We start from the raw sequence: 58472 nt of genomic DNA on the forward strand, positions 1-58472 counted from the left end.
CCCGATCTGGTGGCTCGGGTTCCGGCGGGTTGAATCGGAATGTTTCGCGGGGAAGGTGGGATGAGATCCGACCGGTGCGGTGCATTTCTGGATCATGCCGCGGTAGATCCGACGGTTGGGGACTGGGACACTGGCCCAGCGGTGAGTCGTGTGCACAGAGGAACAGAGGGGATTGGATCGGATCAAACCAGATGATGCGTCCATTTGAAATGCGCCGCGCGACTTGTCATGATGTAGGCTTCGCTGGCGTATCTGTAGTTCACTGCAGCTGCGTGCCATATCCCTGATACGCGAGTACAAATTAGTGTATGTGTGGCTGCTGTGTTGACCATATCCTGATTATCCTTTGTGTTGTCCGTGCCGCGTTTGAGCTGAATCGCATCGCAATTGGCTATGCTCTGGGCAGCGCTATGCGCTACTTGCTAACCGAGCCTGAGCCGTCATCCCATTATCCCCTCATTCTACTAGCATTGTGAGTTTGCACTACTATTACTGCATGCACCCTGAACCGGTTTCCATTTCCAGAATAATTAACTATAGTGTGGGCAACCCCTGCACCTTATACAGGTACTAAAAGTTATACGAGTTATTAGAGGCAGGTTGTGTAAGTGAAAATTCGGTTCAGTTGATAACGTTTTAGTTAAGTTGGTTGTGGCCATATCTTTTCAGTTTGAGATTACGGTGTCCAATAAAAAAATTCAGTTCACTTCAGTTACATGGTTCTGGCCTTCTGATTAAGGCATTAAGCATCGAGAAAAAGTTAAGTGATGTATACCTGTAAACTCATTGCTCCAATAGTGTTGCTCAATCAGATATTTGCATTATTGAAGTTATAAACTTACTAAATATAAACTGGATACATGGTTTACGAAGTTGATGCGAATTTCCTTTATTACTAGTAGATTGCTTATTTCTCCATTTGTTTGCCCTCCAAAAAAAAACATAGCATTGATAAAGTACAATGGCAGTAAGACCTTACCCCATAATTATTAGCCTTGGTATCTTTTTATCATCAAGGTGCATTGGCAGTTTTTGTTTGGACCATCACAACTATTGGTTCTTCACAATGATCTTGAGCACCAAAGTTATGTGCACTTTATGTTCTCCAATCCCTAAGATACTTTAGAGATTTCTCTCTTTTGGTTGTTACACAATTCTTTTTGTTCTTTTGGCGCACAATTTTTTTATGTTGATGCACTAAGGAATAATTATTTCCCATCTACGTGCAGGTTCATTGAATTTGGAAATGATGGTGGACCAGCGGCAAAGGCCTTGAAGCCAAAATTCAATCTCTTTATCAAGCAAGTGTCCAAGAATACTGGATTGGGGGTGCCGCATGTTGATGTAGGAATGCTGTTTTGATTTATTTCCATTCTAACTTTTTCAGAACCTATTCAATCTAGTTGTATTTACCTTCTTTGTTTGCAGATAAAAACTGTCATTGCTGCTACCATGTTTCTTAAAGGCTTTGGTGGGCTTCTGTTCATCTTCAGCAGCTCATTTGGAGCTTTCCTACTGGTGAGTAACTAAGTATTGTTATTCTGCTGGAACCATGCCAAATGTATCATGATAGAGGGCTTATAGATGTAATCGCAAAAAAAAAGGGGCATACTAATGATGGTACCACCTAAATGTTATAGAGGTATCATTATCATGTAGTTTATGTAATTTTGCGCAAATTTCTCTACATTTGGTGATTCCTAACATCATTTATGCCTAGCATTTAGGTTTGTAGCATTATACGTTAGCTTTTGCAAGATCCTGTTCTTACCAAGGTCTTAGCATCTGGAAATGGAAGGCTCAACAGAATGTTTATGATATACTTCATAGAGTTGATCCACTTGACAGGTCCTTAGGTATATGATGGATTTTTGGAGGGGTGTAACAGCTGATCCACTCTAGTGCAACCTGTATTATATAATTCTTACGTCAATTTAAAACCTTGGATATATCCATTATCAGTCATCAGATTTATGTATGGCGTAGTAACTAGGGTGGAATTGTTTTTATTCTGATGGTAGAATGATTATGTGTGTATTCTTTCACTTGTGTAGTTCTATAGCTGTTTTAGAATTCCTGACTCATTTAGTATGATGCAAAATTTTGATGTTGTTCATCTATGCAGTTTATTTACTTGGCATTTATAACCCCTATTGTGTACGACTTCTACAATTATGAAATGGAGTCAGCACAATTTGTCCAGCTGTTCTTCAAGTTCTCACAGGTTTGTGGCCTGCTACCGTGCTGCTTAACTTACAAAAGAATTAATTTCAAACTATTCCCACAGTAGTTGTTAATTGTAACAAGTTCTGCACTTCATCCCCTGTCAGAACTTGGCATTTATTGGTGCCCTGCTTTTCTTCCTGGGAATGAAGAACTCTATTCCAAGAAGGCGCTCCAAAGGAAGGACAGCAAAAACCAAGACAAATTAAAGTCGGCAATTGTAGGATGGGAGGCTATTAAGCTCCTTATGTTTGCATACTATACAGAAGTAGATGCCCCACTTTTGTTCTTGGTGCGCCAATTGAGTTGTGAATTGGGGGGGACTTACAGAACTTAGCATGTAGGATATTTAAGTTGTCTTGCACAATTCTATTTTGTATGTCGCCATGTGTTTTTTATGTCATGATACATTTTGCTACAAGAACTGCTTTGGCAGTGAAAAATCGAAGTTACATAGTGTCTTTCTGTGTGTGCATGCATGGTGGTGAAACTTTGGAATTGCTCCATCTCGCTCTTATGCATGTACTCGATAAGGGCAATCCGGTGATGTTAGGTTCAATTTGTCTGCACGACATTTATATCCGTGAAACGAAAATGCAGAGTAATTTGAAAGCTTTACCATATTTGTTGTACACAGTTGTGTTCCATACGTGCTTTGTGTTGTGAGTTACTTCGAGAGAGGACTGTGTCTGTGTCTGCTGTCTTCGGGTTTTCTCCGTGAAACGTCGCCGCACATGATTGAAACATGAAAGAACAGACATGGCACTATGGCAGAGAATCACTTCCGAGAATGTCCCTGCAAATTGCTGTTTGGCAAAGCTACCCGTAGATTCACCTCAAGACATCCTCAAGTTGATCGAACAGCTCTCCATTGACACTGAGTTTATCTTATTGGTGCTAACAAAATTAGGGTACATTTACAAAACTTCATTGATCTTTCTAGCCAAGTTTCACGTGACGTCAATTTGATTGTTGATGATCATAGAGAGGAATATTGATAACTATCACATTAAATAAGTAAAACTATGAAAATATATTTTACTTACGACAAACTTTGTAGATATTATGGTTGTTGATGATCTTATAAAAGAGGGATTGTTGATTATTCTATAGAATCTTTTAGGATAGTTTGACTTAGGTAAAATTGTATAACCACCCCTATAAACCACTTCAAGTTTGACATTGCCCCCATAAGCACCCCTATGCACACCTAGTGTGCGCAAAACTTAACCGAATTGACCCGTTTTCAAAAATACCGAGCTGCCAATGTGGTCTTTACCAAATATAGATACTTTTAGGAAAAATCACCCTACTGTTTTGGCATTTTGTAACCATCAAAATGTTCTTTTACTTATTGCCTTTCAAAAAGCCTATGCAATTACATGATGAAGGTTGAAGAATGAAAGATCCAATTAGTTTGCTACCACAACTTGTCGAAAATTTGACGTGTCTAAGGGCTTGTTTGGTAAAGCTCGATCTGATTCTGATTCTTTATGGGAGCTAATTATCTGGGAGAATTGATTCTTGTAGTTGAAAGTGATCCTTTATGATTCTTCAAGATAAACTTTATGAAGAAAATGATTATGTGCAAGAAGTGAATCAAGAGAAGCTAGTTTTTTTAGACTCTCGGTCCCTTAGTTCATCTGAGAGATCACTCCACAGAATCAGCGTAAAATCACTTCTCTCTAAAAAAAACTATTTGGTAGAGCTTCTCCTGGATTTAGCCGAGAAGTTGCTCTAAGAGCTCCGGCAAACATGCCCTAAGATTAGGCAAGTTTGATTAGCTAAGCAACTATTTAGTCATTGTAATAGTTGAAGCAAGAACTCAAAAAAGTATAACAAGATTCTCTTAGAGTGCCAAAAGATTTGAAAAGGTCCAAATTACCACCCTAGGTAAACTATTATTTAGTTTATTTTGCCTCTATACCTGTGTTAATAAATCCAATTTATCCTTTTATAAGAATTTTCTTTTCTTCCTACTCCATGCTATATTTATATTAAATTTTTCTTAGATGGTAGCAACACCATAAAATATATTAAAAAATAAATTAATTAGTTTTCATTATTATTCTAATAGGCTATAACATTATAATAACAAAATAATCAATGAGTACAAATTTGCATGACAAAAAGGATGAAAATTTCAAAAAATATTTTAAAAGATAAGTTATGATGTCCATTGTTACCCTACAAAATTGAAGTTAGAAAACTCTACTTATGTATGAAAAAATGGATTAAGGGATAAATTGGATCAATTGACATAGTTGTGAAATTGACAATGGTAACTTGAGGAGTAATTTGTTTTTTTTTTTGGAAATAAATGTACACGCAAGCTCACCACACCGTCCCGTTTTACAGGAAAAAAGAAAGTCGAACCCGCTCGTAGTGGAAGAGGAACGGAGCCTTCGCCTCCAACCCCGGCGCCCCGCTCCGCCGCGGACGCCGCCGCCGCCGCCGAGATGGTAAGCCCTACCTCCTCCCATCCCTTGCTTATTCTCCTCTTCCACGCCGAATCTGGCTTGTTCCTCCTGCCACGTAAACCCCAGAGAAACCCTAGCCAGTGGCGACTGAAGTTTGATTCTGTGCCGCCCCTTCGCGCAGGACTACCTCAAGACGGTGGTGCCGTCGCAGCTCATGGCCGAGCGCGGCTCCAACCTCGTAGTCATCAACCCAGGTGCGCCCCTGCCCAAACCCTAGTGCTCGCACGTGTTAATTAATTATTATCACTACTTTTCTCGGCCTATTTTTCTTTTTCTTAAACGGTTTGCTTCTTCGTAGTTTTATTTTGATTCACGCCTTCTGGGATCCAATGTGCTCAGAAATTGTGAACCTCAGGTTATTGATAAATGATAATTCAAAATGGGAATTTTGCCATGCCTTCTCCTTTATTTGGTTGAATCGAATGCTGAAGTGCAGCTTTTAAGAGAAGTGCATTACTTGACTTGTAACTTACCCTGATGAGTGCTGACAGTGAGATGCTGCAGTTATTCATGACTGGAAGAAATTTCTAGCAAAACAGTATGTTTTTCCTACATGATGTAATTCATGGTTGCTAGTCATTTAAGCAAGTGCACATCATTTGTAGGATCTGCAAACGTGCGCATGGGGTTTGCTAGTCAGGATGTGCCATTCAATATACCACACTGCATTGCACGACACATCAATCCACAGGAGGGTGAAGAACCAAAGTTCTCTGTGAGGGATCAGGTAATGCAAATAAGAGGGAGGCCATCCTATTGTGTTTTTTGCATGCTTGCAATGTAACTTCAATATATTTTGGGTGAACAAGAGTTATGCTTGTTTGCAGATGCTCAACTGCCGTGCTACATCATCACAGAATGCAGAGCGGGAGAGCGCATATGATATTGTAAAAGAAAAGATTCCAATCATTTTCCTTTTGGACTATGTTTGGCTCTGTAGCTAATGAATTGGTACTCTTACAGATTGCAGCACTGATGAAAATACCATTTTTGGATGAAGAAATGCCTTCACCGAACCAACCCCTTCCTCCAAAGGTACTGTGCATTGTGACCACATGTCTTTACCTCCGAAGCTAAACTTCAGCTTTTTCGTATTATGAAGTGGCACAATGGCATCTGGAGGCAGGGTTTGCTCCTTGAAATTCTTTATTTATGATCACACTTAAGAAATCTGGAGAATGTTGATATTTGTAATCCCCATCCTCTCCCCCCCCCTCCCCACCCACCGAGCACGCACGAATAAAAAAAATTGCCTGTTTATCTTGATTTGTTTCCACCAAAGACTGTAAGGATAAGGAGGAAGAAACATTGGACATTTATCCTGTGTTATAAGGCCTCGTTTATAAATATCATAATCCCCTCCAATCCATACGTATTGAGAGGGATTGGGTTGCTTTGTTGTGCATTTGGGCTTATAAGCTGAACAATAGCTAGATAGGATTCAGGACTTTACAATAAGCTAATTTAGTTATAAAGAGAAACCCTGCATGATCTTCCACTTAATAATTGTTCTATTTATTTTGTGGCATTGTTTTTAGGTTGTGATTCCATGCCATCATTATTGTCGTTTACCATGCCTGTCCTTTGTGGGCCCAAAATGCCATAGGCTCAGAAATTTTCATGTATGGCCCACATACCAAAGCATCAGGCCACCACTTATTTTATGGGAAATTGTGTTATTCAGTGCCATATAATGACCTTCTCGTTTATGAAATATAATGTCTACAAGCAAGCACATAAGTTAACTGAACTTTTTTCATTACTGTCCTTATAGTTATCAATGAAACATACGATAGGCATTGTTAGATGTTGAAAGATGTTCTTAAGATTAAGTGTTGAACAAAGCATTAGAATGCAGTATATTAGCGTCATAGCATGCTTGGACATGAAGGTTCTAAGATGTCCTTGAATGACTCAGCAGAGCACCTCTCCTGAAAGTGTAGAGCTAGTTCTAAATTATATCTAACTGTGGAACTTGCTGTTATTTTCCAATCATGGAATCTGACTTCAGATATTTAAGACTAACTGGTGTTTGCACTGCATATATATTAGACAGTTTGGCATCACAAGATTCAGTTTTGTTTTGTTTTGTTTGTTTAAGAAGTTTTCCAGCATAATCCCTGCATGCTGATGTGGTTATTTTTACCTCTTCAGATGGGACGTGTCGATGGTTTTTCCTCACAGCAAAGCAGAGACGATAGTAAATTCACTTGGACAAATGTGACAGAGAGAAGTATTAAGCCATCCACGTCAATTGGTACTTTCTGATCATTACACTTCATTCATTGAAGTGCTTCCTTTTTTATTTCTGAGTTGCTATTGTTAACAAAAGTTAAACTGCATATTTTGTGTTTAGGGTACTACCCTTATAGATTAGTTTACTTTTTGGAAGTTGTACATCAGTGTCACCTGAAACGGTTTATATTTTTTTTGACATTGTGATCGCCGGTTATGACTTCTGTTTAAACACCTGCCTGGTTAGTGGTGACCTGCCTGACCCATGTGAAACCAGTGGAGTTAATTTCAAAGATAATTTGGTACCTGCTGATTTTTGTCGTAACAGTTGTCCAGCAATGTTCAATTCTACTGTAGTTAAGAGGAAACTCTACATAGCATTTTTTCTTTCTTATAATTGTTTTGCCAAACCCCCCAAAATTGGCCAGATAGATCAGTATACAAGGATGCTGAGGAAGGTACTCTGCCAAGCACATCTGGTGATGATAATGGACATGACGTTGAAGAGAACAAGTATAAGGAAATGATATTTGGAGAAGATGCTTTGAAAATACCTCCTTCTGAGTCGTACTGTTTGAGTCGTCCTATCAGGAGAGGCCATTTCAATGTGTCTCATAATTATTCACTGCATCAGGTAGGAAACCAGATTAATGCATGTTTCTTTTCATAAAGATAGTTCAACTGTAGTATGCTTCTCTCTGTGTGTTCCTGACAACACAGCTCAGATCATAAAGTGTCATTTCAGTTCATTTGCTGAGGTTTCTCTTGTTAGTTCTATAGTGGTTGAGTAGGAGTGCTTTGTTGTTAAAAGTAATTCGTTTTGATACAATGAGTGGAACTCATGGCTGCAAAATAGTGAAAATTTGCATTCTTAAAAGACCTAAGCTTGATGCTAGCAACAGGCACTCAGGCAGTATGTGGCTCCCTAAAGGGTGGGGAACATATAAGCAAAAGATTAGTTCCTTTTGCATGGGTTGTCATACTTATGTGGCTATGTTCTGTCATTCTTGTGTATGTATCATCTCACTGATTTTTCTTTTATATATGTTGCAGGTTTTAGAAGATTTACGCACTATTTGGAACTGGATGTTGACAGAAAAGTTGCATATCAACCCAAGAGACAGAGGTCTATATTCCGCAATTCTTGTTCTTGGGGAGACATTTGACAACCGAGGTATTTCTCCTTTCATACAATAGAATATTAGGAGGTGCAAGTTGAGCCCACCTGTTTATGAATTACATCAGTATGTCTTGGTACACACTTGATATGCCAAATAGAATTTCTTCTCATAATAAATGTTTTTAATTGGGCTGGGTGTGACCTGATATCACTTTCCATGCCATAGAATACTACCTCGTGTGCTACCAGTACTTAGTGAATTATTTTACTTAGACATCTAGATTACATGGTAATTTTAGAGTGTCAACAATAGATGAAGAAAAAAGCAGACACCATTATTGTTGGACACACAGTGATTTTCCAACATCTGATTTGGTCATTTTGTTACATCGGGTGTTCTTTTTGTACTCGATTGTTTTTTAAGCTAAGGTGATACTGATTTTCTTTCATATAACATCCTATAATTTTTTTAGTCGACATGATTAGTCAATTGTTAATTCACAGAATAGTCTTAGCAACACGGTTTGGATAAACACATAGTTCTTTAATAGATTCTTTCCTGCAGCACATGTTCACATACTATGTGGTCCTAGTCTGATTTGTTTAGTTGGGCTTCGTCTCTTTGGACACGATCTTTGTCTGGTGACACATTTCTATTTGTGTCGTGATGGTGTGTCCGATGTTATCCCTTATCCGGTTTTCGAATCTTCATCCTTTGGTTGTTGGCTAGTCATCAGTTCGGCTGATTTCCTTTTTTAATGCTTTAAACTTGTATATATATATATATATATGTTATCCATGCTGTTAAGGAGCCTTAAATTGATAAAATCATGATTAGTATATATTTTTTTGTGTGTGTTTTGAGTAACAGTCAGCTGTTTGCTTTTCTTTTCTGTTTTTTTGGGCACTATCCTATACTGCAATGTATATGTTATGTTTCACAAGGCAGATTCTGTTATGTTTTTTCTGGTGAAGAATGTTAATTTACTCACTGTGCCAGAAATAAAAGAGATGCTGTCTATTGTCCTCCACGATTTGGGGTTTAGCACAGCAGTGGTACATCAGGTTTGTCTTTGTCCCCAGTCTCATAGCATTTTTCACATAAACATAGTCCGTTTTCTTTTCCCTGTGATTGTATTGTATGTAGTTTTACCCCAATGGTGCTATAATAATTTCAGCCTACTCTAATTTGCTTGGGACTGAAAGGCTTTGATGTTGTTTGTTTGTTTTTTGTTTGCTATAATAGTTTCCTCATTTTTGAGATTATTGTTTTCCCGGAACTACTGAAAAATTACATTCACTAATTCACTTAATGGGTTATGTTCTAATTCAGCAGTTCAGCATATTGCTGTCAGTATGTGGTACTTCACTAATATGTTTATGATCCTTCTTTTTGTTATTAGTTATTAAGTAACTATGCTGGAGAGGGTGTGTCGATATTTGTGCTAGAGTAGAAGTTCGCTCCACTGCCAAAATGGTGTAACTTAATCATGGGCTACTGTTGCTGTAGAAGAACAGCTCGACATTTTTTTGCTAGCGCTAGCTGTTCGGATCATGTGATTAAGTCTAGCCACTAGCTCAATGTTTTGTAGCCATAAATCAAATCCTTGTGAAGTCACGAGTCTTGCTAGTGGACATTTAGGCGGAGCAACTTGCACCCAAAGGTTGGGCATTAGCTTTAAGTTAAATGTGGTTCATATGGTGTTGAATCTTCCTGTTTGGGTAAACTACAAATTGATTGCTTAATGCCTTTATTGGGTTCAGAACATATGTGCTGGCAGAATTCGCTAAACTTGGCCAAGCTTTAATATTTGATGATTCACAGAATGGCTTCCAACATATTCTTTGTTTATGTTTTATTAGGAAGCTCTAGCTGCAGCTTTTGGAAATGGTTTGTCTACAGCTTGTGTTGTCAACATTGGCGCTCAAGTTACGCAAGTAGTTTGTGTTGAGGTAAGCCTTGTGTGTTTTTTAATTCTTGCATTAACTGCTAGGAAATGCAGGTCTTATTTTTAGTGCAGGATGGAGTAGCTCTAATTAGATATCAATACATCATCTTCCCCCAATGTGTGCAGGATGGAGTAGCTTTGCCCCACACAGCATTGGCGCTTCCGTATGGTGGAGATGTATGTTCGCCTGCACAACAGATTGCCATTACTCTGGTCATTTTATTCATATGGTGTCATGTTCTAATGTACTGCTGTGCATTCAGTCCTCTTCTACTTTGTTTGTCAGCAAAGGGGATCTTCCTTTTATTTGGTACAATGTGATAGTGTTGATTTATCTTTTAATTTCACCATCCTGTTCATAACATATTACTTAGGAATGTAGCAATTTCTGCCTTGTGGATAACTCCTTCAGCAGAAGTTCTGCTGCTGCAGTTACTCTAGTGCTAAAACTTAAAACTATTATATAAAAGTTAAGAAAAGAGTAGCTGTGGTTCCTTAAAGATGTCCTAAAAAATGAATTACTGTTAATACAAAGTGTAGATTTTTGGTTCTTCAACATATTTTGCAAAGCAGATCAGAGATATGAAAATAGAATTCTATTGCTGACCAAATTTTTGAGGTGCAATTTATTTGATTTGTATCTCCCTTCAGCTTTGTAATGGGGAGGTTGAACTTGCTCAATGTAGCATTAGAACTTGAAAAACAAGTTATATGTACACTTGTTTTAGTTTGATCAATATTTTACTGTATCAGACAAACCCTTAATATTAGCATTTTGAGGTGTGTGAAGAACTTATCTATTCCTCATTTTAGTTTTAAATGACTTGCTGCTAAATGTGTGCCCTTCTGTACTTCTGTGTTATATGTTGTTTGGTTCATGTCCTGTTTATTTAGGTATTTCCCAAGTGCTCTTATACTTTTGTTATTTGATGCTTTCTGTAATGTTCATATTCATTTCAATTAGTGATGAAATTTGTACAAAATATGATAGTATATATAGAGTTACATGAGTTATTAAAAAAGGGTGCACCCACACGAGGTGGGGTCTGGGGAGGTTATAATACTATAACATGCTGTCATAATATGTATTGACTGCTGCTGAAAGCACTATCTCTTTGTGTTGTATATGTATATCATTCTTTCATTATGCACTTCATTTCGCAATAATGTGTCCTTTGTTAACTTCATTGTATTGTAGGACATCTCTAGATGCCTGCTTTGGGTTCAACGTCGCCATCACACATGGCCAAACTTTCAAACTGATCCAGTGAGCAAGCCCATAGATATGCTAATGCTCAACAAAATAAAAGAGTCATATAGCCAAATAAGGGTAAGTGGCTTATTCTAAGCTTGCTAATTCTTAAAAGGGTAATGGCTGAGAAGTTTTTCCTTGTTGGACCACATGCTACAGCTGACTGTTTTGTGTAATTGTGTTCCAGTTATGATAATTTTGTTGTGAGAATAAACATATAAAATCTTCTGAACAGTTTTATTATATTATTATTGCGAACGGGTCTCTAGCTGAATTGGTTCGATGGCCTCAGTAACACTCCTCAGGTCCTGGGTTCGATTCCCTGTGGGAGCGAATTTCAGGCTGGGGTTAAAAAGATCCCCTCATCCATCACCACTGGGGGTAGTTGCAGTGGTCGCCAGCCCAATGGTAGTCTCACAAGGGTTACGGGCCCCTGTGTAAGGGTGGGGCAAAGGTTCGGGGATTTTCTTGGTCTGTGTGAGAAGGTCTTCTCTTAGCCAAAACCCAGGGGCTGTCTTACCCCCCGCAGGTCAAGTTTTTTATTATATTATTATTGAATTGATTGACACACCTGAATGGCTGAAACCGTAGACACATGCGAATGAAAAAAAGTGTGTGCATCTTCTGTTTTATGATTGCACTATAAGGCAGGTTCTCAAGTGTATGTTGACTAGTAAATCTACCAAGTTGAAAACGAACAAATTCTACTTCCTTTTTTTTTTTCCAATTTAAAATCTCCATCAAACCCTCCCTCCCCTCCCCCTCTATTTGAGCTATACCTGATTGACTGGTCCAGTATGATATATTGGATCGCCTGATATATGCATTGAAAATCCTAGTAATTGGGCTAGGCATTTAGGGCCTTCTTGTGGTTGGGATCCAAATGCCTAGGATTTAGTATGCATGTGACATTGTTCCTAAAATTCCTAGAGGGATCCATATTTTCCAAACATGCCTTGTGAATGGGCTTGAGGCAGATGAATCATTTGATATAGCTTGCTAATTTTTTTATTGCACCATGCCTATTAGTAAATTAACTAGAAAAAGATGCCAGTAGCATAAGGTAATGTTTTGCTGTAGATACCATTTTAAATTTGGATTTATTTCCTTTTCTACATCAGGCTATGCTTTACATGAAAATGGTCAATAAAATGGAAAAAATTGTATTTTTTGCCTTAAAACTTTCTTTGGCCAGTTCTGTTGTTTTTAGTATCATACTTATTCTAGGACATATTCTTTTCCTTTTTTCAGAGTGGGACTTTTGATGCAGTTGCCCTTGTTCATTCATACGATGATGATAGATCTGCTGGGCATCAAAAGACAAGACTTTCAGCTCTTAATGTAATTCCTTGAACACATACATACTCTTTTGGTCTTTCCCTTCATTTCCTTGCTGCTGTTGTCTTTTGAAGCGGAAGATAAGATTATGCTTTTTCAGAATGGTTGTCTTACAGAAGTGAGCATTGTGCTCATGCCTGACATATGTAAATAAGTTCTCTGTCATGCACGCACAGGTGTGCACACAGAAGCTGGATCTATCAATCTGAACTGTTTATTTAATTGTTGCAATTGATATTTCAGCAATTTTCCATCTTGAAAAGGGTGTTGAACGGTTGTCGGCAAAATTCTGTAGCCGTTTCTCTTATATGAATTATTGTCAGTGCCTCGATCAGGTAGCCGTGCAGAACGGGAGGGATTAGGGAATTGTGAGGGGTAAACAGACGCTGAACTGGACACTTGAGATCGGGCACGCCAGCGATGGCTGCGCCCAATCTCAAGGCCCGGAGGTAGATGAGGATCTCTCCTGATAATTCTTACTTGATTCCCTAATTGATACATCTCCTCTCTTTATATAGAGAGACTTGACCCCTAAGCAAGATATCTAATTCTATCTCTAACTCTAACACTAATGGAGGTCCAATAGGCCCATCGTCGGCCCAGCCGACCATCCATGACAATTATATATACATAACATATATGAAATTCAAATTTACTTTAAATTTTGATAAAATAGGTTCCTCCTATGGGGCTTCTTTACCCAAGGGTTCTTGTTCCAGAAGAGTACCCTCCACCTCCTCGATCTTGGTGAGATTTTGTTTTGTTTCCCCTCAGTTTGTGGTTATGCTTAATATGGTTGCTTCATACAATTTGTGTATGCTCCCAGGTTCCAAGACTACGATGACATGCTGGAAGATACTTGGCAGACAAGTGACAGTCTTTACCCTGGTGGGAATGGTGGGTATGGCATGTGGGACAGTTACCCTACGTTTCCCACTAGATTAAAGAAATTTGATAACATTGGTCTCGTAGAAGCCATTGTTAGTAGCGTTCTTTCGACAGGTAGTATCTTTCATTCTTTCTTGATATATCGTGTACCTGAAAGAGAAACTTTTTGACAGTAACAACTACTGATTACAGGACGTGTTGACCTTCAAAGGAAGCTGTTTTGTAGCATTCAGCTGGTAAAGTATCAGGATTATTTTCTCAAATAAAACCAATATTGTCTATGACTCATTAGAGGGACTAATCTAATCTGTGCCTTTCAGGTTGGTGGTGCAGCTTCTACAGCTGGTCTTGCACCAGTTCTGGAGCTAAGGTTTGTTAAATGTCAATCAGCTTGTCCTAGCATTGTTTCATGGAAGACTATTGGAATAAATTTGCAAAAGCTTACTAATGTCACACTATATGTAGATAGTGCACAGGTGTAATGGACATCAGTTTTTTTTTTAAAAAAATGTACTCCCTCTGTTTCACAATAGTTGTTGTTCCAACTTTGTCCTAAGGCAAACATTTATATCTTTGACCATCAATTCCTAAAATGTCGTGTAGTTTAACAACATGCAAATTATGTAGAGTATTTCTCATGATGAATCTAAAAACATAAATCTTATAATGTCAAACTTTACATTTTTTAGGAATTAATGTTCAAAGCTAGAAAGGTTTGAGTTAGGACAAAGCTAGAATGACAACTAATTTGACTTTTTGGACATTGACACGGTCCTCAAAATGTATGCTTGATCACTAGTCTCTTCCTGCAATGTTTCTACAAGTTGTAGCAAAGTTTATGTGCTTTTACTGCATTTCATCCCAAAATGTTACTTATTTGTGTCTGCAAGTTCTTTTTTTTTTGAAAAATAAACTCTGATAAAATGAACACTGATGCCATTGCAATTGGCCAATATTAGCCCATTTTTGGACAAAAAGAGTAAGATGCAAATTTTTATCAACACATACTATTCCTGGCCTCCAAAGGTTTATTGATCTGCTCAACTTCTCTTTTCAGGATTCTCAACAAACTCCCAGCAAACCAATCTGTCGAGAGAGTTGAGGTGTGTTATGCAAACTTAAAAGACATGGATTGGTCTATCTATCTCTTTCTTTAGCAATGCATGCTCTATTTCTTGAGATTGTTGCCTGTAGTTATGTACTTATGTGATAGGTTTGTTCCTAGATTTACATTAAATTCTATTAAAGTTTGATGTTGTTGCGAGTCCATAATCTACATCATTGAGTTTCTTTTTTTCTTAATCCCTCATTTGAAATGTTAGGTGCTGCAGTCTAGGACTTACCCTTTATTTGTTCCATGGAAAGGTGGAGTGGTAAGTTACATCTCTTCTCAAATGAAGTATGTTGTCCATTTTTTCTATATAGCTTGTGCGAGTTTTCGGTGTAGCAAACTCAATATGTCATCGGAGCTAATAGGTCATGATGTGAGTTTGAGGTTTTGAGCCGTGTCTAACAAAATTTTAATAAATATTCGTGATCCTTCCAGTCCACACCAGGCATGAGGGAGCCTAGAGGGGCAAAGGGAGTAGTATTTTCCAAATCTTAGCAGCTACTGGCTATCTCCATGAACTGAAAAACCCTGATGGGTATCAAGAGAAAGTGAACCCATTGAAAGCATACCATGCTAGAAGTTGAAAATTTTTGGGAGTTTGAGAAAAAAAGTTAGAAAAATGAAATGCTAACAGACTCTTTTGGCTAATGTATGAAAAATTTCAAAATGATTTTTGAAAGCTCTGCATATCACACACCCCTTTAACAAATAAGCTTTTGGGTTTAACTGTTTGGTGCATCAAAGTCATCAATATTCTCAATCTGGTCCAGTACCTAGTGTCCTAGTGTGATGCATTCTCTAGTGGTAATATGTTTTCTTGTACTACACTGTTTGCTTAGGAGTTAGGACTAGAGTTTTGAAAATGTCAGTTTCCTGTGGCTGGTTTTGTTTCTTCTTTTCCCCTGTAAAATACTTTATTTTCTATGCTTAATATAAGCTTAGGCTCTGCTATGCAGTAAACCTCAGGAAATGGTAGTAAACGTGCTTTCCATACCTTTTGCTAATAAGATAAACTGATGCAAATTTTTTGAGAATAGAATTTTCATTTTTAGAAAAAAATCACATTTTTTGTCTTTTACTCCCTCGGTGCAAGAATATAAGGTTAATTCATGTTGTCTCTATCTTCAAAATTAGATTTTAACTATTGTTTTTCTGCATAATGTATTACATGTAAATCAATATAGCATAAAGCACTTTGAAGTATAAATCTAGCTGTATAGTTTTTATACACGTAACATACAAAGTTCCAAAATCAAGCAGGTCTTGTCTTTTTGTATTGATGGAGTAGTCCTTGTAAAGGTAAGCAAGACTATAGTGTAATATCAGGTCTAATTAGGTTTCTTGATGAAAGAACATACATGTTTGGACTACCTTAAGCTCTTAAGCAGTTAAGCATGGAGGACAAATGGACAATGGCAGCTGGACCAGTGAAACTCAAACCCAGGAACTTACCCGGCCACTCGGCTAGGCACCTTCATAGATAAGTCAACCAGGTGCTCTTGACCTGGAAACAACTGACCATCTTGTTCAAGGCAACAACCGAATCCATAGAAGATGTTATGGCAAGTGGGCCGGCCACAGGCCTAGGCCCACGAGTACTGTAGCTCGTGAACAGTACCACGAGGGGAATAAGATTGGTTTGTTAGCAAGTCATTAGAGATAAGGTTGTTAGAGGGATAAGGTTATTTAGATTAGATTAGGTTTGTTAGGTAGCTGGCTATATAAGCATAGCCGCACCATCCATTGTAATCAAGCAAGAAGAACCCTAAAAAGTAGTCAAAGCCTGCCGAGGGAGGGCGACGAATAGGTTCTTCGGGCTATCCCTAGTTATTCCATATCAGAAAGAAGCTTGGCAATTTGGACCCTAGGTATCATGTGCCAAGCAAGGGATTTCTCAACCATGCACAAAAGGATTGTGGCGATTGTATCCAAAATTTCTATCTGGTGCCTCTTCGTTTGAGTTCATCTCTTGCGCCTTGATGATCACTGAAAGTAATATGGCTCGGGAATAGTAGATGTATTGATGCAAAGCACCGGGGTTACATATATATAGGCTAGGGTCTCCAGGGTTTATAGAAACACCACCAATCAGGAAATCGCAAGCGTGGGCATCGCGGACACGAGCTGCGGTGGCGTCGCGCTCAGCTGCTGTAGTGACCGCCTCCTGTTCGGCCTGGAGGGCGCACGCCAGGGCCTCCTCGCACTCAGCCAGGCGCTGGACGCGCACCTAGGCGGAAGCGGCGGCGCCCTCCTGGTCGACGGTGGGTAAGGACCCGGCCATGGGTGGCGCAGCCAAGGGGTGGCGCGCGGGGTTTAGGGCAGCGAAAGGTGAATTGGGGCGGTAGCCCGGACTCGTGATACCATGAAAGTAATATGGCTCGGGAATGGTAGATGTATTGATGCTGTTAGGAATAGCACTTGTATTCATAATAGGGGCACTAGGCCCATATATGTACAGGTACAGGAAGAGGGAAATATACACAAAACCTCCTAATACAAAAGGGAAAATACCAATAGTACATATGCATCTAACACCCCCCTCTCAAACTCATGGTGGGTCAAGAACACTGAGTTTAGAGAGATAAAATTTGTGCTTAACTCGGGTCTGTGCCTTTGTAAAGAAATCATCCAACTGCAACTCTGAAGGCACATGCTGAAGAGCAATAACCCCATCCTGAACCTGTGATTGTGTATAAGAAACATCCGTACCAATATGCTTAGTAAACTCATGCTTCACTGGATCACGAGCAATACTAATAGCACCTGTACTGTCAGACAAAAGAGGAGTCGGCACAGAAACTAAAACACCAAAATCCTCAAGCAACCATCGTAACCAAGTCACCTCTGCCATCACAAGCGCCATAGCACGCAACTTAGCCTCAGCACTCGAACGAGAAACTGCTACCTACTTCTTAGTCTTCCAAGCAATAAGGGAACCACCAAGAAAAACACAATAGGCAGAAAGAGATTGACGGTCAGAGGGATCACTAGCCTAGGTAGCATCACAATTTGCCTGGAGATGTAAGGAGCTAGAGCGTGGAAAGAATAGACGGCGTGAAAGAGTCCCACGAAGGTAACGTAAGACACGAAGAAGATGACTATAATGAAGATGAGTGGGAGCTGAAACAAACTGACTCAGGATATGCACAGCATAGGAGATATCAGGATGAGTAACACCAAGATAAACAAGACTCCCAACAATATGACGACAACGAGTGGGATCCTCAAGAGGCTCACCATCAATGGCTCGAAGATGAACATTAAGTTCCATGGGAGTCTCAACAATCCGATGATCAGTAAGAGAAGCACGATCAAGAAGATCCTGAATATTCTTTTCTTGAGAAAGATAGAAGCCCTTAGATGTAGAAGAAACCTCAATCCCAAGAAAGAAACGAAGAGGACCAAGATTAGACATAAGAAACTGCTCACTGAGACGGGCCTTGACAAAGGCAATATACTGAGGATCATCTCCAGTAATGATCATATCATTGACATAAAGGAGGAGAAGAGTCCGGCCACGTGGTGAGGTATGGACAAAAAGCGTAGGATCATGAGCACTAGCAGAAAAACCAGCAGCAGTGACCACAAAGGCAAAACGCTGAAACCAAGCACGAGGAGCCTGTTTTAGGCCATAAAGCGAGCGACGAAGATGACAAACCATACCCACAGGAACAGAATACCCAGGTGGTGGTTGCATATAGACCTCCTCACGCAGCTCACCATTAAGAAAGGCATTCTTGACATCATGCTGAGAGATGACCACTCACGAACAGAGGCCACAGCAAGAAGAGTGCAAACATTGGTCATGTGAGCAACAGGGGCAAAAGTCTTGTCATAGTCTCGACCATACTCCTGCTGGAAACCACGAGCAACAAGACGAGCCTTATAGTGCTCAAAAGAACCATCAGAGTGGGTCTTCACCTTATAAACTCACTTACATGTAATAGGGTGCATATGTGCGGGACGAGGAACAAGATCCCACGTGTGAGTGTGCTCAAGAGCTACAATCTCCTCAGCCATAGTGTGCTGCCATTCCTGATGAGGAAGAGCATCACGATAAGAGGCCAGCTCCGAAAGAACAGTAGCAGCATCAGCAGAAGGAGAAGCAGAAGGAGAATAATAATCAGGACGTCTTTGAAGATGATGACTACGACGAAGAAGCTGCTCAGGAGAGGAATCCTTTGAAAGAGAAGCCTTAATAGGAGAAGATGGCGTATCAGACGAAGGTAGCACAACAGAATAAGATGGGACATCAGAATAAGATGGCACATCAGAAGAAGTCCGAACACGACGAGTATAGACGTGTCACTGGTGGCTTCACAGAAAAATCAACAGCCACAGTAGGACACTCCAAAGAAGTAGGCTCCGAAGAGAGCACATCAGCACGATGGACAGGCGAGGAGACTATAGGGGGAGCCACTGGAGGAGGTACACGCCGTGATAAAGGTGTGATAGCAATAGAAGTATCAGGTAATATCAAGAAGGATAGTGGATCAACCAAAGATGCAGGGAAACATCATAAGAAGGACGAGAATAAAAAGGATGAGATTCATCAAAAACAACATCCCGAGAAATCCTCATCCTACGACTAACCGGATCCCAACAACGATATACCTTATGCTCAGAACTATAGCCAAGAGAAACACACTCAGCAGACTGAGCAGTCAGCTTTGTGCGCTCACGTGGTGCAAGACAAGCGGCGACGCGGTGGATGGGTCCGGCGATGACTTGGAGGCGGTGGGCGGCGGAGCGCATGGGCGCAGACAAACGACGGCGAGACGAGTGGCGGAGACGTGCTGCAGGCACGGCGTCGGGTGACGAGGAGGCAGGCGAGCGGAAGAACGGCGGGCGACGAGACGAGCTGCAGGGACAGAGAACAACACGCAAGTGCAACGTGCGAAGGAAAAAAAAGGAACCCTAGAGCAGATTGAGAAGGAACCTAACCCTAGTTTGGCTCTGTACCATGTTAGGAATAGCACTTGTATTCGGAATAGGTGCACTAGGCCCATATATATATAGGAAGGGGGAAATATACAAAACCCCCTAATACAAAAGGGAAAATACCAACAGTACATATACATCTAACAGATGCAAAGCACCGGGGTTGCATATATATATAACCCTAGGGGATCCTAACCTAATACGGTAACACCTATCTAAACCTAGGGGCGGCGCACGCCCAGCACCCAAGGCCCATAGGGCCGGCCTATACACAACTGTCTAACAATCACTGGCTCCATAAAAGTTAAAGCCTTCTGTGCTGATGATTCAAGTATTCATGGCCATGTCTGGGCGTTAGCTGCTGAACCTCAAAGCTATACCTATATTTGAATTTGCACCTTTTAAAATGTATTGTCTTGTTCTTTGATTTTTATTGTTGTTTGCCATTGCTCATTGCTGTTTTGTGGAAATTTCTTGCATAACTGGTTGATAAGAGTCTCAAATGTATGTAACTGTTATAACTAATATTTTGAGTTGCTTTGCTGTTACAACTAATGAATTCTATTTGATTGAAATGCCTTCTTCTATATTTAGACGATTGTCCAAATTGAACTGATGATTACGCGTTAGTCGAGGTTGGTTTTTTCTTTTTGTTATCAGCGAGTCTGTAACCTATAGTTCCTGAGCGTGTGCGTGTGAGTTTGCAAGGTTTCTTATCCCTTTTTATTCTTAATATAACGATATGCAGCTGTCTTGCATGTTTGAGGGAAAAAATGGACTGATTGCTAAAAATTATTCAGTTAGTCAATCCAATATGTCTTGATTACAAAGATATACCAAGATTGAAATTTGAGTGATGCCATTGAAGCTGTTGCTTTGCTTATGGGTGGTACACTATACGTTCTTCCACATCAACCCAGTATTGGTAAAAGTGGAACTGATGGGATTTGTTGGAACTTCCAAAACAGTCTATTTAATTAAATAGACAATGGAACTGATGCATGATTCAGGAATAAAATGATCCATGTGTTACTCTTGAAGTAGCTGTGGACACCAAACTTTCACTAATAAAGAAGAGGATCTGTCTGATTTAGGAAACTGGGTAATGGACAGTGAACTGTAAGATGGAAAATGATGCATCATGTGCTTTGTTTCCCCTTTTTGTTGTCCTATGTTCCGTATTTCTGGATCTTTACTTTACTTTGGTGCAGATTTTGGGCGTCCTTGATACCGGTAGGGATGCGTGGATTCATAGAGAAGATTGGATTAAAAATGGTGTTCACATTGGGAGTGGTAGAAAATATAAGGATTCCTACTTTCTTCAGGCACAAGTAATGTGCTACTACAACATATAGCAGGTGTTCCCCCCCCCCCTCTCTCTCTCTCTGTTCTATGCATGCTATTTTAATGTTGAATACTAACTGGTACGCTAACATTTATGTCATGCGTTATAAAGAATTGTGGTGTAGTCAGTGTTATCCTAAACGCTAAACGGTAAACAGTTGGTCACCTGCTGTTTAGCCATTAAACGGGCTAAACGGCCGATTAAACGGGCTAAATGGTCGATTAAATGGAAATGGCTTGCCACCGTTTAGCGGGCTAAACGGCCGATTAAACGGGCTAAATGGTCGATTAAATGGAAATGGCTTGCCACCGTTTAGCGTCTAAATGCTGTTTAAACGGCCTAAACGACCGTTTAGGCGAACAGTGGGTGTAGTTTCATGGCATGACTCTTGATGCTAAAAGAGTTATTGCAAATCATATCGATGACTTTGTTTGAAACCACATAATTATCAATCCCACTTTATTTTGGAGTTCATATTTCCATGACATAAGAATGACCAGACCAGTTTCAGCATGTTCAGTTCGCATGGCGAAAGGGCCTGTAGCACAATGGTTGCAGCACTCAAGTAGGGGGTGTTTGGGAGGAGGGGGCTAAACTTTAGCCCTGTCACATCGGATGTTCGGATACTAATTAGGAGGACTAAACATAAACTAATTACAAAACTAATTGCAGAACCCCTAGGCTAAATCGCGAGACGAATCTATTAAGCCTAATTAATCCATCATTAGTGAATGGTTACTGTAGCACCATATTGTCAAATCATGGACTAATTAGGCTTAATAGATTCGTCTCGCGATTTAGCCTAGGAGTTGTGTAATTAGTTTTGTAATTAGTCTAGATTTAATACTCCTTGTCCAAACATTTGATGTGACGGGGGCTAAAATTTAGCCCCATCCTCCCAAACACCCCCTAAGCACCTCCAAGGTCCTGGGTTTGACTTTGACTCCTTCGTGGAGTGAATTTCAGTGTTTGATTAAAAAAATCCCCTCGCTGTGCCTCCCCACAAAATAGTGGTAGGGTGCCAGCCCGTGTACCAGTGGTTGCGGTGCGGCTCTATAGGGTGAGACCAGGGTTCGGGGGTTTTCTCAGCTGGTTGGCTACTTAGCTGGAGTCTTCTCTACCAATAGAAAACCATGGCGGGGTCTTTCCCCCAAGGGCCGAGTTTTTTTATTTCGCATGAGATACTTTATTATGCATTTGGTTAAACTGGTGTGTGCATGGGAGGTCAACAATTCTTATTAACATTTTCATTATATTATTGCAGGTTGGCTATCATATTACTGAGTTCCTAACACATCCAGGCCCTGCAATTTTGCAGGCTGTTTGACTGCGAATGATCTTAGGATATGCCTGTGGACTGCAATTTACTTTGATGTATGATGCATCATCAGTTTCATGCATGCTGTGTTTGTCTTGTTTAGTTTGAGTCATCAACAACCAAGAGACTTGGATGAAGACTGGTAAGTTAGAAGTAGAACTGTCTGGTGTTGTAAAGACGCACTCATGTTTGACAGTAATTTACTTTGTTGCAACTTTAATGTTTATGAGATTTCTAGTAACTCTGGTATGATCTTCGGGTTCATAACGGAAACACGAAGAACAGTGTGGTAGTTTTGGCCTTGCTGTATATGCTGCATCAGTCTGACATGGGCACAAATGGCCAGAATGAGAAGTCTCCCCTAAGCCCAGGGGCACAGGGAATCCGGTCATACCACACCCCTAGACCCCTGACTTTGTAAGAGCATCTCCGATAGAATATGTTGGTGATCTAAAACTTGTTTTAGATAGAGAGAAAAATTTAGTTATCCAAATGTTGCTTTCTCCTGCATTTTACCTTTAATGGTCTACCTATTTTCTTTATGCAAGACTCTGACAAGTAGGGCCTGCCTGCCAGTCTCCCTCCACCTTTCTCTCACTCTCTCGCGGGTACTGCGCCGCTCATCCCCTCGCGCATCTCCTGCCTTTCCGCCGGCCACGCTGCTCCTCTGCTGACCGCGCCACTCCCCTTCGCTGGCCACACCGCTGATCGTGCTGCCGGCTAGGCGCTCCTCGGCTCGCGCCGCGTCACTCCTCCGCTCAGCGGTGCCCAAATCGGGGGTGACGCGGACTGCGACAAATCGACGCAGGTACCACTCCTTCCGCGTCCAATCCACCAAGGCTGAATGAACGAATCGAGCTCCAAATCATGGCTCGGCTCACCCGACGGAGCTCTCCTGTGCGGCAGCGCTTGCCTATGCCGAGGCGGGGCTAGTTTAGCCATCCAACTTTGGATTGGTATATTTGCATATTGGAGAGAGAAATTTAAGTCATAGTCTAAAAAATTTAATTATAAAAAATTTAGGTATAGCAATCCATACATGTCATCTGCTGGAGCAGTTTTTTGTGGTTTTTAGGTATTCTAGTAGGTAGTTTTTAGACAATTGCCATAGCCATTTTAAACTGCAAATTGGGAAAACCATGCTCCTGCAGAATATAAATTCAGACCAATAGGAAAAATTGGAATTTGGCTAGTTTGCTAAATCTTATGGAGTAAGGTAGCCAAATAAAGGGATGGAGAGTGATATTTGGCTAGTTTGCTGGAGGTGTTATAAGGGGGTGTTTGGTTCCCATGGACTAAAGCTTTTTAGACTAAAATTTGCACTTTTTAGTCCCTAAACATCCAAATAGGTGGATTAAATTTGACCTAAAGGCTTTAGTCCTCTAGTCCACAAAACTAGACTAAACTGTCTTGGGACACCCTTGCCCCTCATTACTCGTCCCACCCTCCCGCTCGCCCATCGCCGCTCGTCGCCGCCCGCCTGCCCGCCGGCCTCCGTCCCTTATAGGAACCCTCTAGGGTTGGTTCCCGATCTTTCGATGAGGGCGTGGGGTAACTCAATTGGTGGCTGGAGACGACATTCACGGCCCGACTACAACCATCCAAGGATGCTGCGCCTTAGCAACCGATACATCATCTCCAATGATCGCCACGATCTTATGGAGCACGATCAACCAAACCACTAGGGTAATTCTTGCAAGCAATCGAGGAACAAGCAAGAACAAGTAGAACAAGCAACTCAATTGTAAATATGGAGATGAAAACCAATCTGAAATCACAAAGTTGGGGTTCTAAGGCTCTGTTTGGCATGGCTCCAACTTCGGGCGGAGCTGCTCCACTTTAGAACTCCACATGGAGCCAGCTCCGCTCCAAAACTCCAGAACAAAAATGGGGTGTTTGGCTAGATGGGTGCTCTCAGCTCCAAAAAAGATCGATTTCAGTGTGGATTGCCATTGTTGCCCCTCAATTATGGCCCCACTTGTCATCCTCTCTATCCCATCTTCTTCTTCCCCGTTTTCCACTGCACTGTGCCGCACACGGGAGACCCTCCACGGGCGGCGGGGTGGGTGGCGGGCTGGGTGGCGGGCGGCGGGGTAGGCGGCGACGGGGGCGGTGCTGGGCGGCGGGCGGCGGGGTGGGTGGCGACGGGCGACGGGGCAGCTTGGGCGGCGACGGGTGACAACGGGCGGCGGGCGGTGACGGGCGACGGGCGCGACGACGGGCGGCGACGGGTGGCGAGGCCGGCCGGCCACCGGGGCGGCGACGGGCAGGGCTCTGGCGACGAGTGGGGCTCGGGAGAATAGAAGGGAGAATAGAATGAAACGTTTTTTTTGTAACCAGTGGCATTGGTGGGTAATTACCCACCAACTCCACGAGGAGGTTCAAAAGAGAGGTTTCTGGAGCAGCAAAAGAGGTGCTCCAAAACTCCACCTCCATTTGCTAAACTCCATGGAGTTTTGGAGTTGGGGTGTTTGGCTGAATTTTTTGATGGAGTTGCTGGAGTTTAGGAGTGGAGCCGTGTCAAACAGAGCCTAAATCGAGTAGAACGGATGGTCTAGTGGACACATGCGTCTACAAGGAAGTAGCAATAGTTAAACTTTCAACAAAACAAAACCCAATCTGTTTGTGACGGCTCTAATCCTTATTAATACCTAGGAGAACGACCGGGGAGGGGGGTGTTGGGGTCGTGCTCCAACCCTAGGGCGTGTCTCTAATGGACTCGACTTGATACACGGCCCATCGGGTCAAAATAAGGCGACGTAGCACCTTTGGATAGAAAACCTCTCAGTAGTAATTCGGTCATTGCGGCCACTTCAGAATAGATATGGACTTGAGTCTAGATCCATATGAAAACAGACTTCATAAGAATTCCAAGGAGTACTTGAACGCTCAAAACGGAGTCCGGATGAGGTCATGGTGGCCGTCGTAATTTGGCGCAGTGCTGCAGTCCGAATCCAGCTTCAAAACATGTTGGATTGGATCTCTTTCTTTCTTCGTGCCAAAAGTGACGAGGTGGCCTAGTGGAGGATGTTGGGAATACTTGGACTTAGCCCCCAATCAACTTCTTTGGTCCTCCATGCCTTCCATGTATGTTTAACACTCTTTTTGATCCACATATGTATTTCTGAAAATGACAACGAACACACATCATGGTGCAGTATCAATTTATCAAATGTATCAAATACAATCATGGTAAAGAATTATTTCACCTGTGAATCAAAAGTTGCTAATGTGGTTCTATCCGAGCAAGTGATGTCCTCATCACTCCCGCCCATCGCCGCCCTCTCGCCCGCCACCGCCGCCCGCCCGCTGGCCGCCGCCTTCCCGCCCTCCAGTCGTAGTGGCCAGTGATCACATCACCGGCCCTTGGGGACCAAACGGCGGCGATGAGGAAGGGCGCTGCGGTTGGGGCCGGCTCAGGTCCCGAGCGGCAGCCCTCCTCGGATCCACGCCTCCCCGAGGCCACCCCTCTCCCCGCTCCGCCGCGTTGCCCTTGGGCGGGCGCCAGTGCTGCGGCGGCGGGTGGGTTGTGGTTGGGGATGGGGTCTGTGGCGTGTCTTGGTGACGGTGGCGGTGGCGGCAGAGGCTGGAAATTGTGCTATGCTGTGAATATGTGATCTGCTGACTGCTTAGCGCTAGCAGGAGCCAGGAAAAAAAGGGTACCAGAGGTAGGGAAGAAGGGTAAAGGATCTTTGTTCAACAACATTTATGGACTTTAACCCACTTTAATCCATGGAACCAAATAGGGATGCATGGACTAAATTTTAGTCCATAGACTAAAGGAACCAACCTAAGCTCGCACGGTCGCACGGGCTCGTAAAAGATGGGAAAGAGAGTATCAAGCACACCCGACCCGAGTGGGATTTAAAAGTTCCAGAAAAGAAGTTTAATAAAAGAAATGCAACAGGCTGCATGAGAATGTGATTGATCTAGTTAAAAGCTGTTTCTTTTTTATTTAACCCGCTTTGCCGCAGCCGATTTGACAATAGAAGGCGAATGACATACGAACAGTACTATCAAAGCCGCAACCAGTTCCGGTTACAATGATTCATGTAACACATAGCACGCATATGTAATTTTGTATGACTAGTTTTTTTGCATATATTCTTCAGCTCATGATTCCTTAAATAAAGCCCAACTTAAATTTGCACTTCCACTGCCGACCTGAACGGCTGCATTTCTGTCATGTCGTCGCGAGGGGCCGCACGGCCAGCGGCAGCCTCACCAAGTGGTCCAAGCTCCCGGTGAGAACGATCTCACCGAAGCTGAACGCCCCAGACGCCCTGGTCGCACGGAGCTCGACCACCAGCTCCCGCGTTTCCCCGGGTGCCACCTCGAACCACCCTGGCCGGACGGCGACCTCCACGCCGGCCGGTGGCAGCGTGGAGCAGAGGTACGTCTCCGTGTTGCTCACCACGCTCGTCACCCTGCGCCGTACGGACAGGGATCCCCGCAACGCGGACACGGTGACGGACGGCACGTTGAGGTCTGCCGGAGAAGCCTGCGCCGGGGCCCGGCACGCCAAGCCGGTGGCTGCCTGGACCTCGTCGGGGCTGAGCTCCGGCAAGGAGCAGAGGAAGCCGACGTAGTCCTCGGGCTCCGGCGCGATGACCAGCCCGGGGTCCTGCGCGCCGGCGGGGTTCACGAACCCTGCGCCGTAGTCGAACGGCGTCGCGGGGAGCAGCGAGCCGGTTTCGAAGCCCTCCGACATGATCGGGAGCTTGCGCTCGTCGTGCCTCGACGCGGTGGTGGAGAGCGCGGAGGCGATCGCCGCCGGCCCCCACGACGGGCGCCGCTGCTTGACGAGCGCCGCGACGCCGGCGATGTGCGGCGCTGCCATGCTGGTGCCCGAGATCATCGCGAAATGGTCGCCGGCGAGTATTGGCTGGTTGACGCTGAGCGCGCTCCAGGCCGCCCATACCTGGTCGCCGGGCGCGAGGATGTCCGGCTTGAGCACGTCCGCCGGCGTCGAGTCCCCGTCGGCGACGTCCGGCCCCCGTGACGAGTACCGCGCCACCATCGGAGCCGTGTCGGCGAACGTGGCCACCCTTCCCTCCGCGATCGCCGCGGTGGCGCCGAACACGGTCACGGCGCCCGCGTACACCGTGTGCGCCGCGTAGTACGACCACATCACCTGCCATACACCGATGCACGTCGCCATCAGCGCCGCACCAAACACGAACCGGTTGGCAGCTGCAACTGATCCTGATCGATCGATGTTTTACCTGAGCATCGGCGACGCGGGGGACCATAACGCCAGGGACACAGAGAGGGAGCGGCTGCGCGAGGAAGTCGCCGTACAGCGCGCTGGCGGCGAGGACGAAGCCGGCGAATCCAAGAGCCTCCGCCACGTCGAGGATGGCGGTCACCGTCGACGTGCCGTTGTAGAACCCCTGCGAGAAGGAGCAGAGGACGATGCTGCCTCGCAGAACACCGGCGCGCCAGCGCAGGGCCTCCGGGTCCTGGCATTCCTCCGCGCGTTCCATGCTGGCGGCGTCCGGCGCCGCAGCGTCCTTGGCCGCGACGAGCCTGTACTGGAGCGTCGGCGCTGCAAGAGATGATCGTCGCTGTATCATTATTGCAAAGCTTGATGGGAACAAGAGCAAGAGTGGCTAGTACTATACCTGAGAAGCCGAGTCCCGGAACATGGCGACCGTCGCCAAGGACCAGCCTCGACGTGTAGCTCCGGCCGGTGGTGCTAGCGGCGACAGTCGTCACCCACGGGCTGTAGGAGACGACGGAGGACTCGGCCGGCCCTCGGTTGCCGGCAGCCTGAGCGACAAACACGCCGGCTTTCCTGGCGGACAGCAGAGCGACGTCCAGCATGCTGAGGAACGTGACTTTGCTGCTGGGACGCTCATCTGGTCCGATGGACAGTACCAGCACGTCCACCTTGTCTCCGGTTGCCTGAGCATTGAGATTTTCAGGATTTTTCGAAATTAAAATGTTTCCAGGAACTTTATGTAAAAATCTCAAGCATTGCAAATGTGGTCAGAATAAATGTCTTACTTGATCTATGGCGGCGATAAGATCAGCCATTGTTCCTCCAGCAGGGTATACGGCCTTGTACACAGCTAACCTGCAATTTATCATAGAACAGATGAAAAACAAAGTCTTTCTTTTGGTTACTGCTAAAGGATCGTGTGAACATAAGAGACCTCCTGAGACGTAAAAGAATGTTTCTAAAATCCTATATTTGTGACCTTTGCATCCTTCGGAGGCCAGAAACTGCTAAAGCATGTTGGGAATTTATTGGCATTTCGGTGGTAACTGCAAGATCAGTCCTTCAAATCTTTTCTCGGATAAAGGAGCAACTGGAAGTTTTCTTCTTCATGAAAATCATCATACTCATGACATGGAACATTTGAATAACAAGAAATGATTGGATCTTCAATGATATTGATCCCTCGGTGAATGCTTGCAAAAGGAAATTCATTTCTGAATTCTCCTTTATCCTCTTAATAGCTAAACCTAGCCTTGTCCCTTCTATGGAATCCTAGCTTAATGCCCTGTAATCGCCTATTGTGGTTCTCTCCTCCCTTCTTTAGTTAGGGGGTGTTTGGTTTCAACACATCGAATGTTTAGATACTAATTAAGAGTATTAACTATAGGTTAATTACAAAACCAATTGCATAAATGGGGGCTAATTCTCGAGATGAATCTATTAAGTCTAATTAATCCATGATTAGCACATGTTTAATGTATCATCACATGGTCAAATTATAGACTAATTAGGCTTAATAGATTCGTCTCGTGAATTAGTCTTCATTTATACAATTAGTTATGGTAATTAACCTATATTTAATACTCCTAATTAGTATCTAAACATTCGATGTCACAGTAACTAAACTTGAATCCTGGAACCAAACACCCCTTAGTTTTTATTTCTCTCTTTGTCTTCTATTCCTGTCGTACCGTTACCTTTCCATCTTTTAATATATTAACGGTCTTCAAAAAATTTATCATAGAACAGAACATGTACATTGGCTTGTAGCAACACAAGTAATGCTTGGTGTCATGTCTTGCCTTGCACTTGGCGCCATGCCGCTGGCGAAGCCGTACATTGCACCGCCGACGACCACCGGCACTCCTCGGTTCCCCGCCGCTATTGAAGCAACGTGGCTGCAAAACAGGCGATCTGCAACCCTTAATCCACTAACTAATTAGACTGCTTCCATTATCGTTCTTGTAAATTCCACAGTATTTTTTTTTTCTGATCCTTTAACATCACAAAGCCACGCAACAAACACACCTGCCGTGTCCCTCGGCGTCGAACGGCGACAAGTCGCGTGAGGGGTCGAGCGGGAGCACCGCTGCCGCGCCACCGGCGAAGTACCTCGCCGTGACGATCTTGCCGTTGCACGCGCCAGGCGGGAACATGGGCCCGACGCTGCAAGCATCCCCGGCGGCGAACGGCGGCCGGCCGTCCGCCCCATCGCCGTCGTCGGGCGGATAAGCCGGTGCCCGTGGCACGTACGCGAAGCTGGGGTGTGCGGGGTCGATGCCAGAGTCGACGACCCCGACCACCACCCCCTCCCCGTCGTCGTCCCCTTCACCGCCGTCCCGGTGCCGCCACACGCCGTCGGGCAGGCCGAGGAGCCGCGGCGTGTACGTGGTCATGAGCCTCGTGCCCACGTCCTCCTCCACCGTCGCCACCTCCGGAGCCGCCCGCAGCCTCTCCGCCAGGGAGGCGGTCGCGTGGACGGCGAACCCGTTGACGGCGTGGTGGAAGCTGTAAAGCTTCCGGCAGCAGTACGAGCCGCCGCCGTCGTCCATGGCGTGCCGGAGGAGGCGGTCGTGGAACCGCACCACCCTCCTCTTCTGTGCTCGGCACCACGTCGCGTTCCGATCAACCCCTCGTTGGAACGCCGCGGCCAAGGGCTCGCCGTGCACCGACACGAGGTAGATGGATGGCTTCTCGACCTGGTCATCGGCGAGCCTTGCTCTCGCCTCCCCTGCCGCCACCGCTGATGCCGCCATTGCTGCAAAGAGCAAGCGAACAATCAGGAAGCTGCGCTGACGGGAAGACATTGTATCTCATCACATGTTCAGCATTTGCAATGGAAACTACCTTAAGTTTGTCACTCACTCCAACTTTATACATAATTGCATCTGTAACCGGCTTGTTTCGCTCAAAAGTGTAGTTTGGTCGGTCAGCAGATCCGGAAGAAATGCCGTTGTGAGATATGTTTTTAATGTTGGGGGTGACATAATGTCTACCCCATCATGCGAACAAAGCTCCAAACCTCCGAATCAAACACTAATCTCAAACCCAGTTCAACGCTGCGATGCAAAGAGAATAAATCTAATTATAAATTAAAGAACATATTTTAAGATTTTATAGATGGATATTTCGACTTGAAATAATGAAGCACGCATATAGTTGTCCATTCGGGCTGCCCGGCCCGGCAAGGCCCGTTAACTTTCGTGCCGGGCTTGGCCCGTCACGACACCAACATCGTGCCGGGCTGGGCCAGCCCACGGGCTGCATCGGCGGCCTAAGCACGGGCCTGCAGTGCCTTTTCCGTGCCGGGCTAGCCCGTCAAGCGGCCAACTTCGGGCCACCGCGAGGCCTGGCAGGCCTCGCGCCGCCGCCTCCGCTGGCTGCTGCCGGCCTCCCGCGCCGCCGCCACCACTGCCAGTCCCCCGCGCCGCCGCAGCCGCCCACGCCGCTGCTCCCGGCACCCTGCGCCATTGCCGCCGCCACCGGTCGGAAGGGAGGTGGAAGGGGAGGATGAAGCCATGGAGGGGAGGTGGGAAGATGCGAGAGACCGGGAGGCGACGGTGGGCAGTAGATAGGGAGAGGAAGGGGTGACCGTGAGAGTTAGCAGGCTAGATTGGTATTGTGTTGTTGGGCTGGTTGGGAGGCGGTTAACGGGCCATTTCGGGCTGGCATAGTAAAATCGTGCCGGGTTGGGCCACCTGTCGTGCCGAGGCGTCGGCCCACGCCCGGCACTAGCCATCGGGCTGGGCTAGCTCGAGCCCAAAGAGTTACGAGCTGGGCTGGACTTAGAACGGGCTGAAAAATCAGGCTTCGTATCAGGTTGTCGGGTTGGACATCTATAAGCACGCATGCTGCTTCTCCGCTCATGTGTCCATATACCTGGAGGTAGAGGATTGCATGGAAACAGCAAAGTCACGATGAGGTGTCACGGTTTGACCGTTTGACTAACCAGTGTGGATTCGACATGCGTCTGTCGTTTGTTCTGGGATGACTAATCTTTCAGTGTGCGCATGTTGGTATGAGGCTGTAATTCTTCGCAACAAATTGGTGACTCCTTCTGTTTTGCCAAGCAGTGTCATCAGTGGTCAATAGGCCTCACTTTTTTTTTGCGAGGTGTTTTTGCATAGTTATGCCATTCAAAATCGGGCTTTAAACTGGAGGGGAATTCACCACTTTGTAGTCGCTACCGTAACAATAGACACTTGAATGTAATGGGTGCACTTGGTTTGTTACCGAACACGCTTTTAAAATTATATCGTTATTTAGTTCACTATTCAGCATTGGCACGACAAGAAAATACGGGTCCGTTTGGATCCTTTGCCTACACAAGCTAGGCCTTGTTTAGTTGGCCAAATTGGAAGGTGCCAAATTACTGTACTGGCACTGTAGCATACTGTAGCGTTTCGTTTGTATTTGTGAATTATTGTCCAAACATTGACTAATTAGGCTCAAAAGATTCGTCTCGCAAAGTACAACAAAACTGTGCAATTAGTTTTTAATTTCATCTACATTTAGTACTCCATGCATGTACCGCAAGTTTGATGTGATGGGGAATCTTCTTTTTGCATAGTGCCAAAGTTGGGAGTTGAGGGTGAAGTAAACAAAGGCCTAGTTGGGTAAGAATTTCTTCCTCGCTCAGCAAAGCTAGGCGAGTAATGGAGCAAGTAGCTTGGTTCCCAAGCTACCTTCTTTCCTATTAGAATATAAATACATGCCTGCCTCAGTTAAAATAATGTGGCATGTGCAAATGATCCACCCCCAGTCAGCCATGGGTGCTAGTCCTGATGTGTAGTTTGCAGCTTTTCCCTTGCATGCATTTTTCATCGCACGGCCAGCTCACCTTGCCAACGTTGCAGATCCAAATTAGCTTGACATTTCATCCAGCATCTTAGTACCGGTTGGAATTGGACCGGTACTAATGTGAACATTAGTCCCAGACCTAATGGCTACTTCCCTGAGGAGGACCCGTGAGCCTCTTAAGTACCGGTTGGTACCAAAGTGTGCACATTAATATCGGTTAGTGCCCCAAACCGGTACTAATGTGCCACCGGGCCTTTAGTACTGGGTGAGGGCACCAACCGTTACTAATGTGGTGCGCATTAGTACCGGTTGGTGCTCCAACCTGGAACTAATGTGCCACGGACCTTTAGTATTGGTTGATGGCACCAACCGGTACTAAATTTTTCCCTATATATCCGCCTCCTTCTTTCTCCTGCCTGAGCCATTCACCACAGCTCGAGCTTCCACAAGGGAGGTGTTGCCGGATTGAAGACCATTTCTTGGGGATTTCACTCATTCAAGTGTTCTAAAGGTTAGAAACTTCATCCTCCCTTGATACATGGTTAGTATACTAAATTTTATGCTTTAAAGCTAGAGTAATTTATGATTTTTAGAATAAGATACAATGGAGAAATTTTTCATTTGTATGCATGTGTTATTTAGAGCTCATATTTGTGATTTCTAGAATATCTACAATTTTTGGGATGCTATATTTCATATTAGTCAAAGATATTGATATGAGGTTAGAGAAATAATTTCATAGTTTAATATTTTTCAAATATAAGCTAAGTAAATTATGGCAAATGTGAGTGAGATAAATTGTGGTACATAAAGATAATAAGATGAAATAGAGGTACGTAATTAATAATTTTTAGAATAAGCTACAAAACTCGTGAAGTCAACCTCAGAGAGGCAGCCAAGCTCATCTGCATTTACATGATAAAGTAATTAAGAACACGAAGTCCAGAAATTTTTGTACTAGTGAAAGATTGTTTGCATGCATCCTTGTTTAATACAAAGGTTCATGGTACCTTGAGAAGAGCTTCGTTGTGAACAAGAAATATCACAGAAATGTTGAGCTGAGAATAATGTTTCCTCTCCGAGCTGGTAGTCAGCTCTAGAGTGTGAAAGAAACAGTAGTAGCTTCGATCAAAATTTCTAGCATACTCGCAAGTCACGTGAGAACCGATGGCACCATCAGGGAGTGTTTACCCAAAATCCTAGAACTAAAAGTAGCTCTCGTCCTTGTGGAGCTTGAGCCCCTGGTAGTGGTAGGTGTCCCCTTCCTCGTAGAATCGGAGCTCTTCCATGATGAAGTCGTTGAGGATCAACACCATTTGAGTTTGTCGTAGTGTATCATATTTTTTGGGTTTGAAATTTAAATTTTTGTATTTCTATCTAAACTTTCAGCAATATTTCAGTTTAATTGTATTTGTTTCATGTTTGTTATGTTTCATTTCTAATTGTATGGATGATCAGAATATCTTTGGTTCGGTAATACTTTATAGATGGATCGGCAATGGATGTACAATGCAGACAAACATTCCATGGAGTACATTAATGGCTTGCGTGATTTTCTGATTAGGCAGAATACGACAAACTGCCGTCCAGTTTCATTTGTTGTCCATGCAGAATTTGCAAAAATGAGAAGGATTACTCATCTAGAAAGACTATTCATGCCCACATATACAGTTCTGGATTCATGCCTAACTATTTTGTTTGGACCAAACACGGGGAAAGAGGAGTTATGATGGATGATGATGATGAAAAAGAAGATGACAACATTCTTGACTGGATTCAAGGAGGGGCCTTTGCAGATGCTCTAATGGGCGAGGCTAAAGAAGAGATGGGTGAGGCAGAAGGTCCTATCGATGATCTAGGTCAGGTGTTGCGAGATGCAAAGGAGGACTGCAGGAATGTGAAGGAGTCAAAAAAAATCGAGCATATGTTAGATGATCATAAGAAATTATTGTACCCAGATTGCAAATAGGGGCACAAAAAGTTGGGTACCGCACTTGAAATGCTGGAATGGAAGGCAAAAAATGGAGTTTCTAACAAGGGTTTTGATGAGTTAATGAAAATCATAAAGAACACGCTTCCTAAGGGGAACGAATTGCCGTCCTCAACGTACGAAGCAAAAAAGGTTGTTTGCCCTCTTGGTTTGGAGGTACAAAAGATACAAGCATGTTCTAATGATTGTATCCCCTATCACGGTGAGGAATATGAGAAATTGGAGGCTTTCCCTGTGTGCAAAGCGTTGCGTTATAAGATCAGGCGAGATGACCCTGGTGATGTTGAGGGGCAGGCCAGCAAGAAGAAGGTTCCTACGAAGGTAATGTGGTATTTCCCTATAGTACTACAGTTGAAGCGTTTGTTCAGAAACAAGGCACATCGTTGATGCATTGGCGCAAAGAAGAATGTAAGCAAGATGAAATGATCGGACACCCCGTTGATGGGTCCTAGTGGAGAATAGTTGATAGAGAATTTCCCGAGTTTGAAAAGGATGCAAGGAACATACGGTTTGGTTTAAGTACAGATGGATTCAATCCATTCGGTGAGTTCAGTAGTGGTCATAGCACTTGACCTGTGACTTTATGTATGTTCAATCTTTCGCCCTGGATGTGAATGAAGCAGAAGTTCATTAAGAAGCCAGTAATTATCCAAGGCCTAAAACAACCTGGCAACGCCATGGATGTTTACCTAAGATCGTTGGTTGATGAACTTCTACTGTTATGGAAGAAAGAAGGTGTACGTGTGGATGAAGATAAAAAGGAGACTTTTAATATATGAGCATTGTTGTTCATAACCATCAATGATTGGCCGACGCTTGGTAATCTGTCCGGACAGTCAAATGAGGGATTTAGAGCCTGCACGCATTGTTTAGATGAAGCATGTATTTGAAATATTGTAGGAAGGTCGTGATATGGGCCATCGTTGATTTCTTCTTGCTAAGCACCCAGTAAAAAATAAAGGAAAGAGTTTTGAAGAGGAGGAAGAAAAACGTACTAAGCCCATTCACCGTAATGGTAAACATGTATTTTCTATGATAAATGATGTGAGGGTAGTCTTTGGCAAGGGCTTTGGTAGCCAACCTGTTCCAAACAACGAGGACGGACATGCACCCATGTGGAAGAAGTCTATATTTTGGGAGCTACCTTATTGGGAAGTCCATGAGGTCCGTAATGCAATTGATGTGATGCACCCGATGAAAAATTTTGTATGAATGTGTTTTGCTTCTTGGGTATATATGGAAAGGCACAGGATACAATGGAAGCACCTCGGGACCTGAAACGTATGAAACATAATAACGCATTGTAATGATATGCCATGTATCCATTGAGTTTATTAATGATACTATTTGCAAAAATCTCACCCTATTAAACAAGAACTGATTTTTACATGATTAAAATATTAAATATTTTGTTTTTTTAAGCACCATTAAATATTAAGCAATAAATTTATGTACAATTAAACAAGTACATGATTAAGTAATGGTAAACATGTTAATAACACTACATGCACTATTCTTCTAAATTTTTGCATTGTCAAAATATCTATTTTTAGAATTTTAAAGTTAACATAAGTATTATGACCATTATAACCTATTACTAACCTATTACTAAGTTAAAATTAATACTTTACTACGTTTGATATTTAAATGCATCTAATATTTTTATAGTGTATATTTGATCAACATGAAGCTACCAAATTATTTTTCCAATTTTTATGAATGTTATTTAATTTACTATGCAATAAATTAATACAATAGCAATTGTAAAAGAAAGAAAAATAAAAAGATATTTAGGTGGGAAACTGAAACAGTGGTATGCAACCCCTTTAGTATTGGGTGGGGTAACACTCGGTACTAAAGGGGTGCAATTTGTTTCCCATGCGCCAAGCCCCCTTTAGTACCGAGTGGGAAAAACACCGGGTACTAAAGGGGGGGCCTTTAGTAACGAGCGTTGCCCCCACCCGGTAGTAAAGGGCCTAGTACCGGGTGGGCTTCTTGCTCGGTACTAGGAGGTTAAGTGGCCAGTGCCCCTTCTTCTCCCACAACACTTAGGCGCATTTTGATCCACTGCACATCACCGCCCGACCCCCATCGCTGCCTGGCGCCCCTCGGGTCCCTTGTCGTCGCCGTCCCCTCGTCGTCCCCATCGCCGCTCGACCCCCGTTGCTGCTCGGCCCTCGTCGCCGCCGGGCGCCCCTCGGGTCCCTCGTCGCCGCTGCCCCCTAGCCTCTCTACCGCCATCCCCATCGCCCCCCTGTCGCAGCCCGACCCTCGGGTCCCCCGTCGCCGCCGCCCCCTAGCTCCAATGCCATCCCCGTCGCCGCCCCTCGTCCAGAGACGCGCGCGGCTAGCTGCGGGCTCTTCTTGCCGCTGACATAAGCCCACGGTCGGATGCTGACGTCACCATTTTTTTAAATATCTGTAGCATTAGAAATTGTGGAAATTGTAAGTAGGAACATCATGTTAATTTAGAATTTTTTTTTGAAGTAGCTAGAATTTATATAGAATCATGTTAATTCTTAGAAATGTATAAAAATAAGTAAAAATTACATTATGTTAATTTAGAAATTACGTTATTAAATTGTAGGAAATCATGTTAATTGTAGGAAATCATGCTAATTTAGAAAAAAATTCTTGAAATAGCTGGAATTTATATAAAATCATGTTAATTCTTAAAAAAATATAAAAATAAGTGAAAATTACATGTTAGCACTTCTAGAAATTACTGATTAATGTTCAGTGTCTTATGTAAATTTGTATGCTCTGTCTTGCAAATATAAGCTAAATAAAATTTCTTTTGGAAAAAAATAGGAAACTTTTCTTTCTGCTGCACATGTCACTGGGAAAGAAGGAATATGTTCTTCGCTGCATTTCTTTGCACTTTACATTTTTAAAAGGAAATAATCAAATCATTGTCCTCTCTTTAGATATTTTATTGCTATCAGCATTTTATTTTGAATGCCATTGTAGTAATTTCTTTATGTTGGTAATTGTTTCTTTATCTTTATCCAGTTTTGATGTATGAACCATGTTGGTAAATGTTTCTTTAGCTTTATCCAGTTTTGATGTATGAACCAATTCACTGTAGACAATTATTGTATAAGTGTTATCATTCTTTTTAGTCATTTATTGTTTGAAAATTGTATAAGTTCTAGTCATTCTTAGATTAAAGTCTACTATTTCTTGGAATAATTTCATTTTATATTATACTAGTTACAATGGCACGATTTGAGAATGAGCAAGCCCGAATGGCCAAGGAATACCTAATGCAGTTGATTGCTGAAGGTGGCATGAACGATCAACAAAACGAAGAGGCCGATCATAGCCAGACTGACATCTACCTCAACATGTCTGGTAATGGCAATGAGGAGCAACCAATTGCCGTGGAAGGCAATGAGGAGCAACAAATTGCTGAGGAAGGCAATGATGGGTAACAAGGCAAGGTATAGCAATTATTATATGTAAATATGATTTGCATTATCTACTTATCAAGATTACTAGAAATTAATAGTTCTTTCGTTTTTCAGCCATCTGGATCGAGCAGCAAGCCTAAACGGAAAAAAGGCATGAAGAAGAAGTTAGAGGGCCATATCATCATCATGAAAATTGCTGAAGATGGTGAACTAATTGCTCCTTCCAATGCTAAGACTAAATTGGTGAATCAAATTGGGTTTCTTGTTAGAGATAACATCCCAATAAGCTTTCAGACTTAGAAAAGCCCTGAAATCAATTACAACATCGCTTCCACAAGCACGGTCCCCATAAGCACGGTACCTGACTGAGAGAAGGAAATGATATGGGATCAAATAAACTTCATGTTCGAAGGTGTAGATGAAGAAAAAGTGAAAGATTGGAGCTTCAAGAAGGGTGCAATTGCTTTTCAGACGTACAAGAAAAACCTGAACAAAGAGTACATAAAGAAGGGGCTTACACCTGATTTCACGAAGCACCCGAAGTTAAGAGATCACTAGGATTCATTTGTGTAGTTCAAACTGTCAAAAAAGAGCGTTAAGACAACTCAGACCAACACTGACAATGCTCAGAAGAAGAATACTTTCATAGTCTTGGGCCAGGAGGTTACAAGAAGGGGATCATGAAATGGCAGAGGATGGAAGATGATATAATTGCCGAGGGAATAGTACTGCAGACTTTCGAATGGTCGGAGCGAGCAAAAAATTGGTATTATGCTCATGGCGGCACGCTCAATCCCAAAGATGGATCATTTGTGTTTGGCCAAGAATTAAGAGAAGCGGCTACAAGGCTTGTTGACTTAATAAAGGCAATGGCCGATGGATCTTTCGTGCTTGATCGAAGAAGGATGAGCTGACTATGGCTCTTGGTAATCCGAATTCCCTGGACGTTGCAGAGGCAAAGGAGTAATTCCATGGAAGTTTGCCTTTCATGAGCACATTGATTCATACAGAAGTCAGCAAAGAAGTAAGGCCGAACACGCACGATAGCTGCGAGAGTTGCAAGAACACGTAGATTTGACAGAGGCAAGAATGGAGGAAGCAATGACCAGCGTGTGGCTGTAGCTCTTAGCAAACAAGCCAGTGAACAAGTAGCTTCAACATCAGGGGCACATGTCGACGTAAGCCCCTCTCAGCATCGAAGCAGTGTCACTTCCACAGAAGCCCTAGTTGGAGGACCTTCTGACATATTTGAGGACAACCAACGCCACCCCGTGGATGACATCACTGGGAGAGCCCCTTGTGAGCTTGTTACTCCCATGAAAAACAAGCTCATCGTGGTGGCTTATGGTGTGGTTGAGTAATCGACGCAAGGCCAAACACTTCATGGCATAGAGATTCCTGCTCGCAATTACGCCAAAGTTGGGGTGGACCGAGTAGTCAACGGTTGGGATGACCTGGAACTAGAGATCCCTAGAGGTGACGGGGAAAATAATCTAGGAGAAGCCATCCATGGTTGGATTTTATGGACCAAGTGCTACATAAGGATTATGTAGCTGAATCCCCCAACCTTGGGATCATCTCCTCAAGGCTCAAGGGCAATATCACCTACGCCATCTACCAGGGCACCCTCTCCCCTACCAGAAAGGGATCCTAGCATGAGTCCACTACCAAATAGGGATCCTAGCATGAGTCCACCTCCCCCTGTTATGAGCATGGCTACACGGCGAAAGATGTCTTCAGTTCCACCTACTGCGGCTACGAAGAAGCAGAAAAAGCCGAAGGAGAATCAACCAGAGCCCAAGTACCCATGTGATATGATATATGAGGAACTCTGCGCAGTAGTGGATGCTGAGGTTAAAGCTTTCTTCGCAAAGGAGAAGCTGAAGAAAGATCCACCACTTGATAAGGGTAAACTTCGGGATTTCATCAGAAGCATGGAGGTGGAGTGAAGAAAACAGCTAGAGAAACCATCGCTATCTAACTACGACAGACAAATAACAAAGACTTTTCAGAAGAGGAAGAAAAATGGGTCAACTATTCCACAACTCGGAACCCAATCCAACCAATCGATTGCCCCGCTGAAGTTGCTTTTGGAGTTTGATCAGAACCTGCTACAATTTGCCAAAGATACAGATCTCACCCCAGCTCAACTTCGAGGGGAGGATCACGTCCCAAAGCACCATGGGGCTGCTAAATGGAAATATGAGTATGGGAAACCGCTTGTGTGGCCGTAGTTGGTGGACCTCTTCCAACGAAGATGTACAAATTGCACCAATGGTACATGGAGGCTTCAGCCAATGGTTTATTCATGCTCAAAGTTTGGATTGGAGATCAACATTATTTTTGTGGGGAAGACATTATAAATGTGCCGCTGGAGGAACTACATTACCTTTACAATCAAGACGCACTTGACAAGTCACTCATCAGTTCCTAGGTTTTGTAAGTCTTTAATTTGGTCTAACTTCAAAATCCTCGCTCTAGTCATTATGCGATGTCTTAATTTCTATTCGATTTTGTATCATGCAGGATGAAGATTCAAACTTGTTGGAGGAAAGGATACTATGATGTTGGCTTCATGGACCCCGATGTTGTAAACGAGTCAACTCTAAGAGATAAACCAAATCGGACATTAAAGAATATATACAAGTTCCTCGACAAGCAACATTACAAGAAGTACATACTACTACCGTACAACTTCAAGTGAGCATGTTTCCTATCTCTTTCTTTTTCGAACTAGCAGTTAAATATAAGACTAACTAGCTTTGGCTGTACAGCTTCCATTGGATATTCCTTGTTGTCATGCCTCGTATGAGTGCGGTCTATGTCTTGGACTCTTTGAGGAAACTAATAAATCAATACAAAGACCTCATAGACATTCTGAACAAAGCATGGGCTGATTCTGTCAAAATCACGTTGGTAAATTCAAGGAGGAACTTGATTGGAAGCCTGAATTCCCGGTATGTGTTGAATTTTCACATCTCGTGACACTTCCTTGAACACAACAAATATTTCATAACTTTTTTGCCATATATATAGTGCTTGAGATAAGAGTCGGGGAATAATTTTTGCGGATACTATGTATGTGAGTTCATCCATGGCTTTGTAGGTCCAAAATGTATGACCGACTACGAATTCAGCATAAGTATACAAAATTCTTAACAATAAATTAGTTCTAAATGTGCAAACCGATTGATATACTATATAATAACCTTTGCAAATGACACAGATAATGTACAAGAAGGAAAGAGTCCTCGACACATACTACATTAGGGCAATTCAAGAACAACTCTCTGGATTTATTCTGGATGAGGTAGTAAATCCATCGGGGGAGTTTTACAATGATGGATCAAATCTACATCACTGTCAGGACTTGGGTTTAGAATAGTTGATACGAAATGTTGAACTTGGAAAGTTGAGGCAATGTAATATTATTCATATATGTGTGTGCACAATATGTATATATATATATATATATAATATTATCTCAAATGTAATACTATAGTGTAACAACTCTACCTCAATTAGGTATATTTAAACTTGCGAAGTCATTAGTCACTAAGTAAAAGAGGTGAAATGTCCAAATTGCCCCTAAAAAAAGCTCTTTTTTGAGTTAAATAGAAAATTTGAGTTTTTATATACAAACTTAAAAATTTGCCCAAATAAGAGTTGTAAAACTTTTAATTTCAAACAACTTTTATTAATAACACTTTGGCTGATTCGGAGTGGGAGAAGGTCAAAAATAAGATTTAAATTGGGAGTACATTAAAACCCTGCAAATGACCTAAGTCCTGGAATTCATGTTTTTCCTCAACTTGCAACCTGTTATCTCACAATTCTATATCTAACCTCAAGTACCTTAAATAGAAGTTGTAGTTCCTTGAGTGTTTTCCAACTTTGTTACACTAACCCAGGTCCAAATCGTAACCAAACCTGCTCAAAAACTTGGTCAAAATCGTGCAAAACAGTCAACTCAGCCTTTTTGCATTCCAGCGCAATGTCTGGAAAATGTCCAGAGCGCGCATCTTGGTGAGCCTGTTCCTCCAAAAATATGTACTGAAATCAAGAAAAACCCTTAATAGAAGTTGGAGTCCTAAGACCGAAGAACTTTTCCTTCAATTACACTTTGGCCTGATTCAAACGGGAAGCTATTCAAAATCTAAGCCAAAGTTGGCCTAAATGCTGAAAAATAGCAAAACCGAGATCTGCCTAAGTCCCCGGAGGCTGGCGTTCTGCCAAACTTTGCAACTCCATAGTTTCAAATTCATCTCATTTTCAAGCAAACTCCTTTTATAAACTTTCAAGCTGGATGTCAGGTCTACAAGTTTTACTTTTGGAGTTTCACGAGTTCTTTTGAAAATTTTGGAGAAAAAGGCTACAAAAACTGGACCTTTTGGCTGCCCCAAGGAGCACCCCGCTCAGCGCACGCCTCGAACGCGCCCGGCATGTTTGCCCGAGCGCCGCCCACCACGTGGGGCGAGAGCTTGCCGACGGCCAACCGATGGCCACGACGGGATGCCCAATGACCACGCGACCCTATCCTCCCTCTGCCCAAGCATCTCCCATGCCCAATGCCGCGCCGCGCCTCTGCCGCTCCCCTCCGCCACACTATGGCTGCTCAATGGCTGAGCTTCGCCTCCCTAATCCACCGCTCGACGGTGACAGGACAACCCACGGCAGGCCCTATCACTCCGCCCGACAAAGAAGATCGCGCACCCCTCCTATCTCTCCCGCCCAATCGCTGGAAGATCTTCATGTGCGCTCGTGCCATTCTACCGCCAGTGGTGTGGCGGAACCACCCAAATTAACTTTGCTAAAGTACATTGAAGTCGCCTAACACGCGATCATGTACTTTAATCAAGTTAACTTGGTAGTCTGTCGGATTTCATCCGATAAACCACTTAACACATCATCAAGAAAGCAAAGCTCACACGAAGGTGAGTGGTTCCAGAGATTACAATAGACCATCCAGATTAAACAAGTGCATCAGAATTATTACAACATCGAGTTCAAAATTCAAACATAGTTTGCAGAGTTTCAAGCAGCAGAAATAAATAGGCGGAAGCTAGTGTCGTTGCCGGATATAATGATGAAGCCAATCATGACATCAATGATCCTGGTCCTCGCCGTCCGAGGAGGGATCCTACTCGACCGTCCACCTAGGAGGAAGCTGGGGCGGCCAAGTGCCACTTGCAGCACGCTCAGAGGCATCAACATCACCTGAAAGAGATATGCCACAATAAGGCTGAGCGACTACGCTCAACAAGACTTAACCGACTGGTGGTACTATTCCACCAACACCTAGACATGCAAGCTTTTTGGCTAGAGGGGTTTGCTTTTGCCAAAAGCGACTAGTGTAGGTCCTTACTTTCAATATTTTAGCCACAAATTCTATGTTCATTTACTAGTCTAAGTTAGCAACTATACTACATAAGCATAGTTTCCAAACAATTAGTACAGATAACCATATTAGATCATCATCATATTTCATTCTTACTCAGTGTAGCACAACGATCAAGTAGTCCCAAACTGTGAGAGGCAGACGAATCAATTTGAATTTCTTAACCATGCATGACGAACCTAATCCCATGACATCCGTGCACCGCGAAGGGCCGCTTCATTTGTCAGCCGTCCCCATTAGTTCCCAGACCCGTGTCGAGCCCACTTCCCTTGGTACAAGGCTCCATAGACCCGACCTCTACCATCCTATGATCGCACTTGTCACCACATGCGGCTGCAAGGGAACTCCATTCTAGAGATAGTGGAACGATCCGCTCACGTTCCGGTTCAATTAGATACTAGGCTTCCCCATCCCATACTAGGTCTGAGATTATTACTTTCAAACACTTGATCACGAACACTATCACATCTTGACCTTAGTCCAATTTCATGTAGATAGACGGGGCAATCCACCGACCACCAAAATAGTTCATAGAATCCTACCCCGTCCATCGTCCTTGTAGTTGTAACAAAAGGAAAGAAAACAACTCCTATAACTCACGAGTGACAGTCAATCACTCGACTTTTACCGAGTTCTATTAAGCATTGCAACTACTCGGACTATCATACTAGTGTTCAGATAAAAGGGCACTAATTCATGCATCTACGGTTTCAAGCAATTTCTAAAAATGTAAATGCACAATCAAACAACCAAATATATTGCAAGTAGTTAAAGATAGGAATTTATGCTCTGGGGCTTGCCTTCACGCAGGGAGGCAGCAAACGGGTCTTCAGCTTGCTCGGGCTCATCTCCGACAGGCTGCAGATCGGCTACGACTCCTTCTAGCACCAGGTGAAGCTCGTAAGTCCCGCCAGCGAGGTTCAGCTCTACACGAAATGCAATGCATCAAGTTAAATTCCCAACTTTCTCATAGGATGTGAAACATGAGTTAGTACTAAAGAAGAAGTTATATTAGGGCCACATTCACCTAAGTAAGGTTTTACACCTTCTTTATCTACCACTGACTTATTCCAAAAGGTTTCATACTTTTATCATCTCTGGTTGAATTATTGTGCAAAAAGATAAAAGCAACCTTAGATTCTCATGGTAAAACTAAAACAGAGACTTAAACATCTGAGCTAGGCTCCAAATCATTTTTCCAAACTTCTGCTATCTGAAACAAACACTTGAGAGTTGGATTTACCTTTTTAGCATTTTTTTATGATTTGTTATGATTCAAATAGCTTAAACAAGAATTAAAACACATAACATTAATTCTAGCAGTGACATGTGCTGAAAGTATTTTTATTAAAAACTACTCTTTATACTAAGTCTAGCAAAATTTGTTTGACGTTTTTCTGAATTTTCTAAGAGTTTTGGTGAATTTTCAAAGTTAAACATATATTTTGCCGATATAAAGAGATAAATCGTGGAAAATTTACGGTCTAGCCCCTAGGTCTAAGGTTTAATCATGCAAAGGATCCTAGTTTTTGCACTAAAACCCTTGATTCGACTTTCTCAATCACAATCAGGTCCTTGGGTGTGGGCGGTAGCGGTCGGCCAAAATTTCGGCGACTCGCCGGCGGCCTTGGGGTGGTAAGGGGCCGGGAAGGCTTACGGGCTCACCTTCGGCCAGCTTGAATCAGTTTGGGGCGACGGGGAGGATCGGTTGAGGTAGCACGCGGCGGCAGACAGCGTGCGGTGGCGGTGGCTAAGGGCGGCGGTGTTCCAACAGCGGTGGCACTCGTCGTGGGCAACAAGAAGGCTCTAGAGCTGCGCGAGAAAAAGGCGAAACGGCTGCTGGTGTTAGCATGGTGCGGGGTCGAGCGGAGGTGGGGGCTCCATGGAGGATCGAGCAGCGGAAGCGGAGAGTGAGGACAAGGGAGCTTCGGCGAGGCAAGGGCGAGCGGGGAAGGGGGCACTGGCGGCACTGGGCTTCCATTTATAGGGCAGGGGGGTACGGCGAACGAGGTGGGGCCATGGCTTTGGCGAGCGGGACCGAAGGGGAGTCGGGTTGCTGCTGCGGCCATTAATGGCGGTGATGCCGTTGGCGGACAGAGGGGAGAGGGTGGCGCGGCAGGCGAGGCGTGCAGGCGCAGGTGAAACGAGCAGGCGTGCGCGGCGACATCGGCTTTGCCGGGACGTGCCACTGGCGAGGCGGGGAGGAGTTGTCATGGCTGGGGCGGTGGTTGGCGGAGGCGACGGCGCTCGGGCAGGTGGGCGCGGGGGCGCGCGTTCGACAGGGCAGCGGCGGGGTGTGCCCTTGGGCGGAGCGGGACGCAGCACAGGCAGGGCAGGGCGACCGCGCGCTCATTGGGCGCGGGGCGCGCGAGGTGCCTTCCTGCCGCGGCCGGAGATCGGCGGAAGCGTTGTGCTGGTGAGCGGCGTCCATGCGGCGGGTGGCGAGCAGGCGCGGCGCGCGCGTGCGCAGGCGCGCGCTGGCCGAGGGATCCGCTGGATCGTTTCGCCGAGCCGATTTCCAAGCGCGAGAGCTCCCAAATCTTGAAACGCACAACATTAACTCCCTTTTCAAAAGTTGTAGTCCTCAGACCAAAGTCCAACTTTTGAAATTGAACCGAGTTCAAATTCGCAGTAGATTCGGAGATACAAAGCTCCAAAGTTTGGAGGAACGCCGGTTTTATGGACTTAAAGGAAATCAGCGGCCTGGCTGTTTTCAAGGTGTTTGGCTGACTTGAGCTTCAGTTTTGAAAAGCATTGGAGGCGAATTGGACTAGAGTCCAATTGAGAGAGTTGTTGTATAAACTTAGTTCTAAAACTCTTATAAAGAATTTTTCTGATGTTCGGTTCAACTTTTGAAAGATGTGTTCATGCTAATAGGTAGGGTTGATCTCATTTCTAGACTTAGTCTAGATTGCAAATCTTGGGCTGAGTTGACCAAACTATGCTACTTTGACCTGGATTTTGAACGCTTTCGGGGAAGATTTAGAACTTACTCCTTTAATAAAAATGTTAAGGTCCCAAAGCTCTAAAACTTTGTTATAGGGTTCAGCTTGAGTTTATATTAGAAATTTTAAAATAAAGAGCCCAAAATGCGGGACTTCAGCTGTTTTTGTTAATTTAACACAGATTCAAATTTCGAGTTTTTGAAAGGCTTCTGCTCAGATTCAAGAAAAACATCAAAAATAAAAGTCGTTGAGAAAGTTGAGTTCTACAACTCTTAGTTGGACAGATTTTTATGTTCTTAAGAAAAAATTTAAGTTACTATTTAAACAGCGGTTTACCATGTGAAGGGCAAAAGTGTCTTTTCACTTGCCTTCACCACTATCAAAGTTTTTCTTTAAGCACTAATGACTTTACTTAAGATTTAAACATGGCTTAATTAAGCTAGTTTGTTACAGCCTACCCCCTTAAAAGGAATCTCGTCCCGAGATTCGAGTGCAAGGACGAACTAGTGTGGTTTGTGCGTCTTACCTCCTTGGTCGAAAAGAAAACCGCGAAAGTGCTTATTCAGGTATTTCTCTATTTCCCATGTCGCTTCATCTTCCGTGTGGTTACTCCACTGAATTTTATACAACCTCACCACTTGTCTTCAGGTATATCTCTCTTTACGATCGAGGATCTTGACAGGATACTCCGCATAGGATAAATCAGGCTCAATTTCGAGTTGTTCCAGCTCCAAAATTTCGGTCGGGACTCGAACACATTTCTTTAGTTGAGAGACATGGAAGATGTCATGAATAGCTGAAAGCTGTTTGGAAAGTTTGATCTGGTACGCGATGGGTCCGCATATTTTCACAATTTCATAGGGACTAATGTAACGGGGAGCCAATTTCCCTTTGACCCCAAATCGTTGTACACCTTTAGTCGGGGAGACTTGGAGATATACATGATCACCAATATCAAACTGTAAGGGTCTTCTCCTTTTGTCAGAATAATTTTCCTATCGTGACTGAGCAGCCTTGAGATGTGTCAGAAGTATTTTCACTTTTTCTTCGGCTTCAATCACTATGTCAGGTCCGTAGGTCCGTCTTTCTCCTGCTTGTGACCAGCTCAAGGGGGTTCAACACCTTTGGCCATACAGAGCTTCAAATGGTGCCATTTGCAAGCTAGAATGGTAGCTATTATTATAGGAGAATTCTGCTAACGGCAAGCAATTTTTCCAATTTTTGTCAAAATGTATGACACAAGAACGTAGCATATCTTCTAGAATTTGGTTCACCCTTTCCGTTTGGCCATCAGTCTGAGGGTGGTAAGTGGAGCTACGAATTAATTTGGTGCCAAGCGATGACTGTAGTTGTTCCCAAAAGCGTGCCACAAACTGAGCACCTCGATCAGAGATGATCATCTTCTGAATGCCATGCAAGGAAACAATACGGTCAAGATACAACTCCTCATATTTTCCAGCGGTGTAGGTGGTGTGAACAGGAAGGAAGTGCGCTGTATTAGTGAGTTGGTCCATGATAACCCAGATAGAGTCATGGCGCTGAGAGGTAATGGATAATCTCACAATGAAATCCATGCTGTCATCCTCCCATTTCCAGGATGGGATGGGTAGCGGTTGCAAGGTGCCTGCTACCTTCAAGTGGCTTTCCTTGACACATTGACATGTGTCGCATTCCGAGACATAGCGCGCAATCTCTGATTTCATTCCACTCCACCAAAAAGTTTGACGGAGGTCATGATCATCTTATTGCTGCCAGGATGAATCAAGAACTTGGAGAGATGTGCTTCATCCAGAATTTGCTTTCTAAGATTGGGGTTGGATGGAACAACGAGTCGATCCTCATAGTACACTATTCCCCTTTCATCTTGTCGGAATTGCTCATACACCTCATCTCTCCGTGCAATCTTCCCCTTAAAGAGCTTTATTTCCTTATCTTCTAATTGTGTCTATCTAATTTGGTCCTCTAAAGAAGATTCAATGGAAACATGACCTAATGTGCCATGGGGAATAATTTCCAAATTGAGCTTTCTCATCTCATGACATAAGATCTCTGTGAAGTTGGTTGCCGACAAACAATTACAATGGACCTTGCGGCTGAGAGCACCCGCTACTATGTTGGCTTTGCCAGGGTAATAATGCACTTCCAAATCCTAATCCTTGATTAATTCTAACCATCTTCTTTGACGCATATTAAGATCTTCTTAAGTAAAGATGTATTTGAGGCTCTTGTGATCAGTGTAGATATTGCACTGAGTACCCATAGGATAGTGTTTCCATATTTTTAGGGCGTTGATCACTGTTGCCAATTCAAGATCATGTGTAGGGTAGTTCAGCTCATGTGGCCATAACGCTCGTGAGGTATAGGCAATGACTCGGTTGTCTTGCATAAGAACACATCCAAGTCCAGTGCCGGAAGGGTCACAATACACGTCGAACGACTTAGTAGTGTCAGGTTGAGATAAGACCGGGGCCGATCTTGTAAGTTCCGCTTATCGAATAGTTTCTAAGCTTTAACTTCGGGCGCATCGCTGTTGTTTCGTTTAGATTTATTCACCAGTTATCGATATTCACTAGAATTCTAGGTTTTACCTGTTGTTCTCGTTTTATCACCAGTTCTCTAGCTAGGAATTGGAACCTTCGGCTTTCCTGTACTTTGTTATTTAATCTATTCGTTTTACGCATAGCCGATTAGATCTGTTCCTAGTGTTGCTACTGTAGCGTTGTTTAGATTACTCTAGCAGTCTTCTTTATTAACGTTGCTCGGTAATCGGCTGCATTATAGCTGATTTCTTTATTACAGCAAATCGGCCGATTCGCTGATAAGCTATCTCGAGATCGGAACCTTAGCCGATCGCAACCTTTGGGATCTAACACGTTTCTTTCCTTGCCAATCAACATGTCAGATTGGCTAGCACGCCGCGCGAACCGCACCAGGGCGATCACCCGAACAGGAGTTAAGCAGATTCTCCCAGGTCGTGTGTCCGACGCTGGGAATTCGATCAGCCGATTTCTAGCGCCAACACCTATCGACTTTCTAGCCGATGGTTACCGCCATTTGTGTTGAATCAGCTGGATAGCCGATGAACCGCCCACGCTCATCAAGATACTGGAATAGGCTTCATAGCCGATATATTTATTCACCATACTTTATTTGGCTATATCATCATCACCGCTGGTGCCAGGATTATATCGGCCTGATCGGCAGGTTGCCTCAAACTTCAAAAAAAATCATCTTCACCTTATCAGTTGAATGGTCAAACTGACTGGCGCGCCCGCGCACACCACGCACGCCAATCTACAGGACCTGCACCAGAGTGAAGCAAATCTCCCAGGCCTTTCGTATGTTAGTACGTGAAGGTCACCATCTGATTTTTACGTCAACACACTTTTGGCACGCTCGGTGGGACACCGGATTATTTGGATTATTTGGACGATTCCCAAGTGAAGCATGCATATGATTCCAAGGCTCTAATTATCTACGTGGTTGAAAGGCTAGATCAACATACATACATACATACATACATACATACATACATACATACATACATACATACATATATATATATGTATATATGTATGTATGTTTGGGGGTGCTAGAAGGAGTCAGATCGGCTTCACGCAAGCTTAAGGGAAATAGCCGATCTTGGACTTTACTGTGTAAGTCTGCAATCTCGCCATATCGGCTAGTGGCACGCCTCCATCCACCCGCCTATCACGGATTAATGTCCACGCCACATATCGGCTGCTAAAGGGGCGAGTCTGATACTCCAAAGGGTAGCCGATGGTCCAAAAGATAGGTGATGGCAAGTTCGATGGAGTTAAAATTGCATCGGCTGATTGAAATAAAAAATTAAGCATCGGCTGATTGATTGCTTGGTAAATTAAGCATCGGCTGATTGATTGCTCGGCAAATTAAGCATCGGCTTATTGATTGCCTGGCAAATAAAAAAAATAGCATCGGCTGACTGCTTGGCAAATAAAGGATAGCATCGGCTGATTGCTTGGCAAATGAAAAAATTGCATCGGCTGATTGGTTCAAGCAAAATTGCATCAACTGATTGGTTCAAGCAAAATAGTATCAGCTGCTTATAGAATATATCGGATATTAATTTCGAAGCATGAAATATTCATACTCCAAAATTAGGGGGGCCTATGTGTTGACAACAAAAGCTTGCTGGTTACTGCACCAAGTTTTGGTGTCCACAGACTGATCTGTTATTTCCACTGCAATGCGAATTCGTCGACTCAGAGTGGGATCAAGGCATCAAGCCGATGGGGTTCTTTATATTTCGAGAGGAGTCGATGCGGCTTTGAATATTGCAATCAGACGTCGTTGGTTCCAAAGATAAGCATCGAACATTGCAATTAGATCTATAATACAAGATCTGACTTGACGTCACATATGACACTAACATGCTTGATAAGGTACGGTAGAGTTGCAACATGCACATTTTTATTATTAACAATTTGAATGAGATATATAGTAAGAGTTTGCGGACAGTATTATCATATTACAGACAGTCGTCTTATTTTAAAATAAATAGTTTGTAAACTGTTTGCACAACTAGTTTACGCATACAAAATCCAATGCAAGGAGGACCCTCACCAAGTCACAGGGCAACATGCAAAACACTGAATACAAAATATGTAATAGGTGAAGGAAAGCGTCTTAGCCAGGCCAGCCAACCCCCGCTACGCCACCGTCCAACCAGTGGATAGAACTAGGGGCGCGTTTGGCAACCTGTATAGGCTCAGCCGGATCCGTGAGCCAGGCCCATGGGGGTGCAGAGATGTTGATTGGCAAATCTGCACCCCATGGTGCTAGCTGGGCTAGGATTGTGTTTGTTATGGCGGGTCGGCTGTGGGTCCCCATAACTATCCAAAACTGCCGTCTAGAGATGGCGTTTGGTGGCTTGCATAGGAACAGGAGCCCTCACCATGCCTAGGCCATGGTGAAGGTTACCACCCAGCCACAGGTGCCCAGAAATGTAGAGAACAAAGGATGAATGCCGAAACTCTTATGGAAAAGACCTAATTAGGGAGGTCATCAGTTCAAATATAACACAAATTTACATAGAAAGCTAATTACATCAGCTTGAGAAAGTAATTGACAAGTATGGTAAATCGTTAAGAGGTATGTTGCATGACAGTTGCATGTGAACCAACTAGGAACAATGTACACTTGCACAAATGACTTGAAGTAGCGAAATTAGAACCACAAAACTAGGATTTTGACACGAAATTAGAACCACTCATAACTTTAATAGGAACATCAGATGAAGAAGAAATTGTGAATGCAGTATGACTGGAGCCAATCTTCTTGAAACAAACACCATCGAAAACCATGAACTTGGTAGCAGCGGGCAACATCTCCAAGCACCATTGTCACCAGTCGAAACCACCAACATGGGGAATAGAAACACAATTCACAAGTCAAGGAAGCTATGTAGGTGTGAATGAAAGCCTCAGACAGAATGCATTTGAGAAAAGGAAATTCTGTCATCATTGGGAAAAAAGTAAAGCATGGCTCAAGTGAAGTTACTTGCCTATGAAATAGGACACAAGCAGGAGTTGCCTCCTAGTGAGGCAGTCAGAGGAACCCTTGACCGCATCACTAGGAGCTAACACATGCAAGGATCCTGCAATTACTAAGGCGTTCGGTTATCGCCGGTCATCATCATCGCCATGGATATAAACATCACAACTGATGAAAAACAAACAAGGCAGCACAATAAGAGACAAGGCTTCTTCTTTAGGCTCAGCTTAGGTGCAGATGCACGCGGCAAGGAGCTACCTAATAGTAAGGCAATCGAGGCAAGGTATATCTCGTTTGCCTCAGTATGTAGGCAGCATCTTGCAGCATGCATGCTACCCACCTTTACATCATTGCCACTAGGAACACGGAGGCATCAGAGAGGGTTGCTTGTGTCCTACCGAGAGGTCCTACTCGCCAAGCTCGAGTGGATGTTGGTGTCATTACCATATTGCAACATTACCAAGGTCCACATCAAGCTTGGGAAAAGAACCCTAGCTCGGCACTTGCAAGCTAGTCTGTCATTATCCGCACACATTAGTAAGACATGCAAAGAAATCGGCACAAAACGAGCCTCACCATGCTGAAAGAAGTTGCCTCACGAGTCTAAAATCGTTCCTGAAATAGTTGAATTGAAAACTGCAATTTGATCATAAAAAACCACAAGGTCAGAACAAGAATGTGTTGGGTCAGAGCACAAATAACTAAGCTCATCATCTCCAAATAAGCAAAAATAACATAACAGTAGCCAACATGAGATTGCCTCAGTACAAGTGCATCACAAGCATAGAAATAAGTATGAGAGGCCTCAGATCATAAGTCAAATATCCCCAAATTGCCATACAGACAGATGGACTCCAAAGTGGCAGCAGAAGAGCAGAAAGAAAGAGTAGAACAGAGGCAATAAAGTTGAAAGACACTAAATAAAGAACAACATGTACAAGAACCATAACAGAAATGCCACTTCATTATTGCCCAACCCAGTAGTAATCATCACACGCCAAAGAAAGAGGGAAACAACAGCAATAGCAAGGTAACAAGTGAAATAGGTGAAGAACAACAGGAAAATGATATCAAGTTCAACACATAATTCAACAAAAGTAGGAACATGATCACAACTTAAATAGCAAATTAAAGAATAAAACCAACATGTGAACATGGCAACCAATAGGTAAATAACAACAGAAACTCTCACCAAGGTAAATATCAAGTTAAACAACAACACTAACATGTCCACATGCAAAGAACAGACTAAGATCATGGCAAAGTAAAGCAGATCAAGAAAATGTCAAGATGGCAAATTGCTAAAGTAAAGCTAATAGGCATCTGATGTAAACATGCATACATGGCATCACATCACAAGCATCACAGGCATACAGCAGTACTAGATCCCATCATATTACAATACTTACTTACCATGCAGTTCCTTAGCAAATAGTTAGTTCCAATATTCTTAACCTTGCCATGCTGCCATAGAACTTAATTAGTAATTAGCCACCCCCATGTGAATCCAAAAACCAACACAAAAGGCCAGGTGCAAGTGAGGCTACACCCTAATAAGTCAGACCTACGTATATAGAGATCTGTGTAAAAGAAGGAAGTGGTTAGGTGATATGAACCTGCTAGGGTTTGTTCCCGATCTTTTGGTGAGTGGGGGATAACTCGATTTGGGGTGGATCCGACGTTGTGCTGCTTGACTACAACGACCAACAGGAGTGTTGCGCCTTAGCGACAGTTACACCGGCTCCAATTTGTTGCTGTTCTTGCCATGCCACGAACAACCTTCAACATGCAAGAAAATCGAAGAACAAGCAAGAACAAGTGGACAAGCAAATAGTGCATAGACCTTGCTCAAGAGATGAATCTGATACACTTGAATTTGGGATTCTGAATCAAGCAAATCGGGTAGTCTAATCGACACACGCGTTTACAATGAAGTAGCAGTAGCTAAACTTTCATCTAAGTAAAACCCAATTGTTATTGGTGGCGGCTAAGGGGTACCACCAGAGTGTTGGGGTCGTGCTCCAACCCTAGGATGCGTCCCTAATGGACCCAACTTGATACACGGCCCATTTGGCGAAAATAAGGTGACAAAGCACCATAGACAGAAAAAGGCCTATGTAGTAAAATGACAGAAAAGATACAGACATCAGTCTAAATCCATATGAAAATAGACTTGATAAGGTTTCCATGAAGTACTTGAACGTCCCAATCCGAGTCCGTATGCGACCGTGGTGACCGTCACAATTTGGTGTTGTTTTGCAGTCCCAATCCTACTCCGAAACATGTTGGATTTGATTTCTTTCTTTCCTTAGACCAAAAGTGACATGGTGACCTGGTGGGGAACACTGGAAATTCTCGGACTTGGTCCCCAATCAACTTCTTTGGACCTCCGTGCCTTCCATGTGTGTTTAACACTCTTTTTGATCCATGTGTGTGGTGGTTCTCATCCATCTTCACAAAGGCATTGCCCTATGACTTGTTGTCCAGGAGGTGGATAAAAGCAATGATGAGGGCCTCCTTAGAGAATTTAGGGGTCAACATCATAGCATTGCAGAGGTCAGGGTGCACTTGCTCAGGCCCAGTCTCCCTCAGTGTAGCAGCCACATTGTTCACAGCATCTGTCATGTTGGTAAGGATAAGTACCTCCTCCTCGGACATGTCAGCCCTCTTCCAATTGTTCCCAGCACAACATCCAGGGGCCTTTGAACCCTCACCAAAGACAATAGCCTTGGTGACCATCTTTTGGTCCACCTGCTGCTCAGTCGAAGTCAGGTCAACCAGCTGTTGTTTGTCCACCTTCTTCTCTATTGTCTCCCTAAACCCAGAAAACACACACAGTGCCTCCCTAGAACCCATGGTCTAGTGGCCTGTTCCCATGCCCCTCCAAAGATGATCTCCATCTACGTGTACTGCTCAATGGGCTTGTTCAACAGCTCAGCGTCCTCGTGATGATCCTACAAAACAAAATACCAACAATAACAAGCTAAGTTAGTACTTACCAAAGGGAAATGAAAGCGGTTAATGAAAAATAAACAGAAACCATAATGAACCACTCACCTTGAAGTGTCCCAGGTAGTGCTCTTGCTCAAGAGTGATGTTGCACGTGTCACCATCCAAGAGAGCACCACTGAGGTCCCTGAGCGTGCACACCCAACGCCACCTCTGCCGCCACTTACGCAGGTGGTTGTACACTTGAATGGCGGTGACATGCTCCCTAGTCCATTCCCGCAGTGCCTTGGCCACACATGTACCTCCTTGAATCCCTTCTCAGGCCTCACACCAGTGCTAATGAGCTCACATATGCGACGCAGCACAAACCCGGTGGTGGCAGTGGTCCACCTCATAAGAAGACGAGGCAGACCACCACTAGCTCCACCACCCTGTCCATAACCACCACCACTAGCAGCACCACCCCCCAGTCCTGTAGGACCACCACCGCCGCCGCCGCCACCACCATCCCACAGAGCTTGAGCAACAGCACCAGCAGCACCACCCACACCAGCAACACCCTGACTAGCACTAGCAAACCTAGCAGCAGTAGAATCAAAGAACATGTCCTCCTCTACAATTGACCTAGATAACCAATAGCATAGATTGCACCACAAACCATTAAATACCAAACATATCACAGGTTAGGTCATTGTAGCCCTTGTGTCGCTAAATTAATAGTAAATTAACAGGCAGCAGGGAAAACATCAAAGTAACCAGAAGGTAATGAAAACAAAATAGCAATAGCAAATGTGCAGAAACAAACAGAATTTAAACAACAGCAGATGCCGGGAGAAAGCAAATTAAATTAAGTATAGTTGAGGTCTCAGCAAGTTCTAGCCAGCATCACATTACTGTCACACTATGGTTCCTTACAGTTCCACTAAAGCACACAAGACACTACACCCTAGAAGACCCCTTGTTCTGCCATATAGCTAAAGCCCACTCATCCCTCTTAGCACCCTAGGCCGTAGCTTCCTATGACATGGCTGCATAAGTGGGTGTAGGCTGTGTTTTTCAGGGTGGTGGGGAGAAATCCTCCCCTGGGAAAACTTCATCTACCCAAACCTTAAGATCCAGTTATGCATAATACAATAATCAATGACAACCTTAAATTGAGAGGGGTATGAATGGTATGGCTTATTGTCTAGCATTCGAAACCTGCCCATAAGAGCCCCAAATGCCCTCTCAACTGTTGTGCAGAGGGATGAATGCCTTAAGTTGAATAGTTCCTTAACATTACTAGGGGTTCTCCTCGGATATGTGATACCTAACAGCCTGATATGGAGGAAGGAATCCAGGCCACAAAGCGTAGCCAACATCAGTAAGGTAGTTTCCCTACACATGAATGGATTTACGGTACATGAGCTACCTAGTGGAAGAAAACAAAATAACTTGTACCTGTAACAAGCTCGGTGGACAATGTACCTTGTGGCACCCTCAGCCCATCATCCCGCTCTAACGCATCAACTAGGATTAGCACATCATGAGCTGATCCTTCCCACCCAGCAAGGACATAGGTGAACCTCGTGTCGAAATCAACAGCCGCTAGCACATTCTGTGTTGTGCTGCTCTTACGGCCTCTAAAAGCAGCCTGCATCTTAAATGGCACTCTAGCAAGAATGTAGGTACCATCAATAGCTCCATTGTAGTCCTAGGAGAATTAACATGCATGCATCAGCGTACCATGTATTGTGTAAATAAAAGTGCAGCAACAATGTACAATATAAACTACCCAAGTACCTTGGAGTATGAGTTCCATCTCTGGCTCCCAAGGATTTTAGGATGGGTGGCACCATTACACCCCTCAGCACCCCAACTGCATAAAGCACCTGTGCAAAGTACCTACTGGCAGTCTCTATGGATCTTCTAAAGGTGTAATGGATCACCCTAAATCTCTGGTTGTGTCCCACAATGTGGAGGAACATGGCAACCTGTTCCTCAACACTAGTGTGTATGCTGTCCTCTAGGAGGTGACTCTTCCTAAACAGGTTAACCAATTGAAAGAAGGAGCTATATGCATCCTTAGCATGCTTACAAACTCAACCTCTGTGCAGTTATATATCTTATCTAGGTTTGCTTGCCTCTCAGCATCGACCACTACCCTAGGAACCCAAATAGAGTTCTCTTCTCCATCTGAATCAGACCTATCCCTCCTAAGCCTAGTGTACAGAAATGCAATACATACAACAACAAGAGCAGCAGCTTGAGAAGCCATCCTAGTACTGTAGTCATGCAACTCCATCTATAATATGGAATGGTAATAAAGAAATTTTAGAACTTGAGTACTGAAATGGAACTGAAGACATTCTAAGGTGTGGCAGTATACAACAGCATGGCAATAGAAGGTTCATTGCCTTTGTTGGGATACGAGGTAGGCTACACTAGCGCAATTCAAAAAATCTACCGCGTATAACCAGGAAGAATTGCCGTATAAGGATCACGGGATTACCACTCGACGCACTACTGGTGCGGAAGATGTAGATATGCGTCGATGCAGTGAAGACGATCACGTAGTCGTACGTAGTCGATCAACGTAGTCGTACGTAGTCGATCACGTCCAGCAGCTCCTCAGCAGCTCGTCCACGTGCAGCAAGATCGCCTCCGGTGCCGCGGCTCGTCGTCGGCTCGTCGTGGCTCGTCAGCGGCTCGTCCAATTGCTGCAGGCGCAACACCTCCAAGGTATCCACACGTGCAGGGAGGAAGCGTCACAAGCCGGACTGCTAGATCCGCGAGTTGCAACAGGCGAGGGCGTGGGAGGCGCGGCAGGTGTGTTTCGCCAAAAGGTGTAAACCCTAGGGCGCCCCCACCCCTCTATTTATAGAGGTTCCTGACGGGCCTCTGGATCCGAGGCCCATTAGTACTTCTAAACCTAATCCAACTCGGATCTGATCCGAATTGGGCTTCCAGCCCCTTAAGTGTGTGACCCTATGGGTTCGGATACGTATAGACATGGCCCGAGTACTCCTACTCGGCCCAATAGTCGGTAGCGGCCTCTAGCAAGATGTGCCAACTCCTATACGCACACGAAGATCATATCAGACGAACCATCACAACATAATATATATGCTATTCCCTTTGCCTCACGATATTTGGTCTAGCTTCAAGCCGACCGCTCTTTCTCGATCCTGTGATTCGGAATCCCTTTGTAGGTTAACTCTTAACCGTACGTAGCATGGCCATGCATTTTCGGATCCGATCACTCCAGGGGCCCAGAGATATCACTCTCAATCAGAGAGGGGCAAATCCCATCTTGATTGACCATGTCTCATAGCATGCTTCTTGACAAACCTGAAAACTACCTTTATAACTACCCTGTTACGGCGTAGCGTTTGATAGTCCCTAAGTAGGTCGATCCACATCTAGAATACATGCGACAATCTCAGGTCTAAGGACAAAGCATATATGTTGTTTAAAGAGAGAACTACTTCTCGTGTTGGGTCAGTCCTAGCACATGTCTCCACATGTGTCCACATTATTAGTTCAACATCTCCATGTCCATGACTTGTGAAACATAGTCATCAACTAATACATGTGCTAGTCTAATATTCATGTGTGTCCTCACATGAACTCCGACTAGGGACAACTTTAGAATAACCATACAAGTAAAGAGTTTCACATACAATTCACATAATTGCAAATCAATTCAAGTAGCCTTCAATGGATATTCAATGAACACAACATACAAATCATGGATACAAATGGAATATCATCATCTCTATGATTGCCTCTAGGGCATACCTCCAACAGTCTCCCACTTGCACTAGAGTCAATCTAGAAGGTACCTAATACCCATAGCTCTTAATGCGCATCATGCTTAGCCTGCGGGAGTGGTTTTGTCAACGGATCAGAAATGTTCAGATCCGTGTGTATTTTGCATATCTTGATCTCACCCTGGTTAACGAAGTCTCGAATGAGATGAAATCGCCGCATTACGTGTTTGTTCTTCTGGTGGTTCCTTGGCTCCTTTGCTTGCGCA

At 43.7% G+C, this 58472-nt stretch overlaps 3 protein-coding genes across 4 annotated transcripts in view; 2 read left to right on the forward strand and 1 right to left on the reverse strand.

The window, feature by feature from the left end:
• The window catches only part of LOC117862816 (uncharacterized), a 3032-nt gene extending 348 nt beyond the window's left edge, over positions 1-2684 (forward strand). The window contains exons 2-5 of the mRNA XM_034746338.2: positions 1230-1344; positions 1429-1518; positions 2126-2224; positions 2331-2684. Of these exons, the coding sequence (XP_034602229.1) occupies positions 1230-1344; positions 1429-1518; positions 2126-2224; positions 2331-2432 (406 nt within the window). The 3' untranslated portion in view covers positions 2433-2684. The remainder of the gene's footprint in view (positions 1-1229; positions 1345-1428; positions 1519-2125; positions 2225-2330) is intronic.
• Positions 2685-4526: 1842 nt separating this feature from the next.
• LOC117862814 (actin-related protein 9) lies at positions 4527-22441 on the forward strand. Of its 2 annotated transcripts, none has more exons than XM_034746336.2 (21): positions 4527-4685; positions 4825-4897; positions 5309-5430; positions 5531-5590; positions 5667-5738; positions 6858-6960; positions 7367-7572; positions 7992-8112; positions 9059-9123; positions 9922-10011; positions 10134-10184; positions 11206-11337; positions 12511-12600; positions 13274-13344; positions 13424-13599; positions 13678-13721; positions 13806-13855; positions 14543-14588; positions 14808-14858; positions 20749-20895; positions 22201-22441. In XM_034746336.2, exons 1-20 carry the CDS (start codon positions 4683-4685, stop codon positions 20890-20892), a joined length of 1770 nt encoding a protein of 589 aa, XP_034602227.1. In that variant the 5' UTR covers positions 4527-4682; the 3' UTR covers positions 20893-20895; positions 22201-22441. The 2 variants fall into 2 exon arrangements, with proteins under 2 accessions (XP_034602227.1, XP_034602226.1); XM_034746335.2 differs by having other exon boundaries at positions 4534-4685; positions 22147-22441.
• Positions 22442-26383: 3942 nt separating this feature from the next.
• On the reverse strand, positions 26384-30180 carry LOC117864560 (subtilisin-like protease SBT2.4). Its single transcript, XM_034748693.2, has 6 exons — positions 29453-30180; positions 29227-29322; positions 28210-28279; positions 27825-28107; positions 27426-27748; positions 26384-27334 (listed from the first exon to the last, which is right to left on the reverse strand). Exons 1-6 carry the CDS (start codon positions 30178-30180, stop codon positions 26384-26386), a joined length of 2451 nt encoding a protein of 816 aa, XP_034604584.1.
• Between the last annotated feature and the right edge of the window lie 28292 nt (positions 30181-58472).

Source organism: Setaria viridis, chromosome 7, assembly GCF_005286985.2.
Source record: "Setaria viridis chromosome 7, Setaria_viridis_v4.0, whole genome shotgun sequence".
NCBI classification, from domain to species: domain Eukaryota; kingdom Viridiplantae; phylum Streptophyta; class Magnoliopsida; order Poales; family Poaceae; genus Setaria; species Setaria viridis.

Bases quoted from the DNA above. Each gene is read 5' to 3' on its own strand.
- LOC117862814 (XM_034746336.2), top strand. The intron at 5,591-5,666 runs GTAAAAGAAAAG...GTACTCTTACAG, and splicing joins GGGAGAGCGCATATGATATT to ATTGCAGCACTGATGAAAAT. The intron at 12,601-13,273 runs GTAATTCCTTGA...TTGATAAAATAG, and splicing joins CAAGACTTTCAGCTCTTAAT to GTTCCTCCTATGGGGCTTCT.
- LOC117864560 (XM_034748693.2), bottom strand. From the start codon at position 30,180: ATGGCGGCATCAGCGGTGGCGGCAGGGGAGGCGAGAGCAAGGCTCGCC. The intron at 29,323-29,452 runs GTGTGTTTGTTG...CCTGTTTTGCAG, and splicing joins GACGCCGAGGGACACGGCAG to CCACGTTGCTTCAATAGCGG. The intron at 27,749-27,824 runs GTATAGTACTAG...CATCTCTTGCAG, and splicing joins TCCGGGACTCGGCTTCTCAG to CGCCGACGCTCCAGTACAGG.